The following is a 68,241-nucleotide window of genomic DNA, read 5'->3' on the forward strand; positions in this document are numbered from 1 at the left end:
TGGAACTTAGGGTATGAAGGTTTCTACTGCAACACAATCTAATCCATGTGACTGATACACCAAGATATGATTATACAATTATTGACATGTTCTTTTGGAGATCTGTGGCTATTAACTCCCATCTCATGCACCAATCAGAGCTGATGGATGTGTTCTTTTTTATTTCTGTCAATATTGACCTTTTCATTAACGAAACCCTTTAACATCGGGTAGCCGTTGTCAGCAGGGAGGTGCAATCCCCTGGGAAGTGTTTTGCTGATTTATGGAGGTGTTTTAGCATGATAACAATTATTATTGGTGGCAGTGGTGATTCGTGACATTTCATGGGCAGGAAATAGGGACGTCAGACCTCCTGTAACTTTGGGAATGGTCTTGAACAACAAAAGATTGTCCCAATCTCTCATAGACTGTAGAACGTCTAGGTGGACAGAAGTTATAATGATTGGGGCTTAGAATCTAAACCAGTTTTACATACAAAGGCAAGGCATTTGGCAACATAGCTTTTGGACTGAATTTTCCAAGAATGCAGCTATCACGTATGTACAGACAGGATTGACTTTTTTTTTTTTTTTCTCTTGTTTACTCTGCACAAGCTGCCAGCAAAGGGTGCATAAGGCAGCTGCAGATGCAGTCACCTGACTCGGTGAGGCGTGTGCCCCAGGCAGTGGTCGGGGGCTGAGCTGAGAACTGATGCCCTCTGCTTCCAGGGTCCTGGGCCATCCCTGTGTGTCTCTGGTGTGTCCGCCTCACGGAGCACTGCTACATGCTGGCCTGGATCAGTCTTACCTGGAGGTAGAAGAGGGCAGCCCGTCCCCCCAGGAAACCCTGAAGTTGGAAGTCCACAGTGACAGCTGAAGCATAACCTGAGACAGTCTCTCAGAGTACAACAGATTGATATATGTAGACCCTGCGGAAAGACTAAATCAAGCTAAGTAATATATCCATTACCTCATACACTTACTATTTATGGTGAGAACATTGGAAACCTACTCTTTTAGCAGTTTTCTTTTCTTTCTTTTTTTTGAGACAGAGCCTCGCTCTGTCGCCCAGGCTGGAGCGCAGTGGCGCACGGTCTCTGCTCGCTGCAAGCTCCGCCTCCCGGGTTAACACCATTCTGCTGCCTCAATCTCCTGAGTAGCTGGGACTACAGGCGCCCACCACCACGCCCAGCTAATTTTTTTTGTATTTTTAGTAGAGATGGGGTTTAACCGTGTTAGCCAGGATGGTCTCGATCTTGTGACCTCGTGATCTGCCCGCCTTGGCCTCCCAAAGTGCTGGGATTACAGGTATGAGCCACTGTACCTGGCCGAATTATGATAATTTATTTAAAATTAAAGACTTTTTTTTTTTTTGAGACCGGACCTCACTCTGTTGCGCAGCCTGGCCACAAACTCCTGGGCTCAAGGGATCCTCCCTCTTCAGCCTCCTGAGTAGCTGGAACTACAGGCACATGCCACTGTGCCTGGACAAGGACTACTTTGTTTTTAGAGCAGTTTTAGGCTCATGGAAAACTTGAGAGGAAGGTACAGAGGTTTCCCATATGCCCCCCACACATGCGTCGTGGTGCATTCCTTACATTGTATCATCATTTTCACCCAAAGTCCGTCGTCTACTTTGGGTTTCAGCCTGGCGCTGTGCATTCTATGGGTGTGAACAAATGTACAAGGATCTGTATCTACTACTATACATTACGTCTCTGCATCCTTCTTAAACTGTCAGCCCTTTAAAGTTGCGGGCTGTGCATTCTTATTCCTGGGGCTCCCCATGTGACTTCTGAATGAGGAGTGACATCTCGGAATGTGTGTATCCCCTCCTCTCCGAGGAGCTAGAAATGTAAAGGTTGTGGGGATAATTGGGAGCACAACTTTGTTGTATAAATGAAGAGTTTGAGGTCCAGAGTGGACCAGTGGTAGTTCCAAGGCTGGATAGTGAGGCAGAGCCTGAACCTGCAGGGAGAATGCCTTTCTTCAGGTTTTCCAGAGCGCCTGTAAATTACTAGAGAGTGGTCCACAGCAAGCCACCGAGTGGCATCCAGGGTGTGGGGCCCGGAGTTTGGCGTGGTGGGGAACAACCAGGTCTTCCCTAGACCACTGCTTTGTGAGAGAGATGCAGGACTGTCCTAATTGCTCTTAGTAAAGGGCTGGGGGTGGGCAGGAGTCACTTCCGCTTGCAGGCATTGGAAAGGGGCATTGCCAGAGGCTGAGCTCACCGCCACCAGGCACAGGGTTAGGCAGGCTTTCTGGTGTCATTCCTGCCCCTCACTCAGCACTGCCCAGAGCCCCTGGCCCCGTCTCCGCTCCACTGCTTGACCTTTGAACGCTGATGTGGTGCTTTTCCTTTTCCTGCCCTGGGAAGACCACATCTTTGAGAAGTTGCCAAGTGGAGATTCAAGTCAGTGGCAAGAAGGAGGGACAGCACCTGGGACCTGTGACTCTCTCCCCACTGGCTTTGCCCAGACAGAGAAATAAAACCAGTGTTCCACACTCCTGCCCTACCCCGGGAGAGACTGATTCTGGTTCTGGGTCTCTGTCCACCCAGCTACAAGAGCCATTGCTTGGCGTGGTGCTGAGAATGGACAAGCCTCCCCTCTCCATCTGTTCCCCGCAGGACTGTGGAGTCTCCCTTCCACCTGTCCTCTCTCTCATTCTGAGAAGGAAGAAGTAGAACTGCGTATCACACCTTACAGCCCCTGGAGTTTATCACTGGTGATGATTTTGTAATTCCTGAGATCTCCCACGTGCTGTTTCATCGCCATTTCACTGATCTTAGTAAACCATCAATGATCCTCTAAATATCTGCATATGGATTTAACAAATTACAATTCCCCAAATGTATACACACCTCTAAATATTTAATTAGAATCCAAAGCCAAATGTATTAGTTTCTAGTTAAATACTTTAATCCCCTTTGCACACAGAGACAACACACACAGTTTTACATGATTCCAAAGCCCAGCCTGCATTGATGTTACCTGGTGGAATGCCTACGTGTCATAGCTGAATTTCTATGCTTCCCTAACTCTGCTTACCTTTAAGAAATAAGATGCTTGCAGTGAAAATTTACCTTTGTAACCAGACCAGCTGAGACCTTTGTGCAAAGAGAAGTCATGTTCAGTTCACACTTTACTTGTTCTCTATTGCAATCATATGTTACCAATTAAAATTTGTACTGACCCTGGCACAGTGGTGCGAGCATATGGTCCCTTGTCAGGTTCATGACTCTGCCAAATGTTATGCTTGGGGTCTGGTTCCACTCACGCTGAGGTCCGAAGGGAGAGGGTGGATGAGCAGATAGCCGCAAGAACACTTGGGGGGCCACAGGCAGGTGAAAGGTAGTTTTATTCAGCAGCTCTCTCATCAGCACCTTACTCACAGTAGCTCTCACACTGTTCGCCCTGTCTCAGCTGCTTAATCCGGCAGCTCCCACACACAGCTGCGTGGCCAGCTCTCCCTTCAGGGTCAGCAGCTTCACTCTTTCTCTCTCTGGGCTAGAGTGAACTAAGCTGTACCCACATCATGGCCAGTGGGCACTGTAGGTTGGTTCCTTTGTCCTTTCTATGTTGTTCCTGACATTTGAATTGAAAATCCCTGCTCGTCAGGATAACAGGTGATTTCAGAGTCTTTATGAATTTTCTTGCCTCAACCCATGGACTCAGCTACTGATATGGCTCCGCTCTTGGCTCTGTGTCCACATTGAAATCTCATCTTGAATTGTAATCCCCATGTGTCAGAGGTGGGGCCTGGTGGGAAATGATTCGATCATGGGGGCAGTTTCCCCATGCTGTTCTCATGATAGTGAGTGAGTTCTCATGAGGGCTGATGGGTTCTCCCCTCGTTTTTCACTCTCTACTGCTACCATGTAGGACATGCCTTGCTTCTCCTTCATCTTCCGTCATGATTGTAAGTTTCCTGAGGCCTCCCCAGCAATGTGAAACTGTGAGTCAATTAAACCTCTTCTCTTCACAAATTACCAGTCTCAGGTGGTTCTTTATAGCAGTGTGAAAACAGAGTAATACAGAAAATTGCTACCAGGACAGTGGGGCACTGCTGTAAAGACACCTGAAAATGTGGAAGCAACTTTGGAACTGGGTAATGGGCAGAGGTTGGAACAGTTTGGAGGACTCAGAAGACAGGAAGATATGAAAAAGTTTGAAACTCCCTAGAAACTTGTGGAATGGCTGTGACCAACCTGCTGAAAGTGATATGGACAACGAGGTCCACGCTGAGGAAGTTTTACGTGGAGATGAGGAACTTATTGGGAACTGGAGTAAAGGTCACTCTTGCTATGCGTCAGCAAAGAGACTGGTGGCATTTTGCCCCTGCTCTGGGGATCTGTGGAACTTTGAATTTGAGAGAGATGATTTAGGGTATCTGGCAGAACAAATTTCTAAGCAGCAAAACGTTCAATATGTAACCTGGCTCTTTCTGAAAGTGTATGCTTATATGCATTCACAAAGAGATTGGTATTAAATGGAAACTTATGTTTAAAAGGGAAGCAAAGTGTACAGATATGGAAAATTTGCAGCACTCATGGAGAAACTCTCCGAGGGCAGTGAGGAAGGGAATGCGGGGTCAGAGCGCCCACACAGAGTTCCTACTGTAGCACTGCCTAGTGGAGCTGTGATGAGAGGGCCACCATCCTCCAGAACCTAGAGATCTGGATAGCTTGCAGATCCAGTGATAGCTTGCACCATGTACCTGGAAAAGGTGCAGCACTCAACACCAGCTGTGAAAGTGGTCACAGGAGCTGTACCGTGCAGAGCCACAGAGGCTACTGAGTGCCTTGAGAGCCCACCCCTTGCATCAGTGTTCCCTAGATGCTTGATTTGGAGGGTCTGAATTGATTTTATCCTCCAAAACCCAGCCCTTGCACTCTTACAAACCCACCTTCTATTAGTCCATTTTTACACTATTATAAAGAAATACCTGAGATAGGGTAATTTATAAAGGAAAGAGGTTTAATTACTCACAGTTCCACATGGTTGGGGAGGCCTCAGGAAATTTACAATCACGGCAGAAGGTGAAGTGGCATGTCTTACATGGTGGCATGAAAGAGAGAGAAATGAAAGTGCCACACACTTTCAAACAACCAGATCTCATGAGAAGTCACTCACTATTAGAACAGCAAGAGGGAAGTACTCACTCTCCCTGCCATATGATTCAATTACCTCCCACCAGGCCCCTCCCCTGACACATGAAGATTACAATTTGAGATGAGATTTTGGTGGGGATGTCTCTGGACATCTAGGAGTTTCCATATATCCTCTGAAATGTAGGTGAAGATCCCGAATCTCAACTCTTACCTTCTGTGCACCCACAGGCCCAACACTACATGGAAACCACCAAGACTTGGGCTTACACCCTCTGAAGTCATGGTCTAAGCTGTATTTTTGCCCCTTTTTGCCATGGATGGAGCTGGAGTGGCTGGGATGCAGGCTGTCAAGTCCGGAGGCTACACAGAACAGCTGGGTCCTAGGCCTGGCCCACAGAATCTTTTTTCCCTCCTAGGCCTTGGGCCTATGATGGGAGGGGCTGCCATGAAGATCTCTGAAATGCCCTTGAGACATTTTTCTCATTTTCTTGGCTGTTAACATTTGGCTTCTTATTACTTACACAAATTTCTGCAGCTGGCTTGGGCTTGAATTCCTCCCCGGAAAATGGGCATTTCCTTTCTACCACATGACCAGGCTGAAAATTTTCCAAACTTTTATGCTCTGCTTCCTTTTAAACAGAAGTTCCAATTTCAGATCATTTCTTTGTGAACACATATGACTATATGCTATTAGGAACATCCAGGTCATGTCTTGAATGTTTTACTGCTTAGAAATTTCTTCTGCCAGATACCCTAAATCATCTCTCTCAGATTCGAAGTTCCACAGATCTCCAGGGCAGGGGCAAAATGCCATGGGTCTCTTTGCTGAAGCACAGCAAGAGTGACCTTTAATCCGGTTCCCAATAAGTTTCTCATCTCCATGTGAGACCTCCTCAGCCTGGACTTCATTGTCCATGTCACTATCAGCATTTTCATCACAACCATTTGACAAGTTTCTAGGAAGTTTCAAACTTTCCCACATCTTCCCATCTTCCTGTCTTCTTCTGTGCCTTCCAAACTGTTCTAACCTCTGTCCATTACCCAGTTCCAAAGTCACCTCCACATTTTCAGGTATCTTTATAGTAGTGCTCCACTCTCCTGGTACCAATTTTCTCAATCAGTCCATTTTCACACTGTCATAATGAAATACCTGAGACTGGGTAATTTATAAAGAAAAGAGTTTAACTGTCTCACAGTTCCACATGGGTAGGGAGGTCTCAGGAAACTTACAATCACAGTGGAAAGTGAAGGAGAAGCAGGGCACATCTTACATGGTGGCAGGAGGGAGAGCGAGAAGAAGGAAGTGCCACACACTGTAGAACAACCAAATAATCACGAGAACTCACTATTATGAGAACGGCAAGGGGGTATCTGCACCATGATACAGTCATTTCCCACCCAGCCCCTCCTCTGACATGTGGGGATTACAATTCGAGATGAGACGGGGGTGAAGATGCAGAGCCAAGCTGTGTCGCATCTCCTCTGTAATAGTCCCTGGGCCTGGAGGGATTGAACAGTTTTAGATTTTTAGAGGTAAAACAAAATATAAATAATTAGCAATGTTTTAAATCAAAATGTCATAAGCCCTGCCTAGTTCTGAGAATGGCAGAAAAGGAAGCTTAAAGGTAATTGAACATTTAAGTTATTTAGTATCAAGACATGGAACAAATTATATTATTTTAGATAAAGGCAAAATTATTAAATGAATCCTAATGATTTTGAACACTGGCCTGTTCCTATGTCTCATAAAAGCTGTTTACTTTGGTTGTCACCTTTGATTGGGTCCAGAGACAAGGCTCTAATGAACTTGAGTTGGGGTGTCAGATACTGGCAGGAGTCAATGTCTCCTTTGGATAAGATATGTGCGCCCATGAGTCAAAGCTGTATAATTTAACAGCACAAGGATTAGTTAATAGCACCTGATAAGGACCTTTTTAAGGGGTTGGAGATAGTGATACTGGAGTCCACGACCTGACTGGAAGCTGCAAAAAGATCTTGTAATCTTATGGTGTTTAATTTATATAGCTTTGGGCAAAAGGTCAGACACAATTCTGGATTCAGTTTTAAAGACGTCTGTCAAAGATGTTAAAATACTCAAAGGATTTGATTAAAACAGAATCACAGGTCATTGTAAAATAATACTCATTTAACCAAAGTGATCATCAGAAGACATTAAAGGCAATATAAAAGGTTGCAATGGATATAAAAACCTTAACCCTTTTAGATTTGTTTTTTCTAGGCAGTTGAAAACCCAATAAAGACAACATAGCTTGCTTAGCCAACATAGTGAAATCCCATCTCTACAAAAAATACACAAATACCCAGGTATAGTGGCACGCTCCTGCAGTCACAGCTACTTGGGAAGCTGAGGTGGGAAGATTGCTTGAGCCTGGGAGGTCGAGGCTGCAGTGAGCCGAGATTGTGCCACTGCACTTCAGCCTGGTAGACAGAGTGAGACCCTGTCTCAAAAACAAACAAACAAACAAATAAGCCAACAAAAAAGCATCATAGGAATTATTTTGACAAAACATAACATGCTGTTCTCCTTATGGGAAACCCATTAGATAACCTGGAAGTTAAACCTGATGAAAGAAATTACTTCAATTTAATCGGGAAGAATGTGTTCAAGGTTATGAATATAACAAGGAATTACATAATTCTTAGTAACTGTATGACAAGTGTCCTGATCACATTGCAAAATTTAGACATATCAAGAAAAGCCCAGAGCACAGAATCAAGTTATACTGGAGGAAAATATTGCTTTTCTGGTCCTTTAAGATAAAACATTTTAGCATTAGGCCACAACAATAGTTATAAGTGGAGGAAAAAAGTTACGGGAGCTGATGAAAAAGGTAAAGGAGAGTTTTAGGCCTTCGTTTGAAGCCTTCTCAAGGGGAGAACAAGCTGAAAGCAGTGAGACACAGCAAAAGTTGAAGCTCTGAGATATGAGTCTGAGGAATTAAAAAAAGAGGTTATAAAGTTAAAAAGAAACATTTTGTAATTCATTAAGAGCAAATGAGTACCTTAAGAAAACCTTGTTGTAACATAGGGGACTAATGCTAGAGAGATTATTATAAATAATTCCCTTTTAGTTATAGTCAACTTAATCACATACAAAATTCCTTTTGTAAATTCTCCTTCATAAACCTTATTACAACTTAAATAGGCTGTCACATGCTTAGACCGTCTGACTTGTCTTACGTTTCTCTCTTTCCTAAACAATCAGCTATTTTACTTTAGGGCAAAAAATTATCATACAAGATTTTCTTTCCATATAAAATTATTTTTGGCTGGGTGCGATAGCTCACACCTGTAATCCCAGCACTTTGGGAGGCTGAGGTGGGTGGATCACCTGAGGTCAGGAGTTCGAGACCAGCTTGGCAAACATGGTGAAACCCCGTCTCTACTAAAAATACAAAAATTACCCAGGCATGGTGGCGGGCGCCTGTAGTCCCAGCTACTCGGTAGGCTGAGGCAGAGAATCGCTTGAACCCCGGAGGCGGAGGTTTCAGTGAGCTGAGATCACACCACTGCACTCCAGCCTGGGTGACAGAGTGAAACTCTATCTAAAATAAAATTATTTTATTCATGACATTTTTCATCAAAAATATACCTTGAAGTGGGCAGGTCAGGTAGTGGGGGTGTGATGGCTATGAGTGGGCCAAGGTGGGGGGGTTCCGCCAGGCAGAGGGAGTGAGACTCCAGGCCATGAGGGAGTTGGAGGGGCGCCCTGCGCCCTGAGTGGACGATGGCAGATGAATAAGGACCAATTGTAGAGCTGAGTTAAAGAAAAATGCCAAAATCTTCAGAAAATAAGGAATCTGCCAAAGAAGAGAAAATCAGTGACATTCTAGTTTCTGAAGGAGCTCCAAGACGTGTATGATTTCAAGGCTTTGCAAAGATTTTCATTGGCTGTCTTGCAGCCATTACTAGTGGTATGATATATGATCTCTACTTATACCATGAACAGAAATTCTCACTTTCCAGCAGGCAGGAGCTTGACCGGGAAATTACACTTCAGGGTGACAGTGGCATTTATCACTCATAAAGATGTGCTAACATCACCTTCATTTGGAAGAGGTGTTTATGAACTGACACACAATAACAAAACTGTATCTCTGAATAGCATAAATGCAGTGTAGCAAATGTTTCTATATCTAAGGAAAGAGACCACTATTTCTCCTGCTGCCTCCTCCCTGTACCTTGCCTAGTTCACAAGACAGGAGGAAAGAGAGAAAGCAAAAAGTTAGAAAGAAACAAAAGTAAGATAAATAGCCAGACAACCTTGGCACCACCACCCGGCCCTAGGAGTTAAAAAAAAAGTAATAATAATAACATCAACCCCTGACCTAAACTACTTGTGTTATCTGTAAATTCCAGACACTGTATGAAAAAAGTGTTGTAAAACTTTCTGTTCTGTTAGCTGATGCATGTAGGCCCCAGTCACGTTTCCCATGCTTGCTGGATTTATCACAACCCTTTCACATAGACCCCTTTAAGTCGTAAGCCTTTTAAAAGGCCAAGTATTTCTTTTTCGGGGAGCTCGGCTCTTAAGACGGGAGTCTGCGGACGCTCCGGGCCGAATAAAAAACCTCTTCTTTCCTTAATCTGGTGTCTGAGGAGCTTTTTCTGCGGCTTGTGCTGCTACGTTTCTTGGTTCCCTGACCGGGAAGTGAGGTGATAAACGGACAGCGGAGGCAGCCCCTTAGGCAGCTTAGGCCTGCCCTGTGGAGCATCCCTGCAGGGGACTCCGGCCAGCTTGAGCGATGCGGATCCTGAGAGCGCTCCCGGGTAGGCATTTGCCCCGGTGGAGGCATTTACCTCCTCAGAGCAGTGCACAGCAGGTCCCCATGGAGGATCCACCCAGTGGCTGAACACCGGGAAGGAACCGGCACTTTAAGTCCGGACGTCTGAAACTTGGTAAGACTGGTCTTTGGAACTCGCCCACTCCATTTGAGTGGAAGCGTGGCCTGATCACCCATGGCGTGCCTGTACCGGCACTTTGGTTTTTGTTTTTGACTTGACTTGAATTAATTGCTTGATACTTTGGTTTTAGTTTTCGTTTTGACTTGACTTGAATTGTTTGATAAACAGGGGTGCCTTTATTGGCACTTTGGTTTTGGTTCTGATTTTGACTTGGCTTAAATTGCTTGACGAACAGGTGTGTCTTTAACAACACTTTGGTTTTAGTTTTGATTTTGATTTAGTGTGAATGAGATGAGTGAGTGACTTTTTACCCTTTCCTTTTTGTAGTGTGAATGTTGTTTCATCTCAAGAGAAAAAGAGGTCAGACACAAAGTAAGCCCACTCCGCTAGGAACTGTGTTAAAAAAAATTCAAAAAGAAAAAGGGAAAGTCATCAAATCATCAAAACTTACTCTATTAAAATGCATGTTACAGAACCTTAAGAAAGGTTTTGCAGGAGATTATAGAGTTAAGTTAACCCCTCAGAGGTTAAGATCTCTGTGTGAATTAGAACTGCCCTCTTTTGGTGTTGGATGGCCCACTGAAGGAGCTATAGACAAGGAACAATTGGCCATGTATTTAAGGTGGTGACAGAGGTTGGAGGACAGCCAGTATACCTAGATCAAATCCCTTTATATTGACTCATGGTTAAATAGAATATAGACAAAACTGGCATAAATTTAGCCCTGTTTAACAGCTTATTGCAAAAAAGCCAAAAGTAAAAGTAAGAGCAACTTTGCCAGCAGACACAGAGTTAAAAAAGGGAGTCCCAGAAACAGCAAAAGAAGCCAGTTTTGCAGGAGCCACCAGAGATCATAGAAATTCTTTCTCCATGTGTCCCAGCCTACCCCGCTTTACCGAGGCCAACAGACCCCTCAGAAACTAGATTCAGGAGCTAACATGCCCCAGATCTCACCTCGAAGGGGAGGATTAGAGCCTCGAGAGGCCAAGGAAGGAAGTCAAGATAGTCAAGTGCCCGTCTCAGATCTGGTCTTGCTCGAGCTACGTAAATGCCTCTCAGGGAGATATGAGGACCTGTCTATTATAATGACCAGGCCCACATCTTGGGGGACAACAGACCTTCATCTATCAGCCCTTTTCAACCATTGATCTACTAAACTGGAAACACCCTGAACCCGCCCCCTTGCTCCCGGCAGCTAGAGCCCTGTCGACATGACTGTGTAGAGGTGTTGGACTCCAGTTTACTCCGGCAGACCTGGCCTCCGGGACCAGCCTTGGGCATCAGTAGACCAGGAGCTATTCGTGGACGGGAACAGCTTCATCAACCCACAAGGAGAGAGATGTGCAGAGCATGCGGTGGTAACCCTGGACACTGTCGTTAAGCTGAGCTCATTGCTTTAATTTGGGCCTTAGAGCTCAGTGAAGGTAAGACTGTAAACATCTACACTGACTCTCGGTATAATGCCTGTTTAACCCTCCAAGTGCATAAAAAATTATATAAAGAAAAGGGCTTGTTAAACTCTAGGAAAAAGAGGAAAAAACACCCAGAGAATGCAACTCAGCTTCAGCGTTTGCAGAGGTACCGAGAAGCACTTCTGCAGAGGCTGAGAGTTGTTAGAAAAAAGCAAGTAACAGAAAAAAGATTTCAGGAATCCTTCAAGGAGCTGACAAGAGCCTAAGACAGTTTTTATAAGAGACTCTATAAAGCATTCTGGCTTTACATGTCATTTAACCCTGAGGCTGCTGAAAATCAGTATCTAGTGAAACTTCACTTGTAAAGCAAGTCCAGGGTAACATCAAGCAGAAACTGCGGGCACGAACGCCACCTAGCCTATAAAAGTGGCCACCAAGGCGTATGTTAACTGTGACCAAGGAACAAAACTGGGAAAAAGCAAAAGAAAAAGAAAGAGTAAAAGTCAGTGTGAAAAAAAAGAGAATCAAAAGAAAACAGGAGAGACAGCAGTGCAGGAGCAAAAACGCCAACATTTAGCAACGGCTCTTAGAAAAAGAAAATTAGCAATGTGAGAGGACGTGGACGTGGATGTCAATGTGAAAGAAGTCAAGTCAGGCAAGGATTCAAGAGCCGGACAAGGGTAGAGAGAGATTAATGTGCGAGATGCAAAAAGAAAGGACACTAGAAGGGTAAGTGTTCAAAAGGCAATAAAGGAAATGGCCAAGGCCGCAAGACGAAGAGGCCATCGGCCAAGGGCTGCCGCACCTTGGAGGAACCAAATACTGATCTGTTCAGGCTGACAGGAGCTGAAGAATGTAAAGACTAGGGCAGACTACGCACCTTCTCATTAGGCTCCCAGGAGCCCATGGTCACATTAGAAGTTAAAAGCAGCAAGATTCTGCTGTATCTGGATTCCAGTTTCTCACGGAAGGCTAAGCTACTACATAGAGTTACACAGCGGGGGCAGAGGGCGGGGGGAAGAACCCCTCCTCTAAGGAACTTAAACAGGAGAAAGAGCCGTACCTCGTGAAAACTTACTTACAGACTACAGAACTGCCCCGTGCTGGAGGCTATCGGTACCTGCTAGTGCTTGTTTGCACCTTTTCAGGTTAAGTTAAAGTTTTCCCCACCAGGACAGAAAAAGTACAAGAAGTGACTAAAGTACTGTTAAAAGACATTATCCCCAGGTTTAGACTACCTCTAACTTTAAAGTCAGACAATAGGCCAGCATTTATAGCTGAAATTGTGCAAGATTTAACAAGACCATTAAAAATAAAATAGAAGTTACACACAGCCTATCGGCCACAAAGTTCAGGAAAAGGTGGAACGCATGAACTGGACACTCGAGCAGCTACTGAAAAAAAATATTGCCAGAAAATTCATTTATGATAAAATCGGGTTTTTGCCTATGGTCCTCCTCTGAGTCGGGGGCACCCCCACCAAACAAACTAGGTATTTGCCCTATAAGATTTTGTTTGGTTGGCCATCCCCAAATCATCAGTCAGATTAAAGGTGACCTCCAGAAACTAAAGGAATTAACCTTAAAAAAGCAAATGCAGGCTTTAAAAATAGCCATATAAAGTGTTCATAATTAAATAAATGGAAATGCCTATAAGCCTGACACCCCTTTAAACCTAGTGACTCTGTTTAAAGTAAAATCTAATTTTTCTAGGACCCATATAGGATGGGCCCTGTACTGTAACCTTGTCCACTCCCACTGCTGTTAAAGTTGCAGGTGTTGTGTCTTGGATCCACCAGTCAGCGAACACCGGCAGCTCAGGACAAGTGGACCAGCCAGCAGGACGCAGATCATCCAACCCGGCTGATCCTGAGATGAGACCAAGCTGCTGCCGAGGACGACAGCCCTGCTCTGGTCACTCCGGAGGCTGACCAGTCTACGCACGGCCGAAGCTTGAGGAGACAACAAGCCCCGTTCTAGTCACACACCAGCAGCTGACCAGTCTACGCATGGCCGAAGCTTGAGGACTCATCAAGCAAGTCAATGTAGTTAAAAATCTTAAGACCAACAGTTTTCCTGTAATACTCACTGTTTTTCTATTCTGTCGCTGTATTCAACCTTTTTCCCAGGTAAGGACCTCTTTTGTCCTTGCTGGATATGAATATACTGTACATTGTTTTGCTACTGTTACCCCCCCATAACCACGCTAGAAGAAACACCTATGTAAGGTGTCCCCACTGCACACATACTACTTGGCAAACCCAGACCCATCCAGCCCAGCAATAATTCCGAGTCTTACAGTCATTCTTTAAACATATAAACCAGAAGTTACCAGAACCTCCTCCTTTAGGAAAAAAAAAAAAAAGGAAAAAAACCTATTTGCTCAGTTGGCTGAAAACATTGCTGGCAGCCTGGATGTCTCTTCATGTCACGTTTATAAAAAGGCTAACGTAAGATACCAATGGCCTTGAGAAGCAAAAGAGTTAATGCCTGAAGATAACTTTACTTTAACTGACTCTTTCCCCAAACAGACAGCCCAAGTTCACGCATCTGGCTCTTAAAAACTTCTGTTATTAAAAAAAACCTGTGTTACTCACTAAGAAAAAGCTTTTAAGACCCAGTGAAAAACTAACCTGCTTAGGACATGACAAAGTTGATACATGTGCCTGTGCAGGTTTAACACAGGTTTGATCCTAGGTCTTCATTTAGAAAACAGTTTCCAGCTATAAAGAATTTAAAGCCCTCATTATAAGTATATTAGTGGTAATAGAAACTTGCTTGCTGCTCCCCTGTGTATTACGCTTGCTCCTTTAAATGATAAAAGGTTTTGTAGCTACCATGGGGTCCTCAGAAAACTTCAGCCCAAGTGTATTACATAAAACACTATCGCTCTGTCTCGCAAAGAGATTCAGAAAGTAAAAATAAAAGTGAGAACTCCCACTAATTAGTGACAATTCTCAAAGAGGGGGGATAAGGAAGGAGACCACTACTACTCCTGCTGCCCTACCCCCCACCGACCTTGCCTAGTTCACTAGACTAGTTAGAAAAGTTAGAAAGAAACAAAAGTAAGATAAATAGCCAGACAACCTTGGCACCACCACCCGGCCCTAAGAGTTAAAGTAAGTAATAATAATAACATCGACATGTGACTTAAACTACTTGTGTTATCTGTAAATCCCAGACACTGTGTGAAAAAAGCACTGTAAAACTTTTTGTTCTGTTAGCTGATGCATGTAGTCCCCAGCCACGTTTCCCACACTGCTGGATTTCTCACGACCCTTTCACGTGGACCCCTTAACGTCGTAAACCTTTACAAAGGCCAATATTTCTTTCTCGGGAGCTCGGCTCTTAAGACGTGGGTCTGGCGACGCTCCCAGCTGAATAGAAAACCTCTTCCTTCTTTAATCTGGGGTCTGAGGAGCTTTGTCTGCAGTTCGACCTGCTGCATATCCAGAACTCATTGCCAGTGTTTTATATCAAGCCACTGGTAGCAATGAGATTACTGAGGTGGAGTATTTCTCTATTGGCATTGTTTTTGGAGTGTAAGGAATATATGTTGTTGCTTTATTTGTTACAAGTTGGCTTATGAATGGAATGTGGCTAGCAGGAATGCTCACTGTTGCATGGGTTATTATTAACAGGGTAGACATAATACAACAAGAACTGAATACTCCATTCCTTTAAGAGAAAACTGGGCACTGCCATGTTTTGCCTGCCAAGTTACTGGGCTTCCAGGCTATGAAAAAGCAACTTAAATACTTATGGAGAGAGGTTCTCTACTTGTCGATGAGTGCTTCCATTTACACATTTATGATGATGGGGGTACAGCCACTATCCCGTTTCTTCCAGCAATATCTCTGTTCCTGCTAGATATCTTTTCACTGGAGCAAAGTGATGAGGTTTCTGAAGTTTATAAAATCTATGTATTTTCTCTCTTCCTGGGATGTTTACTGCAGCTAGAGAATCAAGCTTTCTTGGTATCTTGTTTATTAACTTTGGTAGCAGTCTCAATGCTTACTAAGTGCCTTTGGCTAAATCTAAAGAAAGGAACTTTTGTAGCTAAAATAATGAAAGTGATTAATTTTCACTTGGTGTGTACTCTAACAGTGACATTGTATGTTATAATGAAGATGTTTGTCCTACAGAAAGAAAATGGGCTCATGCTGAAATTCCTTGAAGTTAAGTTTGGACCAAATATGGCCAAGAAGTTTACAATGAATTGGCTCCTCTGTTAAGAATCTCTGCAGGCGGGCGGGCACGGTGGCTCACGCCTGTAATCCCAGCACTTTGGGAGGCCGGGGCGGGCGGATCATGAGGTCAGGAGATTGAGACCATCCTGGTTAACACAGTGAAACCCTGTTTCTACTAAAAATACAAAAACTAGCCGGGCATGGTGGCGGGCGCCTGTAGTCCCAGCTACTCGGGAGGCAGGAGAATGGTGTGAACCCAGGAGGCAGAGCTTGCAGTCAGCCAAGATCACACCACTGCACTCCAGCCTAGGTGACTCTCCAGCCTAGGAGAGACTCCATCTCAAAAAAAAAAAAAAAAAAAAAAAAAAAAAAAAAAAAAATCAACACTGTGATGTCCTCCCAATCTTGAAAAATAACTGAACCTTAATTTCACAGACTGAAGTAGAATGCAATTTTTTTCTACCTGCTCAGAATCTTTTGCAGATCAAATGTGGACATTTGAAATACTGCTGCTGCTTCTCCTTACCTCTGTTACTGGATCCAGAGTTCTGTGGGAAACAGAAGATGAACATCACCGTCCTTTGATAAAATGTGGTATCAACCACTCTGCAATATTCCAGATGGGTATCTTCTTTACTATTACCTGGTCTTGAGGATTTTACTGATTGCAACATTTCCCCCTAAGTCTTCATTCTATTATAATATTGATCTTGAATTTGATTATGTTCAAGGTCAGAATACATTTCTCAAACATAATTTTGTAAATATTTAATGTGATATAATTATATCATAGAAGGAAAGAATTATTTCTACCTTCAAGCAAGTTTCTGAAAATGTTTCACGATTTATAACAACTGAAGTTTTACAACAAAAGACTAATTTAAATGTTAGCTGAAAATACGTGACATTTAAATTAAAATCAAAATTACATAAAGGAAAGTAAGTGATTTTTAAGGATATACATAAGGATATATGCAGAATTTTCAGGATGCTCTTCTCATCATCTGCTGCTTATCTGAGTTACTTTCTTGGTAATATACAGTGAATGATATTATTGTATTTTTTATGACTAGTAAATGATTAGTTTTTTCACTTATGCCTATTAATTTGATACCAATTTAATCATGATAAAACAACTGTTACCTATTTTATATGTATATAACATTCTGATTTCCATGGGTGATTGTGGAACAGGTGGTATTTGGTTACATGAGTTCATTCTTTTTTTTTTTTTTTTGAGACAGAGTTTCACTTTTGTTGCCCAGATTGGAGTGCAATGGCTCGATCTCGGCTCACCACAACCTCCGCTTCCCGGGTTCAAGCGATTCTCCTGCCTCAGCCTCCTAAGTAGCTGGGATTACAAGCATGGGCCACCCTGCCTGGCTAATTTTTTTTGCATTTTTAGTAGAGATGGGGTTTCTCCTTGTTGGTAAGGCTGGTCTCAAACTCCTGATCTCAGGTGATCCACCCTCCTCAGCCTCCCAAAGTGCTGGGATTACAGGTGTGAGCCACCACACCTGGCCATATGAAGACATTCTTTAGTGGCGATTTGTGAGATTTTGGTGCACCCATCACCTGAGCAGTATACCCTGCACCCAATTTGTAGTCTTTTATCCCTCACCCCTTTCTACCCTTTTCCTGAGTCCCCAAAGTCCATTGTATCATTCTTATGTCTTTGCATCCTCATAGCTTAGCTCCCACTTATGAGTGAGAACATACAATATTTGGTTTTCCATTCCTGAGTTACTTCACTTAGAATAATAGTCTCTAATCTCATTAAGGTGGCTGCAAATGCTATTAATTTATTTGTTTTTAAGGCTGAGTAGTATTCCATTGTGTGTGTATCTATATATATATATAATTTTCTTTATGGACTTATTGATTGATGGGCATTTTGGTTGGTTCCACATTTTTGCAATTGTGAATTGTGCTGTTATAAACATATGTGTGCAAGTATCTTTTTTGCATAATAACAAATAATAATTTTTTTGTATAATAATAAATAATAAATAACTTCTTTTCCTCTAGCAAAGTAGTGGGATTGCTGGATCAGGCAGTAGTTGTACTTTTAGTTCTTTAAGGAATCTCCACACTGGTTTCCATAGTGGTTGTACTAGTTTACATTCCCACCAGCAGGGTAGAAGTGTTCCCTGTTCAGTGCATCTACATCAACATCTATTATTTTTTAATTTTTTGATTATGACCATTCTTGCAGGAGTAAGGTGGTATTGCCTTGTGGTTTTGATTTGCATTTCCCTGATCATTAGCGATGTTGAGCATTTTTTCATGTTTGTTGGCCATTTGTATATCTTCTGTTGAGAATTGTCTATCTGTGTCCTTAGCCCACTTTTTGATGGGATTGTTTGTGTCTTCCTTGCTGATTTGTTTGAGTCCATTGTAGATTCTGGATATTAGTCCCTTGTTGGATGTATAGATTGTGAAAATTTTCCCCCACTCTGTGGGTTGTCTGTTAACTCTGCTGATTATTTCTTTGTCTGTGCAGAAGCTTTTTAGTTTAATTAAGTCCCATGTATTTATCTTTGTTTTTGTTGCATTTGCTTTTGGGTTCTTGGTCATGAAGTCTTTGCCTAAACCAAAGTCTAGAAGGGGTTTTATGATATTATCTCCTAGAATCTTTATGGTTTCAGGTCTTAGATGTAAGTCCTTCATCCGTCTTGAGTTGATTTTTGTATAAGATGAGAGATGAGGATCCCATCTCATTCTTCTATATGTGGCTTGTCAATTATCCCAGCACTATTCATTGGATAAGGTGTCCTTTCCCCACTTTGTGTTTTTGTTTGCTTTGTCAAAGATCAGTTGGCTGTAAATATTTGGCTTTATTTCTTGGTTCTTTGTTCTGTTCCATCGGCCTAGACACTTATTTTTTATACCAGTACCATGCTGTTTTGGTGACTATGTCCTTACACTATAGTTTGAAGTTGGGTAAAGTGATGCCTCCAGATTTGTTCTTTTTGTTTAGTCTTGCTTTGGCTATGCAGGCTCTTTTTTCGTCCTATATGAATTTTAGGATTTTTTTTTTTAGTTCTGTGAAGAATGATGGTGGCATTTTGATGAGAATTGCATTGAATTTGTAGATTGCTTTTGGCAGTATGGTCATTTTCACAACATTGATTCTACCCATTCATGAGCATGGGATGTGTTTCCATTTGTTTGTGTCATCTATGATTTCTTTCAGCAATGTTTTGTAGTTTTCCTTGTAGAGGTCTTTCATGTCCTTGGTTAGGTATATTCCTAAGTATTTAATTTTTTTTTGTAGCTATTGTGAAAGAGATTGAGTTCTTGATTTGATTCTCAGCTTGGTCACTGTTGGTGTATAGCAGAGCTAATGATTTGTGTACATTTTGTATCCTGAAACTTTACTGAATTCATTTACCAGTTCTAGGAGTTTTTTGCATGAGTCTATATGCCTTTCTGGGTATACAATCATACCAGACACAAACAGCAACAGGTTGACTTCTTCTTTACCAATTTGGATGCCCTTTATTTATTTCTCTTGTCTGATTCCTCTGGCTAGGATTTCTAGTACTATGTTGAATAGGCATGGTGAGAGTGAGCATCCTTCTTTTGTTGTAGTTCTCATGGGGAATGCTTTCAACTTTTCCCTGTTCAGTGTGATGTTGTCTGTGGGTTTGTCATAGATGGCTTTTCTTACCTTAACGTATGTCCCTTCTATGTAGATTTTGCTGAGGGTATTAATCATAAAGGGATGTTGGATTTTGTCGAATGCTTTTTCTGCATCTATTGGTATGATTATGTGATTTTTGTTTTTAATTCTGTTTATGTGGTGTATCACATTTATTGACTTACATATGTTAAACCATCCTTGCATCCCTGGTATGAAACCCACTTGATCGTGATGGATTATCTTTTTGATTTGCTTTTGGATTTGCTTAGCTAGTATTTTGTTGAGGATTTTTGCATCTATGTTCATCAGGGATATTGGTCTGTAGTTTTCTTTTTCAGTTACATCCTTTACTAGTTTCGGTATTAGGGTGATACTGGCTTCATAGAATGATTTAGGGAGGATTCCATCTTTCTCTACCATTTGTAATAGTGTCAACAGGATTGGTACCAATTATTTATTTATTTATTCGAGACAGAGTCTTGCTCTGTCACCTGGGCTGGAGTGCAGTGGCACAATTTTGGCTCACTGCAACCTCCATCCCCTGGGTGCAAGCAACTCTCTTGCCTCAGCCTCCCTAATAGCTGGAATTACAGGTGTGCGCTAAAATGCCCAGCTAATTTTTGTGCTTTTAGTAGAGACGGGGTTTCACCATGTTGGCTAGCTGGTCTTGAACTCCTGGCCTCAAGTGATCCACTCCCCTTGGCCTCCCAAAGTGCCATGATTAGAGGTGTGAGCCACTGTGCCCGCCTCTTCTTTTAATGTCTGATAGCATTTAGCTGTGAGTTTATCTGGTCCTGGACTTCTTTTTATTGGCATTTTTTTAAAAAGAATTACCATTTCAATCTCTCTGCTTGTTATTGGTCTGTTCAAATATTCTATTTCTTTCTGGTTTAATCTAGGAGGGTTGTATATTTCCAAGAATTTATTTATCTCTTCTAGGTTTTCTAGTTTATGCATGTAAAGATGTTCATAGTAGCCTTGAATGGTCTTTTGTATTTCTGTGGTATCAGTTGTAATATCTCCTGTTTTGTTTCTAATTGAGCTTATTTAGATCCTCTGTTTTCTTTTTTTGGTTAATCTCACTGGTGGTCTATCAATTTTATTTATCTTTTCAAAGAACCAGCTTTTTGTTTCACTTGTCTTGCTACCAAATTGGCATATAAGTAAACGAGTACTCATAAATTAAGTCTAAACAGTTTTCAAGTTCATGTGAATCTTTGATAAATAAAACTAGCTTCAAAAATTATTATTAAAATAATAAAAATGTCTTTAGAGTCATCAGCATATATTTCTGTCTAAATCAATAAATTTTATATTGACCTCTGTGGTTATTAGGGAAATAACTTTAGATAATGACTAACTTTATATAATACCTTGGTTTTCAAGAGTAATCTAAATTGTTAAAAAATAAATTAATTAAATACATGTAAATGAGATAAATACCTATAAGTGGACATTTTGTGTAATGTAAAATCTTAACATTATTTTAAATTAAATAACAAATGCTTATTGAATGTCTGGGTCATTTCCAATGTAAATAATTATTATATGAGAAAACAGGGTTCTGAAATTGTGAAATAATTTTATGTACAAAATGCTAATATCTGACATACAGTTCAGATTTCTTGCTTCTCGTTTTCACTAAAATTTAAGATTACTAGAAATAAAAATTCTAATCTAATATATAATTCTGTAAATTGCATTTTATAAAAAATAATTTTGTGTAATTTGGAAGTCATTTTAAAGTCATTTACTTAAAAAGGTAAAAAGAAACCAGAAGTGGGGAAGAGAGATGTGAAGAAATATATATATATGCTTGTAAATTAAGTCTAATCATACTGCTATGATTATTCATGCACAAGTTTTTGTATAAACAGTTGTTTTCATTCAATTATATTAGGTATATACCTAGGTGTGGATTTGCTGTGTCATTGGTAACTCTCAGAGGAACTGCCAAACTGTTTCCACGGTTTTGCACCATTTTACACTCCTACCAGTAATGTATGAAGGTTCCAGTTTCTCCATATCCTGACACTTGCAATTTTCCTTTCTTCCTTCTCTTTCTTTCTCTGTCTCTTTTTCTTTCTTTCTTTTTGATTTTATTCGTGTTAGTGGGCATGAAGTGTATCTAATTGTGGTAGAAGTGTGTTCTGAGGCTGCACCTCACCTGAGACCATTGCCCTGTGCAGTCACTGATATGAGCTCACAGAACAATGATAGCAGCAGTAGCCATTGTTTTTAGAGCCCGTATGACGTGATAGTTTCTCCTCATCGTCTGCTTGTGTGACCTCCTTTAACCTTCAGAATAGCTTCTCAGGCAGTAGCGCTGTTTTTGCCACTTGAAAGATGGGAAACCCAAGACTCAGGGGATCATCATCTTACATAAGGCCACGGACGATTGGGGAAGTTTATCTTCCAGGACATGCTCATTTCCTCTGCAAGGTGACTGGGGGAGGGGGAGACAGGAATGCTGGGGGCAATAATTCATTCTTTTTAGCCTGTTCTCACATCTCCAAGCTGGAGGAATAAGCTAGACAATGAAAGGCTCCCAGAAGCAAACACAGAGAGAAAGCGGGTCGGGGTGGATGCCCTTGATCCTTTTGCTGGGTTTTTGGCTTGGACTCCTGTTGGATACAATTCCTGCTCTGGCTTCCCTGACCTGACCCTACACACCTCCACATGCTTATTCCAAAATGGGTGGACTCCTCTGGAAACTCACCTCCAAGCTTCGCTGGTCATTAAGGGAAACTTTGGGAAAAGGCCATTTCCCAGAGTGGTTCCAGATTTAGCACTGGATGACTCGCTGGGACTCGGCTGAGTTCCAGGTTTGCCTCAGCTCAGCAGGTTGTAAAGACAGGCAACCTTGTCCTCTTCTAAAACGGGGATGGCACCAGCCTGCCTGAGGTGTGCCCAGGGCTTGTTAGTTTAAGGAAGGGGAACATCACACACCGGGGCCTATCATGGGGAGGGGGGTGGGGGGAGGGATTGCATTGGGAGTTATACCTGATGTAAATGACGAGTTGATGGGTGCAGCACAGCAACCTGGCACAAGTATACATATGTAACAAACCTGCACGTTATGCACATGTACCCTAGAACTTAAAGTATAATAATAATAAATAAATTAAAAAAAAAAAAAAAAGTTGGGCTGCTTGCTGGGACGTAGCTTCTCCTGGGTCTCTGGACTTCTTGGCTAGTCAGGAGGAGTCTGCTTTAGAGGAGGGCTTTTTGTAATTCCCTGTGACTGATTCCGGTCCTTGGACCCCACATTGATGACAGAGAGGTGAACCCCTGGAGGAGGGACGAGGGGAGTCTAGTCAATGTCTCCAATCCCATGGGTGGAGGCTGCATCCCATATCAGCCATGTTGAAATGGGAAGATTGCTGGCCCAGGTGTCTGAAGGCCTATAGGGAAGGCCTCCCTGGGCCTGTTTCCTTATCTGTCACGGCAGCTGGTGATACCCTTGGCACACTGCCTGGGGCCTCAAAACCCAGGACTGCTGTGAGCAGCCATGTAGACTGCACAGCCTAGTTCAGGGGGCTTCCATTATCTTCAGTGTCCTTGTTGATAAATGGGCCCAGTTAAAATCATACATGGTGTTAATAATAATTCCCCATGAGGTAGGCGTCCTCAGGACATTATTGATAGATAGATGGCCTTGGAAAAAACACAGAGGAATGGGGTGATGATTCCAGGAGTAAATAAATCATCAGGAGGCATTTCTTCAGGGTCTGATGATTCCATTTTAAAGACAAAGAGCTGTGGCCCAACGAGTGAGGTTAATAAGTAACTCATGTGATGTGAGGGACAAAGTCTGGATTCAGACTCAGATCTTTGTGGTTGTGTTGCGTCCATTTGCCTGAGTATCTGGTGCCTTCTGAGAGGAATTAATACTGATCAACCCGATTTTCCCGTGTCAGGACTCAGTCTGACACCAGAGCTGTTCTCTCAGAACAGCATTCGTGGGCTCGTCGGGCCCTCCATCTGTGGCTCAGGGAGGCCACGTTCATGAAACCTGCAAACCCACACACACCCCATTGGATATGACTGTGCCACTTCTCTTGTGCCCTGCCAGGTGACTGACTAATGTGTGGTGGGAAACGATATGGTTCTGTTAGGGAGAAAGCTGCTTTTTTTTTTAGGAAAATGCTGTGATAAGCAGCCTGAAGGCACATGGTGAGGAGAGAGAGAAAAAGAGATGGCTGGAGTCTCTGCTTATAAAAATAACTCCGATTTTGTCTTCTCCATCAGACCGACTACAGCCTCCTCATTGAAAGTGGAATGCCTCATCCTACTCTGTCTTTTTGCCAGAGCAGTCACCACATTCTGACTTTCCCTGTGATTTGGTTATCTACCACTTTAATTTATGCTGTCTGCAGCCCTGTCTAGACTACACTCCAGGAGGGCAAAGGTCTTTGTCTTTTTGCTCACAAATACCTCCCGGTTTCCTACAGTAGGCCTAAGACACGGAAGGTGCTCAAAAAATGTTTATTGAATGAACGCATGAGTTTGGGGAAGGAAGAGAGAGCTGAGACACGGGTAGGGTAGCCATCGCCAAGGGGTATTTTCAAGAGCAGGGAACTGCAAGGTTTAAACGCAGGCTGGGGGACACTGGTATGATATGTACCCCTCAACCTCTGCATCCTCGGATGAGTGGGCTCCCGCCACTCCCCACCGTGAGTGTGTGTGTAAAGTGCCAGGACAGTGTAAAGATGAGGAGGGAAGATAACTCAGGTCCACACTGAAAACCAGGAGCACCCATGGCACAGTGTGAGGAGACTGGGAGAGTGCGGAAGATAACTTACTCCTCTTTACATTTTGCCAAAGGCAGGCCTTGACCAAAGTTGTTCCCAATTCCTAGAGGTCTGAGAGAGGACACGAGCTGCACAGATGCCAAAGGGTTGAGCAGCCTGTAGCCCTATTGGCCAGGGCACAGTCTGACAGCCGGAAGCCTCAGCCTGTCTGCACAGATGCCAAAGGGCTGGCCCTATTGGCCAGGGCACAGTCTGACAGCCAGAGGCCTTAGCCTGTCTGACCCAGAGGTCCCTCCCTAGAAGAAGCTGTGCTTTTTGATTGTACAGCCACCTGCTATATAAGGCCTCTCCCACACCAGCACTAAGCTTCTCCCGGGATCCTCCTTCTGTAGGACAATCACCAGGCCAGATCCAGAAGGTGAGAGGACTGCAAGGCCAGGGCCTGAGCCCTGGGAGAAGCTGAAACCACAGGAAGGGCATTTGGGACCAGCTCAGGTCCTTCCCTGGCCAGGTCCAGGACATTCTTGTGGCCCTTGCTCCTTTGGCATTGCCCTAGGCAGTCGTATGCTCAGGAGAGGGGAGTCCGGAGTTCAGCGAGGATGTGGGCTGGGGACGTAGTTTTCTTGTTGTTTTGCCATCTGCTATTCTGTGTGTGGTTTGTGTGGAGTGTGTGTGTGTCTTCTGTGCGTCATTCTGTGTGTGGCATCCTTCATTCTGTGTGGTTCTGTGTCCTCACAGCCTCTCTGAGCTCCAGCTTTCTCTGTGGAAGATGAAAGCAATTATAGCAGGACCCTGCCAGGCTGTTGAAAAGATTCCACAATAAAACTTTGCACATGGGACGTATCTGGTGAAACAGCCTCAGATGCCACTTCTTCTCCTGTCCCAGGCGGGGGGCCCTGCCTTGACCCCAGCCTCACTGGTCCCTCTTACCCACAGAGGTGGGAGGGCATGGCTCTGGGTCCTGCTTTGGGGTCACTCCCAGGCTCTTTCTCTGCTGTGTGCCCCTGGGTCAGGTCCTGACCTCTCTGGGCCTCCAGCATTTCTCCCTGAAAATGAGGCTAGTGTCAGGTCTTCACCATAGGCTGAGGTGGTCTGTGCACTTGATGTGCTGCTGGGATCTCCTTCTTATCTCATCTCATCCTCTCCTTTCCCCTCCTCCATCACACTATAAGGCTTGAGGGACCTTTTCTCAGAAGGCCAGGCTCCTGAAACTCTTTTCCCACTGAGGAGAAAAGCAAGCAGCTGGGGTTCCAGGCCTGGAGGGGTGCCTGGGCCTGAAGGGGTGCCTGGGCCTGAAGGGGTGTGCCCGGGCATATGGGGGTGCCCAGGCATATGGGGGTGCAGGGCTGCCGCATGTTTGCTACAAGCTCCAGACCAGACCTGCTTTATTTTCCTCCTTGGATCTAAATGGTGGGGTCGTTGGCATCATGGATGGGCCTCTTCTCCCAGACCAACTGGTTTCCCTTCCTCTTTACCAATCTCTAATAAGTCAACCAGGGTATCACTGTAGGGTGTGTGGTGTGTGTGTGTGATGTGGTGTGTGTGGTGTGTGTGTGATGTGTGGGGTGTGTGGTGTGTGTGTGATGTGGTGTGTGTGATGTGTGGGGTGTGTGGTGTGTGTGTGATGTGGTGTGTGTGTGTGTGATGTGTGGGGTGTGTGGTGTGTGTGATGGGGTGTGTATGGTGTGTGTGATGTGCTGTGTGTGTTGTGTGTGTTGTGTGGGGTGTGTGTGATGTGGTGTGTGGTGTGTGTGATATGGTATGTGTGTGTTGTATGGGGTGTGTGGTGTGTGTTGTGTGGGGTGTGTGTGGTGTGGTGTGTGTGTTGTGTGGGGTGTGTGGTGTGTGTGATGTGGTGTATGTGTGTTGTGTGGGGTGTGTGTGGTGTGGTGTGTGTGTGTGGTGTGTGTGACATGGTGTGTGTTGTGTGTTGTGTAGTGTGTGGTGTGTGGTGTGTTGTGTGGGGTGTGTGTTGTGTGGGGTGTGTGGTGTGTGTTGTGTGTGATGTAGTGTGTGTTGTGTGGGGTGTGTGTGGTGTGGGGTGTGTGTGTTGTGTGGGGTGTGTGTGGTGTGGTGTGTGTGTGTGGTGTGTGTGATGTAGTGTGTGTTGTGTGGGGTGTGTGTGGTGTGGGGTGTGTGTGTTGTGTGGGGTGTGTGGTGTGTGGTGTGTGTGATGTGGTGTGTGTTGTGTGGGGTGTGTGTGGTGTGGTGTGTGTGTGTTGTGTGGGGTGTGTGGTGTGTGGGGTGTGTGGTGTGTGGTGTGTGTGATGTGGTGTGTGTTGTGTGGGGTGTGTGTGGTGTGGTGTGTGTGTGGTGTGTGGGGTGTGTGGTGTGTGGTGTGTGTGATGTGGTGTGTGTTGTGTGGGGTGTGTGTGGTGTGGTGTGTGTGTGTTGTGTGGGGTGTGTGGTGTGTGGGGTGTGTGGTGTGTGGTGTGTGTGATGTGGTGTGTGTGTGGTGTGTGTTGTGTGGGGTGTGTGGTGTGTGGTGTGTGTGATGTGGTGTGTGTGTGGTGTGTGTTGTGTGGGGTGTGTGGTGTGTGTTGTGTGGGGTGCGGTGTGTGTGATGTGGTGTATGTGTGTTGTGTGGGGTGTGTGTGGTGTGGTGTGTGTGTGTGGTTTGTGTGATGTAGTGTGTGTTGTGTGGGGTGTGTGTGGTGTGGTGTGTGTGTGTTGTGTGGGGTGTGTGGTGTGTGGGGTGTGTGGTGTGTGGTGTGTGTGATGTGGTGTATGTGTGTTGTGTGGGGTGTGTGTGGTGTGGTGTGTGTGTGTGGTGTGCGTGATGTGTTGTGTGTTGTGTGGGGTGTGTGTGATGTGGTGTGTGTGTGTTGTGTGGGGTGTGTGGTGTGTGGTGTGTGTGATGTAGTGTGTGTTGTGTGGGGTGTGTGTGGTGTGGTGTGTGTGTGTTGTGTGGGGTGTGTGGTGTGTGGGGTGTGTGGTGTGTGGTGTGTGGGATGTGGTGTATGTGTGTTGTGTGGGGTGTGTGTGGTGTGTGTGTGTGTGTGGTGTGTGTGATGTGGTGTGTGTTGTGTGTTGTGTGGTGTGTGGTGTATGTGTGTTGTGTGGGGTGTGGTGTGTGTGTTGTGTGTGGTGTGTGGTGTGTGGGGTGTGTGGTGTGTGTGATGTGGTGTATGTGTGTTGTGTGGGGTGTGGTGTGTGTGATGTGGTGTATGTGTGTTGTGTGGGGTGTGGTGTGTGTGATGTGGTGTATGTGTGTTGTGTGGGGTGTGTGTGGTGTGGTGTGTGTGTGTGATGTGGTGTGTGTTGTGTGGTGTGTGGTGTATGTGTGTTGTGTGGGGTGTGTGTGGTGTGTGTGTGTGTGGTGTGTGTGATGTGGTGTGTGTTGTGTGGGGTGTGGTGTGTGTGATGTGGTGTATGTGTGTTGTGTGGGGTGTGGTGTGTGTTGTGTGTGATGTAGTGTGTGTTGTGTGGGGTGTGTGTGGTGTGGTGTGTGTGTGTTGTGTGTGGTGTGTGTGTGTGGTGTGTGTGATGTGGTGTGTGTTGTGTGTTGTGTGGTGTGTGGTGTATGTGTGTTGTGTGGGGTGTGGTGTGTGTGTTGTGTGTGGTGTGTGGTGTGTGGGGTGTGTGGTGTGTGTGATGTGGTGTATGTGTGTTGTGTGGGGTGTGGTGTGTGTGATGTGGTGTATGTGTGTTGTGTGGGGTGTGGTGTGTGTGATGTGGTGTATGTGTGTTGTGTGGGGTGTGGTGTGTGTGATGTGGTGTATGTGTGTTGTGTGGGGTGTGTGTGGTGTGGTGTGTGTGTGTGATGTGGTGTGTGTTGTGTGGTGTGTGGTGTATGTGTGTTGTGTGGGGTGTGTGTGGTGTGTGTGTGTGTGGTGTGTGTGATGTGGTGTGTGTTGTGTGGGGTGTGGTGTGTGTGATGTGGTGTATGTGTGTTGTGTGGGGTGTGGTGTGTGTGATGTGGTGTATGTGTGTTGTGTGGGGTGTGGTGTGTGTGATGTGGTGTGTGTTGTGTGGGGTGTGTGTGGTGTGGTGTGTGTGTGTGGTGTGTGTGATGTGGTGTGTGTTGTGTGGGGTGTGGTGTGTGTGGTGTGGTGTATGTGTGTTGTGTGGGGTGTGGTGTGTGTGATGTGGTGTATGTGTGTTGTGTGGGGTGTGGTGTGTGTGATGTGGTGTATGTGTGTTGTGTGGGGTGTGGTGTGTGTGATGTGGTGTGTGTTGTGTGGGGTGTGTGTGGTGTGGTGTGTGTGTGTGGTGTGTGTGATGTGGTGTGTGTTGTGTGGGGTGTGGTGTGTGTGATGTGGTGTATGTGTGTTGTGTGGGGTGTGGTGTGTGTGATGTGGTGTATGTGTGTTGTGTGGGGTGTGGTGTGTGTGATGTGGTGTATGTGTGTTGTGTGGGGTGTGGTGTGGTGTGTGTGTGGTGTGTGTGATGTGGTGTATGTGTGTTGTGTGGGGTGTGGTGTGTGTGATGTGGTGTGTGTTGTGTGGGGTGTGGTGTCTGTGATGTGGTGTATGTGTGTTGTGTGGGGTGTGGTGTGTGTGATGTGGTGTATGCGTGTTGTGTGGGGTGTGGTGTGTGTGTGTGGTGTGATGTGCCTATGTGTGGTGAGGTGGGAGTAGGGGCTTCCAGACGAAGGCGATTCTGTTTCATAAGTAGCAGCTATTACGGTGCACCCTGGCTTTGGAGCTGGAAGGACCTAGAATAGAGCACGGCTTTGGCCTTCTAGGCCGAGGAGCTTGGGCTACTTCGCTAACCCTCTTTGCTGCAGTTTTCCCACCTGTAGAGTGGGGGGATAATAGCCTCTGCCGAACAGTACTGTCCGCTGGGACTCCCGCAATGATGGGAGTGTCCTGTGCCTGCCTTGGCCAACACCGCGGCCACCAGCCACAGGTGGCCCCTGAGCGTTGGGAACGTAGCCAGTGCTACTGAGAAACAGAATGTTTCATTTTATCTACCCTCGAAGAATCAAAGAACCGTAAATAGCCGTGCGTGGCTCACAGCGACCGTGTATACGGTAAATGAGATAATGATCAAGAAGGGCTCAGGCCAGAGCCACACACCTGCTCTCTGCTGCTTTGATACACAAGCAAGTTGGAATTCTGGGAGTTCTTTCGAATTCTAATGAATGTGACCAAGCCTTTGCAATCCTCTAAGGTCTAACTCAGACAATCTGCAGGCAGGGAAGGCAAGGTGCAGAGAGGCTGGTGACACACCCTTCGGAAGTGCATGGGGAACTCTGATTTAGTGCCGCAGGCCCAGGACTGTGGGAACAGTGGAAGGCGGTGTGGGCTGGCGGCTGGGACATAGGCTAAACTCCAGTTCTGATACCTCGCAGAAGTAAGACCTTGACTTTCAGTGCAATACCCAGTCCTTCTAAGGCTTGATTTTTCTCAGGATGCTAACAATAGTACCTGCCTGCTACAGTAGATGAATTACATAAATTAATACCTGCAAAGTGCTTGGAATGGAGTAAGTGCTCAACAGATGTTTGCCTATTGCGGAGGTGGTGGCGGTGGCAGCAACAGAACCCCTAAGTGTAAAATAAGGACGCGGTGAGAGGCTGGCTGCAGGAGGGACATCGTGCTCTGGGGGAGGGAGGGGCACAGACCCCAGCCCAGCTCTTTCTTCTTGGACCCCGTCCCCAAAGTGAAACTAAAAATTCATCGGCCCGCACATTTTGCAACTGACTTGGCCCCACGGGAAACGGCCCCTGGCTGTGTTTGACACGCGTGTGTAGATGCTCCTGCAGGCTGAGACTCAGGAAACTCGGACCTCTGCAGCAGGGTGGAGTCAGCTTTGTGCTCCCAGCTCAGGATTTTGATTCTTTCTGCCACAAGGACGGACTGAGTACTGGGCTTGTTACAGTGTGATTGAAACCCGCAGGGGATGGCAGGCAGCCCTCCAAGGCCCCGCGGCTGCCTTCTTTGTGTCTCTTCAGGCTCCAGGCCCTGTGGTCCCCATCCTTGGGAGAAGTCAGCTCCCGCACCATGAAGGGCGTCCTCGTCGCTGGTATCACTGCAGTGCTTGTGGTTGCAGCTGTAGGTAAGAGAACTCACGCGGCCCCTTTTTAGGATGGAGACCCTCTTTTCCACCTCACCAGTGTCTTCTTGCTGTCAAAGTCCCGAGGGCCTCTCATGTTAAATTACGATTAGTGATGACCACGAGACCTGTCTGTGCAGCCTGCTTTCAAGGGGCCACTCTGTATTGTTGTTGAAGGTTGGATCTTTCCACTGGGGAATAGTGAGCAGTGGGAGAAACTCATTAGGGTGGCTCATCTTACAGCATCAATGTCAGGGATCCCCAGAGGGCAGGGATGCCATCCCACCCGTCTCGTACTGCAAGGTGGGAGCAGCGCTTTTCCTAGAGTCTGCTCCATAAATGTCTACTGAATGTTGACTGGTGTTGGACGTCTTGTGTCCTCAGAATCTCTGAGCTGTGTGCAGTGTAATTCATGGGAACGATCCTGTGTCAACAGCACTGCCTCTGAATGTCCCTCGCACGCCAACACCAGCTGTGTCAGCTCCTCAGTCAGCTCCTTTCCAGGTGAGCCGGCGTGTGTGTATCCTTCCCGCCTCTGGGGCTTGCACCGGGAGGGAGCTGGAGACGACGTCCAGGCAGGAAAGAAAGGCAGAGATGGGGACATGCTGTCCAAGGAGAGAGGAAACCACAAAGGTGACTCCCAGGGGAAACAACGCACGGCTGAGACAAGCAGGAGCCAGACAAGAACACGGGGTCAAAGCACATGGGAGACCCTCGTGTTTTGGACACTGATGCCCTTGATCACAAAGCTTCATTCTAGAGGCATGTACGTGGATGTGGGAAGCAAGGGCAGCTCTTAGTTAAATTACCAGGCAGATTTGCTCTGGAAGCTTTCATTCTTCCTTTTCCCCAGCCCTTTTATCTCTCCCTCATGGTTCCTCCTCTCCTGGATCAAACATACTTTCCTTCGTTCAAGACCTCCCCACAGGGCGTTTGGAGCACAACCACTATTGTACCCTCTTTCTCAGAGCACTTAGATTTCTTCTTAACTTTTTTTGTAATAGACACGTTCAAATGCACTTCGTGTATGTTTAAAGTAGGAAGAAGAGTATAACGAACTGCCCTGTAACCACTACCCTGTGTCAGCAGTTATTAACATTTTGCTATTTTCTCACTATAGTTTTTTTTCTTACTATAGTATTTTTGGCTATGGTATTTTAAATTAAACATTATATAAATAGACATGACACACACATATATATGCATATGTGTGTACATGTTATTGGTCATTTTCTCCATAAATACTTCACTATTTATCTCTGATCATAATTTTTTTTACATAACTACCATATTGCTATGGTTTGAATATTCCCTCCAAAACTAATGTTGAAACTTAACTGCCATTGTGATGGCATTAAGAGGTGGGACATTCAGAGGTGATTAGGCCATGAGGACCCCGCCCTTGCAAATGCATTAATGTCGTGAGTGTGGAGGTGGGTTCCTGATAAAAGGGAGTCTGGCCCCCCCTTTCCCTCACTTGCTCTCACCCTCTCTTGCCCTTCGCCACGGGATGATGCAGAAGAAAGTCTTCACCAGAGGCTGGCACTTTGATGTACTTTGCAGACTCTAGGACTGTAAACAATAAATTTATTCTCTTTATAGATTACCCAATCCATGCTATTCTGGTATAGCAACACAAAATGAACTAAGACACACACTGTTATCACACCTGAGAAAGTTAACTGTATTTCTTTAATTTCTTCTAATACCCAGGCCATCTTAAACATTTCTTAATTGTTTCAAAGATGTCATGATATGGTCTACGTGTGGAATTAGGATCCCAGCCACATCCCCCATTTTGCTGTTAGGTCTGTTAAACCTAACTTGTTTTATAAGAGCGTCCATCATTTTTTGTTCAATCCTGTTGGTTTGTTGGAGAAATGGGTCACTCGCCCTGTAGCTGTCCCATGTTCTAGCTGTGGTTGATTGCTCCCTAGTGGTATGATATAACTTGCACTCCTGTTCTCAGTATTTCTTGTGTAGGTAATCAGGGCTGTCCAGTAGTACTTTCTTCAGTGGTGGAAGTATCTGTCTTAACACCATGCCGTTCTGCAGTCACGTGTGGCCACTGAACACTTCATATGTGGCTGCTCTGACTGAGGAGCTTAATTTTAAATTTGATTTGATTTTAATTAATAAGATTTAAATTTAAATAGGCGCAAATAGCTAGTGGCTACCATATTAGATAGCGCTGGCTAGAAGCTTGACTGGATTCAGGTTCAATTTTTAGGCAGGAACTGTGGATGTCATATTGTACATAAGGCTCATCATGTCTGTTCGATCGTTTTTACAGATCTTAGGACTTACCGGTGGCTTCAGGGACTGCCCACCTGGACCACCCATTTTCAGGCTCCCAAGTACTTTTGCCTGGAGTTTAACCTGCACCTCTGATAGTCTCCTGCTCAAAGGAGGGGCTACCTGATGGGGAAGAATTATTATTATTTTTTCCAGAAAACCCTCTCCAGTGTCTCCAAACCACATCACACCGAGGTTGCATTTTCTGCCTTTGCCTGAAACACTTGCTGTTCCGGGTCTCCACCCTCCCCACACCTCCTCCTTATCGGGGCTGACAGTCTGTGTTTGTCTTTGTGTAGAGACAGCAATCAGATTATACCAGAAAATGTTCTGCTCCGCGGAGAACTGCAGTGAGGAGACGCACGTTACAGCCTTCACTGTCCACGTGTCTGCTACAGAACACTTCCGTTTTGTAAGCCGGTGCTGCCAAGGAAAGGACTGCGGCAACACCAGCGATGCCCTGGGTGGGTGCTGGCCGCGTGGGCGATGCCCTGGGTGGGCGCTGGCCGCGTGGGCGATGCCCTGGGTGGGCGCTGGCCGTGCGGGTGATGCCCTGGGTGGGTGCTGGCCGCGTGGGCGATGCCCTGGGTGGGTGCTGGCCATGTGAGTGGCCTTCCTCCGTCCTCCCAGCCCTGGCTCTTCCTTTTTCACCTGTTCTCCTTACCCTTGGGTGGACATCTCAAGTCCAGGCACTTCAGTGATGGCATCAACATCTGACTTACAGCAATTACACAGGAAACAAATGGGGCAAACCAGCACTTCCCCTCTTTCTTAGTGAAGACAGACATTGCAAGTTGTGCGACACGGACATTAGTTCCCATCAGTAGTTCTCAAATGTTGTGATCTCAGGCCATCTGTTAAGACACTATGTCTTAAACATTATTGAGGCCCCCAAAGAACTTTCATTTATGTGGACTCCACCTGTCAATACGCACTGTCTTAGAAATTAAAGCTAAGAAAATTTAGAAATTGTAACTAGCTCGCCAAAATAACCAAAACCCATGACACATCAACATTAATATAACTATATTTTCCAAAAGAAATATATACAATGGGAAGGGTGGCATTGTTATTATACTTTTTGCAAATTCTTTAGTTTCTGACTTCATAGAAGACAGCTGGATTCTCATATTTACTTGTGCATTTAGTCTGTTACAGTCTCACACATCATGGAGCCTCTGGAAAACTCCACTTTATGTTCACAAGAGAAAGAGAGTGAAATAAGTAAATAATATTTTAGTATTATCATGACGATGGTTTGAGCCCTGTAAGGTCTCAGGGACTCAGGACATCCTGGACCACGATGGTTTGAGCCCTGCAGCACTCCCCGTAAGGTCTCAGGGACTCAGGACATCCTGGACCATGATGGTTTGAGCCCTGCAGCACTCCCTGTAAGGTCTCGGGGACTCAGGATATCCTGGACCACGATTTGAGACCTGCTGATCTAGACCAAAGCTCTCTTTGAAAAACAGAAAATGTGGCTGAAAAGGCAAAGTTTATTGGCCATGGTCGTAAAGCACAGTTAATTAAGAGCAGAGCTGGTCTCATTATACATTTTTTTCTTCTAGTCATAATGTTAAATAATGGCCTGTGTTTATTCGTTCAGAGCAAGATTTGGTAACAGTCACCCACTTGTTGGCAAATGTTCATGATGGCTAATGTTGATGTTGACTATAGTTTGGTTTTAGCTCAAAATCTTACCTTTCTCAGTCTATACCCCAACACACTGATGGGCCATAGTTCTTGAAGACTAGACAGTCTGTAAGGGCAGATCTGTGGAGCTGTGTGTAATAAATATTTTGAGGGAACATGGTGTTTTCAAGGCTAGATCTGAGATTTCCAAGGATGCAATTGCTCCGTTCTCAGGATCTCTTTGGTGGTTTCTTTGCTTGCCTATCCCCTTCCTCCCATGTTCCGTATGATAACACTGTCCTGAGCAATGACTCTGACTGTTCCAGACCCTCCCCAGAAGAATGTGTCCAGCAATGCAGAGTGCCTTGCTTGTTATGAATCTAATGGAACTTCCTGTAGTGGGAAGCCCTGGAAATGTTATGAAGAAGAGCAGTGTGTCTTTCTAGTTGCAGAATTTAAGAATGGTAAGTCTTGTAGTTCTAATTCCTCTGTGGGACTTGAGCTGGGAACATGTCAAGTCTTGGTTCACAAATTCTGGGTTAACACAGAAGGACCAGGGGAGTAGTGGAACAAGGGGGATAAAGGTCATAATGTCTTTAAATAAAGAGGCTGTTCATGTAGCCTTGAGCTCGTTGCTATTTTTGCCTTCTTAGACCAGAGCTGTTTCTCCTGGGCTACGCTTCCCTTGAACTCTATTCTCCCGTGGCTTGTAATCCAGTCACGTTTGTCTAAGCGCATCACACCCCTCCTCACATTTACTTCTTTACCAGGTTGCGTCATTCTGTAGGTGAGGGTTGGTGCAACTTTTATTTCCTTTTATATCTACACTTTTCTTCTCTACTTGTCACTAAGAGGTGTTGGCTTTTGGTAGCTTGGATCACCTGGCGGAAAGAGTCAAATTGGGTTTTAAAGTCCAACCAATTGTCCTTTTCTATAAAAGCAATTTGATACTAACCATTGTAAAACACACATTTCTAACATTTGCCCAAAGAGTTAAAGGTTATTAAATTTATTAGTTAAGGTAAGTTAATTGCTGTTAATAACACCAGCAATGCCCTGGGTGGGTGCTGGCTGTGCGAGTGGCCTTCCTGTGTCCTCCCAGCTATGGCTCTTCCTTTTTCACCTGTTCTCCTTTCCCTTGGGTGGACATCTTAAGTCCAGGCACTTCAGTGAGTATCCAGATGGCATCAACATCTGACTTACAGCAATTACGCAGGAAACAAATGGGGCAAACCAGCACTTCCTCCATGCCTCCCCTCTTTCTTAGTGATTCAGGTTGTGTTAGAGGGACATTAGAGGCCATCAGTAGTTCTCAAATCTTGTGATCTCAGGCCCTCTGTTAAGACTCTATGTCTTAATTATTGAGGACCCCAAAGAACTTCTGTTTATGTGGACTCCATCTGTCAGTATACGCTGTCTTAGAAATTAAAGCTAAGAAGATTTAGAAACCTTAACTAGTTAAAGAGTTAAAGAACAACCTCCAAAGCCTATGGTTCAATACAATAGATGTTTATTTCTTGCTGGAGCAGTTAATTGCAGAGTGCAGGCCATGGGCTCCTTCTGTCCTGTAGCTCTGGCCCCCACTCACCAGGTCTTGGCAGCTCTGTGCTGTATCCTTTCTTGCCAGCAGTAGGAGAGAGAGGTAGTGGAAGAAGGCAGGTGGGTTTCTGTGGGTTGGGCTGGGATGTGAATGCATCACTTCCTCCCACAGTTCACTGGTTAGGACCCAGTAAGACAGTCATCTTGGCTGTAAGGGAGCCTGACATAGTCAGGTAGTATGACCCCGAAGGAAAGAAGGAGGCATGAAGCTAAAATGAACAACAAGCCAGTCTCTGCCAAAATATGGCTCCAAATAATAAGAGTTTAAGAGCACTAATATCCAGGTACACTTTCATTTCAATATTTGTTAAGTGTCAATTCTAGCATCATAAATCAGTGTTTAACTGTAATTATGGATTTTTCAGCGGCGTCAAGCACTGCTTATACTGAACCTCTTTTTTTTGTTATTTTTTGTTTTTTTGAGAGGAAATCTTGCTCTGTCACCCAGGCTGGAGTGCAGTGGTACGATCTGAGCTCACTGCAACCTCAGTCTCCTGGGTTCAAGCGATTCTCCTGCCTCAGCTTCCTGGGTAGCTGGGATTATAGACATGTGCCACCATACCCGACTGCTTTTTGTATTTTTAGTACAGACGGGGTTTCGCCATGTTGGCCAGGCTGGTCTCAAACACCTGACCTCAGGTGATCCGCCCACCTTGGTCTCCCAAGGTGCTGGGATTACAGGTGTGAGCCACAGCGCCAAGCCCTGAACGTCTTTTTACTATTTTTTTAAAATACACTTTGTTTTTCAGAGTAGTTTTAGATTCACAGCAAAATTGGGCAGAAGTGATAGAAATTTCCCATCTACCCGACATGCATAACCTCCCTGCTGCCAACATCCCCACCAGAGCATAACCTCCCCACTGCCAACATCCACACCAGAGCATAACCTCCCCGCTGCCAACATCCCCAACACAGCATAACCTCCCCGCTGCCAACATCCCCAAGACAGCATAACCTCCCCGCTGCCAACATCCTCACCAGAGCATAACCTCCCTGCTGCCAACATCCCACCAGAGCATAACCTCCCCGCTGCCAACATCCCCAACACAGCATAACCTCCCCGCTGCCAACATCCCCAAGACAGCATAACCTCCCCGCTGCCAACATCCTCACCAGAGCATAACCTCCCTGCTGCCAACATCCCACCAGAGCATAACCTCCCCACTGCCAACATCCACACCAGAGCATAACCTCCCTGCTGCCAACATCCCCAAGACAGCATAACCTCCCCGCTGCCAACATCCCACCAGAGCATAACCTCCCTGCTGCCAACATCCCACCAGAGCATAACCTCCCTGCTGCCAACATCCCACCAGAGCATAACCTCCCCGCTGCCAACATCCCACCAGAGCATAACCTCCCCGCTGCCAACATCCCCACCAGAGCATAACCTCCCACCAGAGCATAACCTCCCCACTGCCAACATCCCCACCAGAGCATAACCTCCCCACTGCCAACATCCCACCAGAGCATAACCTCCCCACTGCCAACATCCCACCAGAGCATAACCTCCCCGCTGCCAACATCCCACCAGAGCATAACCTCCCCGCTGCCAACATCCCCACCAGAGCATAACCTCCCACCAGAGCATAACCTCCCCGCTGCCAACATCCCCACCAGAGCATAACCTCCCCACTGCCAACATCCCCACCAGAGCATAACCTCCCCACTGCCAACATCCCACCAGAGCATAACCTCCCCGCTGCCAACATCCCACCAGAGCATAACCTCCCCGCTGCCAACATCCCCACCAGAGCATAACCTCCCACCAGAGCATAACCTCCCCGCTGCCAACATCCCCACCAGAGCATAACCTCCCTGCTGCCAACATCCCACCAGAGCATAACCTCCCCACTGCCAACATCCCCACCAGAGCATAACCTCCCCACTGCCAACATCCCACCAGAGCATAATCTCCCTGCTGCCAACATCCTCACCAGAGCATAACCTCCCCGCTACCAACATCCCCACCAGAGCATAACCTCCCCGCTGCCATCGTACCCACCAGAGCATAACCTCCCCGCTGCCAACATCCCACCAGAGAGGTACATTTGTTCTAAGCAATAAGGCTACATTGATACAGCATCATCCAAAGTTGACAGCTTACATTAGGGCCCCCCTTGGTGTTGTGTATTCCGTGAGTTTGGACAAATGTATAATGATATATGTCCACCATTGTAGTAGTACCATATAGAGCATTTCCACTGCCTTAAAATTCCTCTGTGCTCTACCTACTCACCCCTCCCTGCCCTCCAAGCTCTGACAACCACTGATCTTTGTTACTGCCTCCAGAGTTTTGCCTTTTCCACACTGTCCTATAGTTGAAATCATACAGTATGTAGCCTTTTCAAAACGGCTTCTTTCCTTAGTAATATCCATTTAAAGCGCCTTTCACTTTTAAGATTTCTGGGATGTCTAAACTGCTATGATTTTAAATTCTAAAGCTGTGTCCTAAGGCAACATGACATCAGAAAGATATTTCTCTCTCTGCTTATCTTGTCCCCAGGTCTGATAAAAGGGATCAATTTTCTTCTTTCTCATAGGACTTGACTTACGCTGAAAGCCAGACAGATCAAAGCTATCATAAATGTAGGGGTATTTTTGTTTCTTTTTGTTCAAGATCATTTTTTTAAATACATTAGAAATATTCCATGAAACACACCTCCTTAACTCACTCTAACTCAGTTTTCAGCACTGGCCAGGTGTGGTGTCTCATGCCTGTAATCCCAGCTCTTTGAGAGGCCAAGGCAGGCTGATCACTTGAGGTCAGGAGTTCAAGATCAGCCTGGCCAACATGGTGAAACCCCGTCTCTACTAGAAATACAAAATTAGCCAGGTGTGGTGGCATGCACCTGTAGTCCCAACTACTCGGGAGGCTGAGGCAGGAGAACCGCTTGCACCTGGGGGATGGAGCCTTCAGTGAGCCAAGGTTGCACCACTGCACTCCAGCCTGGACGACAGAGAGAGACTCCATCTCAAAACAAAAAACGTCAGCACTGATGCTTGCTATAAAACAGCATTTGGAGGTTTCCCACTCCTTTTCCAAGCAAGTTTAGAATCAGCCATTGTTGTTGTTGCTGTTCGAGACAGGGTCTTGCTCTGTCACCCAGGTTAGAATGCAGGGGTGTGATCACTGGCTCACTGCTGCCTCAAACTCCTGGCTCAAGTCGATCTCCCATCTCAGCCTCCCCAGTAGTGGACTGCAGGCACGTGCCACCACCCCTGGATAACTTTTTAATTTTTTGTAGAGACAATGTTTCCCAGTCTGGTCTCAAACTCCTGGCCTCAAGTAATCCTCTCACCTCGGCCTCCCAAAGTGCTAAGATTACAGGTGTCAGCCACCATGCCTGGTCCTAGAGCCGGCCTTGAACTCAAATTGCAGCCTTGCTTCATGTCTGGTCCTAGAGCCAGCCTTGAACTCAAATCGCAGCCCTGCCTCTGACAAGTGGTGAGTGGAGTCACTTCACCTCCGTGAGTCCCTTGGCCTCTGTGAGGTGCCTGCCTCCAGGGCTGTGTGAATTGCAGCTGACAGAGCAATCGGGGCACACAGTACGTGCTCAATAACCGGTGGCTGCTATCATAACTACGTCTTCTGTACAAACGCCCTAGGCCTTTTACTAGCACCTGAATCTCAAAACATGATTAAACATAGCAGAACCCCAATTTATGGCAGAGACAAGACGTGGTCTCTTACATCCCTCCTGGTGGCCCTTCCTTCTTCTCGGGGAAAACTCAGGCAGGGAGGACTCAGGTCCAGAGAGGAGTGAGGACGGAAAACAAAGCCTGGAAGGGGAGGGGGAGCCCAAGGTACTGACCCCTGCCTGAACTGAGAACAGAGAACTGCCTTTTGAACCTGTTCCTGGTTTCCTCACCTTCCAGCTACACAGGAACACGGGAGATGTGAGTCCCATGTCCAGCTCTGACCTTCTCTGTTTAGCCTGGGCTGGCCACTTGCCCCAGGAGTCTGCTGCCTCCAGGGTCAGGTGGCGGTGGGAGTCTAGGCCTCTGACCTCCAGGGTCTCTCTGCCATTGCCACGTGGTCTTCTTGACTCTGAACATGCAGGCTCCTTCCTGCCTGGGTTTCAGGAGCACACCAGCTCTTGCCGGTCACCAGGCCACCACGCTGCAGGTGACGAACTGAGAGCAGTGGAAGGACAAAGGACTGAGTGGCATCCCTCCTGTCTCCTTTGCATTCACAGACACTGAGTCTAACAGTCTCGTGGTGAAAGGCTGTTCCAATGTCAGTAACGCCACCTGTCAGTTCCTGTCTGGTGAAAATAAGACTTTTGGAGGAGTCATCTTTCGAAAGTTTGAGTGTGCAAACGTAAACAGCTTAACCCCCACGTCTACGCCGACCACTTCCCACAACATGGGCTTCAAAGCTTCCCTCAGCCTCTTGGCCTTTGCCAGCCTCCTTCTGCTGGGACTGTGGCCCTGAGGTCTTGGGGCTGCACTTTGCCCAGCACCCCATTTCTGCTGCTCTGAGGTCCAGAGCACCCCATGGAGTACTGACACCCTCTTTCCCCGCCCTGCCCCATTTAACTGCCCAGTAAGTGGGAGTCACAGGTCTCCAGGTAATGCTGACAGCTGCCTTGTTCTCCATTATTAAAGCGCTGGTTCATTCACTGCCCAAATCTGTCCTGATGCATTCTGGGCTGGGCCTCATTTGAGCTGTTATCCAGCACCACCTCCCACTCCTGGGCTGCAGGTGGGGTCCTTGCCTTTGAAACTGTGCACGTTTGTTTCTGGGATCTGATGACATCCCTGCTCATCGTGCTTCTGGGAAGCCAACCCCTCGACCTTGCAGCCTGCACCTCTGGGGACGGACATGCCACCACCCGCACTGTCACACACAAGGAGCTCCCCGCCTACCTTATAAGGCCAGTGTTGACCCCAGTACAGAAGCTCCTTCAGTATTGGCCAATATATGGCCCTTCAACAGTTGTCCTGATTGTGGTCAGAAGTCCACAGCGAGTGAAGAAAACAGCATCATCTCAGGGTCCTATCACGATGGGGGCCCAAGGAGGGTTGGAGGGGCTGCTGACGACCAGCATGCTCCTACTGACTAGCCTTCCCAGGCAGGGACACGAGTAAGTCACTGGGAAAGCTGCAATGCCAGGCTCCACTCCTGGTTGAGGAAGTTTTCTGCAGCCTTGTGCAGAATGGAATGTGGCCACAGAGCCCCAGTCCGGCCCCTCAGAGAGCTTATAATCAAACACAGAGTTACTAACTCCGTATCAAATGCCAAGGGAGCAAGAAAACCATTCAATCGAATATGCCCAGAGGTCTAGGTCTAGTAAATAAGGTGGGCCTTGAGCTGAGCTTGGAAAAATGGGGTTTGCGGTAATAAATATTTTTTTGTAAACTGATGTGGGTCAACATTGGCCAGGATTGCTAGCAATGCACCGTGGACAAAGCCACCATAAAGGTCCTCGGATGGCAACTCATAACCACATGTACTCTTACTGATTTCAGCTTGTGATTTTGAAATGGAATTTTAGACTTACTGAAAACTTGCAAAAATTAGTACACAGAATTCCACTATCTCCTTCATGCAGCTTCTCCTCACGTTCACATTTTAGATAATCACGGTACAGTTACTGAAAGCAGGAAATGTTCACAGAAACAATATTGCTCACGAACAGACCTCATTTGCATTTCACCAGTTTCTATGGATGTCTTTTTTTTCCTGATCCAGGATCCAATTCTTTGCATTTAATTGTCATGTCCCCTCAGTCTCCTTCAAATGGCGGCAGTTCTGGAATCTACCCAGACCTCGATAATTAAGAAGATTATTGGCCATTTTATAGAATGTTTCCCAATCTGAGCTCGTCTGAAGTTTTCTTGTGATCAGATTGAGGTGATGCATTTTTGGCAAGAAAACCACGGCAATGATATGCCCGTCTCAGTGCATTTTATCAGGAGATACGTGACGTCGACGAGTCATATTACTGGTGATGTTAACCTTGGTTAAGGTTAATATCTTTCAGGTTTCTCCATTGTAAAGTTGCTATTACTTCTTAATATAATAAGCTAGGTTGTGCTGCTATAACAAGTATACCTTAGTAAAAAAAAAAATCACACAATGGGAGTTTATTTCTCAGCAACTTAAACTCCATATAGATGCTCCTGGTTGGACATCTGTCCAGGGTTGCTCTTCTCCAGGAGTAAGGAAGGCGTCATGCTTCTTTGTTCCCACAGTTCCACCATCCCCCATGACCCATTGGACTCTCAGTTAAGTGCTCTGTCTGTAGCCAGCTGATAAGTACAAAGAGAGAGTGCCTGGAGGGCTGTGCAGAATGGCCCAGGGGCCAGGGCTGGCAGTGACATCCATCACTTATGCTCGTAAATCCAGCCACAGGACCTTGAGCAAGAGACTTTTCCTCTCTGGGCCTTAGTTTCCCCAAGTGTATAATGGGGATAGTGATAAGGTCTGCTACATGGGGTTGTGAGGTCTGTCAACATAGTTCTCCCTGTGAAGCTTAGCACAGAGCTTGGCAAGCAGTAAATGTTAACAGTAGAAGATTGCAGTCTGGAGGGTGCTCCCTAAAGACAGTGGGAAGAGAGGCCACAAGAAATGCTGATGTAGAAGGAATTGTCCCTGCTCAGCTCCCTCTGACGATGCCAACCTCACTAAGGTTACAGCTGCTTCTGTCTCAGTCTCAGAATCTCGTATACACTTTACTCGCCCTTCCTAGGCCCTCCGTGGCTGCTGACACCATGGCCTCACAGACAGCATCGGGGGCTTCTCTGCCTCTCATCTGCATTGTCTGAACTACCAGCTAGCCAGTTCTTAATGTCTCCTGGAAGCCCCAGTACTCCATGTTGATGTGAGGAAGCAGCGACAAGTTTGGGGAACTGCAAAGGGTCACGTGGGAGCCTGCCTGAAGGGCAAGCAGGACCAGAGCCCAGGAGGTCTCCACAGCATTGTAGATGACTCTGGCTTTAAATTGAAGGCCATGGGAAGTCAGTGTATAGTTAAGTGAGATAGTAAGAGTGGGATTGGGTTTCCATTCTGGGAAGCTTGCCTAGACTGCAGGCTGAAGGTGGAAAGAGAGCAGAAAGACAGGGCAGCAAAGTTAAACAGAAATAGTGGGTACTGCCCAGGGGTAGATGCTTTTCATCCTGTTAATAGAGTATAAACTAGTACCCTAATGTACTTCCATTTGCATTACTGGCTCCCACCTGCTTACCCAGAGCAGGGAATTGAGCAGAGTGCCCCTCCTGCCTGTGTGTCTACCTTTTTTTCCTCCTGGCTGTTCATGCTTAACTCTAGACTCTTGTCCTCTGGCCCCTGAGCCAGGTCTTGTACTTTGCACCTAAGCTAAAGCCCCTTATTGGCAATTTTTCCTTAGGCCCAGCCTGGGCTCTAGGATAAGCCCCCATGTCTGAGAAACTTCACAGAATTCTACACTCACACTGTATGGTTGGACTAATGACAATGGCCTTGTCTTTCCACAGTACTTTGTAATTTGTAAAGTTCTTTTGCCCATGTTGGTTTATTTTACTTAGAATGAAATTGTATACAGAATTACATTTTAGGCAGGATTTACATACAATAAAATGTATGTGTGCAGTCTGATGAACATCAACAAACTTGCCCTTGTAACTACCCCCCACCCCAGTGAAGACATGGAAGCCTCTCCAATAGTTCCCCTGGGTCACTATGCAGTTCACTGCACGCTAGTTCACTCCTCCTGGAAGTGACAGGCAACACCCTGCTCACAACCCATTGAGTTGAGCGTTCACTCAGCAACACCTGGACTCAAGACAACAGGCAGAATAGTCCCTAGGGGTCAGCTTTTCCCAGCAACAACTCTGCCTCATGGAAGGCGTTAGGATAATGTACTGTTTCCATCAGACCCCCAAGCCCTTTTGACCTTTTCTCACTGCCTCATCCAGGAAGACAAAAGGAGGATGTGGGGTTCCTTTCTTTGTGCTCAAGACTGGGTTTAGCACATCTGAGCTAAAAGTTTCTTGAACTAAATCTCCATATAACCTTTAATCTAAAATATAAATTGAACCAAAGTAAAAACCACTTATCACTATGTGTCTTCAATGTACATTTTCAATGTATACATAATAATTGTACATATAATATTTATGGGTTACATGTGATATTTTGATACGTGCATATAATACATAACGATCAAATCAAGGTAACTGGGATATTCATCACCTCAAACTTGTATCAATTTTTTTGTATTGGGAACATCACAAATCTTCCTCTTTAGCTATTGTGAAATACAAAAATGATAGCCTACTGTGCTATTGAACACAACAACTTAGTCCTTCTATTGAAATGTATTTTTGTTACTCATTAACCAACCTCTCTTTACCCCTACCTCCCCCCTACATTAACTAATCTCTGTTAATCACCATTCTACTCTTTATATCCATGAGATAAACTTTGTTAGTTCCCACATGAGTGAAAACATGCAATATTTGTCTTTTTGTGCCTGGTTTATTTCACTTAACATACATTCATCATCTTTTCATGATAAACCCTTGACAAATGGGGTATAGAAGGAACACACCTCAAAACAATCAAGGTAATATATGACAAATCCACAGTTAACATCCAACTAACATCCAGCCTTTCCTTTAAGATCTGGTACAAGACAAGGATGTTCACTGTCACCACTTTTATTCAATGCAGTACTGAAAGTTCTAGCCCAAGCAATTAGACAAGAGAAAGAAACAAAGGACATTCAAAATAGCAAAAAAATAAGTCAGGTGGGTGCGGTGGCTCATGCCTGTAATCCCAGCACTTTGGGATGCTGAGGTGGGCAGATCACGAGATCAGGAGATTGGGACCATCCTGGCTAACATGGTGAAACCCTGTCTCTACTAAAAAATACAAAAAAATTAGCCAGGCATGGTGGCAGGTGCCTGTAGTCCCAGCTACTTGGGAGGCTGAGGCAGGAGAATGGCCTAAACCCAGGAGGCGGAGCTTGCAGTGAGCCAAGATGGTGCCACTGCACTCCAGCCTGGGTGAGAGATCGAGACTCCATCTCCGGGAAAAAAAAAAAAAAAAAAAAAAAAGTGATATTGTCCTTGTTTGCAGACGGCATGATCTTATATTTAGAAAAATCTTAAGATCATGCCAAAAACTGTTAGAATTGCTAAATGAACTCAGTAAAGTTGGAGGATACAAAGTCAATATGCAAAATCAGTAGCATTTCCATTTGCTAACAGTGAACAATCTGAAAAAAATCAAAAAAGCAGTTTAATTTATAACAGCTACAAAAACAAAACAAAACCAACAACAATAAAAAAACACCTACGGATGAATTTAACCAAAGAGTTGAAAGAGCTCTACAATGAAAACTATAAAACACTAATGAAAGAAATTAAAGAGGACACAGAAAAAAAATGGAAAGATATCCTGTGTTCATAGACTGGAATAATTAATATTATTAAAGTGTCTGTATTACTCAAAGCAATCTACAGATTCAATGCAATCCTCATCAAAATACCAATGACATTCTTCACAGATATAGAAAAAGCAATTAAATTCATATGAAACCACAAAAGACCCTATATAGCCAAAGCAATCCTGAGAAAAAAGAACAAAGCTGGAGTCATCACACCACCTCACTTCAAAAGATACTATAAAGCTGTAGTAACCCAAACAGCATAGTGCTAGCACACAAACAGACAAATAGACCAATGGAATAGAATAGAGAATGCAGAAATAAATCTTCAATGTAGATATTAAACTCAACAAGTGAACCTAGAAATGTTTTGCCGAGTCCTTAAGCACCCAAATCTGGCTTTAGATCTGAGAACAAGAGTGAGGAGGATTCAGAGAAGGGAGGTCCCAGGCAGAATGGGCAGTGGACTTAGGGCAGGGTTGCTCTTAAACTTGAGGAAGCAGCTACTTGTGTCAAGTGATTCTGGGGCTTCTGGTTTCCCCAAAAGTGCTCCAACCAGCCAAGCTACAGAGGAAAGTGAGGCTTCAAGAAATACAGTGCCAGCAAATCGTACTGGATGATCACCAGAGCAGGTTTTGAATGAGGATGCGTTGGGACTCTTTCAGACTCTTGCACATTAACCCTGAAGCAGGAGGTGGGTCTCCTACTGCTAGCCCCAGCAGCAGAAGTTACAAGCACAGAATAATAGTGCTGGTGGGCTTTGGCCAACACAAATAAATTGGGACCCCCTGCCACCCACACTTTCTGTAGGGACTGTCAGTCTCAAATTCCAGCCATTCTCTTGGCCCTTGAAGAGCCATCTATTTCCCATTAACTAGTCCTCAGTGGGAGTCACACTCTAATCACTGTCAGCTGACATCTTACGGGGATAGTTGCTGCCGAGAGGGAGGGCTCTTAAGGAAGCTAAACCAGAAGGTAGGAGGGAAAACCAGGAAGAGTTCATAAAGGTGAAGGCTAGGGAGCATGAATCAGGGGATTTAGAGTCCCTAAGATACACTGACAAACTCCCCCAGACACGAGCACAGGCCCCACCCAACTATGTGTGACTTGGAGTCAACCCAGTATTATTACCTACAATGATGGTATCAGCTGCGATGGTAGTAGAAGTCAATACTCCCTTTGAGTAATGGGCTTTGTGCCATATTTTATTTCCATGACAACCCATGGAGGTAGGTATTACATGTCCCTGTTGTTCAGATGAGCAGACTGAGCCTGGCAGAGGTCAGTGCCTTGTCCAAGGTCACACAGCCAGGGAGGTAGGTCCTGGGATTTCATACAATTCTCCCTGACCACAGAACCCCAGGGAAAGACCTGAGTGAGTGGTTGCAGCTCTGTGCTGGCAGCTAGGTGCCCTGGGTGAGTCTGCTTCCTTCTGTCTCCAGTTCCTTACAGATCTGTGAAATGGTGATTTCAGGACCCCTCAGGTTCCTCTCAGCTTCTGTTCCTTTACAACCTTTTAGCCACAGTGAGGACTTAGGCTTGGATATCATCCTCTATGGGCTTCCAGTTGGGCAGGAAGGGACAACACAAAATTTGAGAACTCGTTTTCAAGTGAACACAGTGGCCTAGGGGCCTAGAGACGGCCATACTTCTTCTTCAATGGAGGGGCAGACTTGGGGTTTGAAAAGATTTATTCTGAGCCAAATATGAGTGCCCATGGCCCATGACACAGCCCTCAGGAGGTCCTGAGAAATGTGCCCAAGGTGGTTAGGGCACAGCATGATTTTACATATTTATGGGAGACATGAGACATCAATCAAACACATTTAAGAGGTACCTTGGTTTGGTTCGGAAAGGCGGGACAACTCACAGTGGGGGTTTCCAGGCTACAGGTAAATTTAAACATTTTCTGGTTGACAATTTGTTAAGTGTAGCTAACGGCCTGGGATCCATAGGAAGGAATGTCTGGGTTAAGATAAAGGATTGTGGAGATACAAGTTCCTATTTGCAGAGGAAACCTTCAGGTAGTAGGCTTCAGAGAGAATAGGATGTAAACCGTTTTTTATCAGACTTAAAGTCTGTGTTGATGTTAATGCTGGAGAGGTATAATGAGACATGTCCAACCCCTACTTCCTGTCATAGCCTAAAACAGTCTCTCAGGTTACATTTTAAAAGAGCCCTGGCTGACCAGAGGTCCATTCAGATGGCTGGGGGGCCTTAGAATTTTATTTTTGGTTTACAAGGTACTTGTGCCCCCCAGGATATTCAGTCTGGTGTTGGCAGAGAGTGGATTCCCAGCTGTCTTTCTTCCTGCCTCCAGGTCTTCATCTCACTATTTGTCTTTTTTCTTTTGGAATTCAGTGCCTCATTTGTGTTCTCCAACCCCATCTCACCCGCTTTCACTTTTTCTTCCCCTGTGCCTGTAACATAGCACTAAAGTTTGTCTTTTTTATTTCTTACACTGAATCGTTTATATTTTTTTCTCTAGAAGCTAAATTAGTCACTTTTTACCTGGATGATTCTAGCTTTTATTTGTTTGCTTGCTTATTCATTCATTCTCCTCCTGAAGGTCAGAGACGTTCTTGGCCAATAGAATTTTCCACCCTCCATTTCTACTCCTTTTGGGGCCTGGGCACTCCGGAGAGCTTGGGAACGGCCCAGGCTGAGTTGCGGATGGTGTGTGCGCTATGCCTTAGGGCTCAGCTTCTGGCGTGTCCTTCCATCGACACTTTGCGGGGGGCACACTCCCACCACTGGAAGAGCCCTGGGGGACTTGGGCTTCTCCTGGCCTGTCTGTTGTCCAGATCACTCCAGCTGGTCATCTCAGCTTTGTAAAAACAACCAATTAAGAGCGGCCCACCTGAGTAGTAGTCTACGGTACTACCCTTATGTAATTTCGCTTTTCTCACTTCACAGTATATTCTGGAAATCTGTTGCTTCTGTTCATGGGGTCTGCCATTCTTCTGCAGTGTGTCACAGGAATCCAGTGTGGCTTTGCAACCGCTCTGTACTGTATGGGCTTTTAGTTTGCTCCAATATCTTGCGATCACAGACAATGTTTCAAGGAATACCCTTGGGCATTTGTATTGTTCTACTGCTGACTGTTATAGGTGGACAGCCGTGAGTGGGGCAGGAGAGGGTTCTCCCTCACCCGCTAGAAACGTCAGGTGCTGGTTCGACAATTACCAAACTGCCTGTGTAAAAATAGTAATTCCAGAGCCATGGAGAGGAAAATCTCTTGACGATCCACAGCTGTTAAACATTGACGTGTTCATTGAATGAAGGCCCCAGGGAAGAGAAACTTCCTGGGCATGCACATTAAGAAGACAAAAATGTCAAGTATGACATTACTGGTCCACGCCACTGGAAAAAGCCAGAAAGCCTCAGAGCGCATGCGTGTAACGCCCTGAACACACTGCGCATGCCCAGTTTCAAGGGTGAGGCGCGCTCCGGGCGCCGGAAAGCCGGGCCAAAGGGAAGAATGGTGGGACGGAGGCGCGTCTGTAACGTTCTGGGATCGAGGTTGAAGGCCCCCTTTTTTCTCTCTTGGACCTTCAGGCGCCCCCTTGGGTCTCTTCCAAGGAAATTTTCGTTTCTTTCCTGTTCCGAAGGCTTTTAAAATAAACTTCCACTCCTGCTCTGAAACTTGCCTCAGTCTCTTTTTCTGCTTTGCGCGCCTCAGCCTAGTTCTTTCTCCTGAGGAAGCAAGAGCTGAAGCTCCTGTGGGCGCCTGCGGATGCCGGAGAACTCGGTATAACTCAGACCTCTGCGACCACTAACGTGGAAGGTGTGTCTTCAGAGAAGATTCCTGGAAGTTGGGTTGCGGGTCATTAGTGCACAAGTAGTTTTGTTACGTTTGCCAAATTCCCCTGTGGAAAGATGGTGCTGACCTGTGCACTCCCAACAGCAGTGTATGAGCAGATCTGCCAAAGAATGTTCCATTTCACATTTTAATATTTCCCGGTCAGACAGGTGGGAAATCACATTTCAAGGGTGTTTTAATTTGCATTTCTTTAATTATGGAGTTTGAACATTTTTCATATATTTGAAGTCCATTAAGATTTTATATACAATATATGTATGTCTTTTACCTGCTCTTCTGTTGGATTTATTTTATCTATTTTTCTACTGGACTTCAGTTTTTATGTCCCTCATTTAAAAAAAATTTGATGTAATAGGCATAGAAACAACATTATACTGATAATATGACCAGAAAGGTGTCTCTCACTTGTTTTTATTGTTGTTTTTGCTGATATTTTACACGTTTATAGAGTGCATGTGATATTTTGATACATGCGTACAATGTGTAATGAGCAAGTCAGGATATTTAGGACATTCATCAGCTTGAATATTCTCGCTTCTTTGTTTTGGGAACAAAAAAAATGCTTAGTCAAGTGAATAAACTCTTTATCCCATTCTTTGGTTTATTTGATTTTAGGAGGTTTGGTTTATGGGGACCTTGGGTAAAGAGTATACTCCAAACTCTTCGTGTTATCCTCCCAATAGTCATAATAATAGTCTCCCTGGTGCACTGTATTCTCTCAAAGGTTTTAAATGCTTGCATGTAGCCATATCTAGAATGTCATATGATCTCTCTTCAATTGGAATGACAAGAGCTGAAAGAAATGCACAGCCATGAGGGTACCATAACCTATAAATAATGTGCTGAGAGTGGAAACCCAAAATGATGGTACCTGAGAGTGAGGCTACGAGAGTGTGACCAAAATGGGGGAATTAAAAAAAATAAAATTCTGGGAGGCCGTTGTTTTGGACTAAGCTCATTTACTAAGCCCCAACGGACCAAACCAAACCAAACCAAATCAAACTGGAGTTATCTGTGCTAAGATTTTAAGGAAATGCATAGATTCTAGAACAGACCAGGTTTTGTTTTTCTCCTTCAAATCTCTATAACAAACATTCCTGACAGCATAGGTATCCAACCCCTAAAGTTCCCATTAAATTTTTTAATCGAATTCATTTCTTCTAGCCTAGAGACCATCAAGCTTCAGATGATCATGCAACAAAGGTTCCAGCCAGTTCCAGGTGAAGATACCACTGCCAGGTGAAGATACTACTGCTGGCCATGAAAGAGCTACCCTGCCACCACTAGACAGAGCAGGGTGAGAGTTCCGTGATCCCCAATAGGTAGGGATGATGCCCCAAGCCAGCATGAAGCAGTTACAGAAAAAATACCATTGTTCCCTCTGCCTCCTATAAAGATTTATGGGGATCACATTTCTCAGGTGGAGATGAGGCAGGAAAATACGGCATGGGGGCAGAGAACATAAGGCCAATTCACACTTAGCTATGACAGGAAATATCCTTTCCAGAGTGCAGGCCAAGTAACTAACTTTGTAACTTATTCTCTCCATTTGCATAGGGTGTACCTGAAGTAACCAATGCAATCCTCTAGAGGGTATTTAAACTCCTCAAAAATCTGTAACGGGGCCCTTGAGCCCCTATGCTTGGGCCACTCCCACACTGTGGAGTGTACTTTCATTTTCAGTAAATTCCTTCATTCCTTCCTTGCTTTGTTTATGTGTTTTGTCCAATTCTTCATTCAAAACACCAAGAACCTGGACACCCTCCGCCTGTGACAGTTGTGTTGATTTGCATTTATCAATTAATAATGTTGAAAACTCCGTCATGTGCTTGTTAGCCATTTGTATATATTCTTTGGAGAAATGTTTATTCAAATCCTTTGCTCCTTTTAAAATTGGTTTATTTGCCGTTTTGTTATTGGCTTGTAAAAATTATTTACGTATTATAGATATTAGACCCTTGTAATATGTGATTTGCAAATATTTTCTCCCATTCAGTGGGTTCCTTTTACTGTCAATAGTATTCTTTGATGCACAAAGTTTTAAATTTTGTTGAAGTCCAATTCTTCAAGGAAATTTTTGTTGTTCCTTGTGCTTTTGGTGTCATATTTAAGAATATGTTAAATCTAAGGTCATAAAAATTTAACCCCATCTTTTCTTTTAAGAGTTTTTGTTTTGTTTTGTTTGTTTGTTTGAGATGGAGTATTGCTCTGTCACCCAGGCTGGAGTGCAATGGCACTATCTCGGCTCATTGCAACTTCTGACTCCTGGGTTCAAGCAATTCTCCTGCCTCAGCCTCTTGAGTAGCTGCGATTACAGGCGTGCACCACCACGCCTGGCTACTTTTTGTATTTTTAGTAGAGACGGGGTTTCACCATGTTGGTCAGGCTGGTCTTGAACTACCGACCTCATGATCTGCCCACCTTGGCCTCCTAAAGTGTTGGGATTACAGGCATGAACCACCATGCCCCTCCAAGTCCCTCCTATTTATCTTTGTATTTATTGCATTTACTTTTGGGTTCTTTGTCATGAAATCTTTGCTTAAGCCAATGTCTAGAATAATTTTTCTGATGTTATTTTCTAGAACTTTCATAGTTTCATGTCTTAGATTTAAATCCTTGATCCACCTAGAGTTGATTTTTGCATAAATTGAGAGATAAGGCTCCAGTTTCGTACTTCTAAATGTGGGTTGTCAATTATTCCAGCATCATTTGTTGAATAGGGTGTCCTTTCCCCACTTTATGTTTTTGTTTGCTTTGTCGTAGATCAGTTGGATGAAAATATTTGTGTTTATTTCTGGACTCTCTATTCTGTTCCGTTGGTCTATGTTCCTATTTTTATACTAGTACCATGCTATTTTGGTCACTGTGGTCTTATGGTTTGAAATTAGGTAATATGATACCTCCGGATTTTTTTTTTTTTTTTTTCCTTAGTCTTGCTTTGGCTATGCAGGCTCTTTTTCGGTTTCATATAAATTTTAGGATTATTTTTTCTAGTTCTGTGAAGAATGATGGTGGTATGGTGGTATTTTGATGGGAATTGCATTGAATTTGTAGATTGTTTTTGTCAGTATGGTCATTTTTACAATATTGATTCTACCCATCCATGAGCATGGGATGTGTTTTCATTTGTTTGTGTCATCTATGATTTCTTTCAGCAATGTTTTATAGTTTTCCTTGTAGAGGTCTTTCACATCTTTGGTTAGGTGTATTCCTAAGTATTTTATTTGATTTTTTGCAGCTATTATGAAAGGGGTTGAGTTTTTGATTTGATTCTCAGCTTTGTTGCTGTTGGTGTATAGCAGAGCTACTGATTTGTGTACATTAATTTTGTATCCTGAACCTTTATTGAATTCATTTATCAGTTTTGAGCCTTCTTGGAGGAGTCTTTAGGGATTTTTTAGGTAATCAATTGTATCATCAACAAACAGTAACAGTTTGACTTTTACTGATTTGGATGCCCTTTCTTTCTTTCTCTTGTCTGATTACTCTGGCTAAGACTTTCAGTACTATGTTGAATAGAAGTGGTGAGAGTGGGCATCCTTGTCTTGTTCTAGTTCTCAGAGGGAATTCTTTCAACTCCTCCGCTTTAAGTATTATGTTTGCTGTGGCTTTGTCATAGATGGCTTTTATTACATTGAGGTATATTTCTTTGATGCTGATTTTTCTGAGGGTTTTAATCATGAAGGGATGCTGGATTTTGTCAAATGCTTTTTCTGCATCGATTGAGATAATCATGTAATTTTTGTTTTTAGTTCTGTTTATGTGGTATATCACATTTATTGGCTTGCCTATATTAAACCATCCCTGCATATGAAACCCACTTGATCATGGTGGATTATCTTTTTGATATGTTGTTGGATTTGATTAGCTAGTACTTTATTAAATATTTTTGCATCTGTGTTCATTAGGGATATTGGTCTGTAGTTTTCTTTTTTTGCTATGTCCTTTCCTGGTTTGGTATTAGGGTGACACTGGCTTCATAGAATGATTTAGGGAGGATTTCCCAATTTTTTGATATTGTGGAATTGTTTCAATAAGATTGGTATCATTTCTTCTTTGAATGTCTCGTAGAATTCAGCTGTGAATTCATTTGGTCCTGGAGTTTTTTGGTTGGTAATTTTTTTTATTACCATTTTAATCTCACTTTTTGTTATTCGTCTGCTCAGGGTTTTTAATCCTTTCTGATTTAAGCTAGGAGGGTTGTATCTTTCCAGAAATTCATCCATCTTCTGTAGGTTTTCCATTTTATGCATGTAAAGATGTCCACAGTAGCCTTGAATGATCTTTTGTATTTCTGTGGTGTTGGTTGTAATATTTCCCATTTCATTTCTAATTGAGCTTATTTGAATCTTCTTTCTTCTTTTCTTGGTTAATCTTGCTAAAGGTCTATCAATTTTATTCATCTTTTCAAAGAACCAGCTTTTTGTGTTATTTATCTCTTGTATTTCTTTTTGTTTGTTTCAATTTCATTTAGTTCTGCCCTAATCATTGCTATTTCCTTTCTTCTGCTGGGTTTGGATTTGGTTTGTTCTTGTTTCTCTAGTTCTTTGAGGTGTGACTTTAGATGGTCTATTTATACTCTTTCAGGCTTTTTGATGTAGGTATTTAAGGCTATGAACTATCCTCTTAGGAGTGCCTTAGCTGTATCCCAGAAGTTTTGATAGGTTGTGTCACTATTATTATTCCATTCAAATAATTTTTTAATTTCCCTCTTGGTTTCATTGTTGACCCAGTGATCATTCAGGAGCAGGTTATGTAATTTTCATGTATTCGTGTTGTTTTGAAAGTTCCTTTTGGAGTGTATTTTCAGTTTTATTCCACTGTGGTTTGACAGGGTACTTTATATAATTTCAATTTTCTTAAATTTATTGAGACTTGTTTTATGGCCTATCATATGGTCTATTTTGGAGAAAGTTCCATGCACTGATGAATAGTATATATATTCTGCAGTTGTTGGGTAGAATGTTCTGCAAATATTTGTTAAGTTCATTTGTTCCAGGGTATAGTGTAAATTCATTGTTTCTTTGCTGAATTTCTTCTTGATGACTGCGTAGTGCTGTCAGTTGAGTACTAAAGTCCCTCACTATTATTGTGTTGCTTTCCATCTCATTTCTTAGGTCTAGTAGGAATTGTTTTGTAAATTTGGGAGTTCCAGGTTTAGGTGCATATATATTTAGAATTGTGATATTTTCCCATTGGACAAGGCCTTTTATCATTATATAAAGTCCCTCTTGGTCTTTTTTAACTGCTGTTGCTTTAAGATTTGTTTTGTCTAATATAGGAATAGTTACTCCTGCTCACTTTTGGTGTCCATTTGCATGGAATGTCTTTTTCTAAGTTTATGTGAGTCCTTATGTGTTAGGTGATTCTCTTGAAGACATCAGAGAGTTGGTTGGTAAATTCTTATCCATTCTGCAATTCTGTATCTTTAAAGTGGAACATTTAGGCCATTTACATCCAACATTAATTTTGAGATGTGAGGTATTATTCCATTCATTGTGCTATTTGTTCCCTGTATACCTTGTGGTTTTTGTTATTGTTGTTGTAGTTTTTGTTTTATAGGTCCTGTGAGATTTTTGCATTAAAGAAGTTCTGTTTTGATGTGTTTCCAGGACTTATTTCAAGAGTTTGAGCTTCTTTTAGCAGTTCTTGTAGTGCTGGCTTTGTAGTGGTGAATTCTCTCAACATTTGTTTGTCTGAAAAAGACTGTATCTTTCCTTTATTTGTTTTGCTGGTTATGAAATTCTTGGCTGATAATTGTTTGTTCAAGGAGGCTCAAGATAAAGCCCCAATCCCTACTAGCTTGCAGCATTTCTGCTGAGAAATCTGCTGTTAATCTGATAAGCTTTTCCCTTATAGGTTACCTGGTGCTTTTGCCTCATAGCTCTTAAGATTTTTTCCTTCATCTTGACTTTAGATAACCTGATGACAATGTGCCCAGTGATGATCTTTTTGTGATGAATTTCCCAAGTGTTCTTTGAGCTTCTTGTATTTGGATGTCTAGGTCTTTAGCAAGGCCAGGGAAGTTTTCTTCAATTATTTCCATCATATGTTTTCCATTCTTTTATATTTCTCTTTGTCCTCAGGAACGCCAGGTGATGGTGCAGATTGAGCTGTGGATTCACCTAGACAAATACCCGCTTGGGGTTCACTTCCTGCCCAAGAAGCTGGATGAGGCAGTGGCTGAAGTCCACCTGCACAAGCTAAATGTGAAGTTGACCAAGCTGACTGAGAAGCAGGCCCAGTACCTGGGCATGTCCAGTGATGGCCCCTTCAAGCTGGATGACTACCACTACTGAGAACCAGGCCTGCCCTTCACCTTCCAGCTGCTGTCCTTGCCTGGCCCCGCCTCCCTTCTCTAAGAGCAAATGACACCAACTTTGTGATTGTTTTGTCAATGTCCCCCATTGACTCCCTGGGGCTGGTCACTTAGTTTTTGACCTCTACTGCATCCCTCATACTGTTCCAAGTGTGGCAGGGGGAATTGAAAAGCCCCCCTCAAGCTCTGGTCATGATGAAGGTACAAGGGAGACATCCACAGGAAACTATGAGCTCAGTGGTCTTGGAATTGCTCACTAAGTCAGTCCTTCCTTAGCCTGGAAGTTGGTCATGGAGTCATAAAGCCCAAGTACTTTACCATCTAGGCCTTCCCCTGGTCTGTGGACTTATACCCGTATGCTTGGTTTACTGGTTCAGTAGTTCTTCAGACCATGACAGATGGAAGGAGCTATACTGAAGAACAATGAGGAACTGTTTGTATTTTCCTGAGCACCTGACTTAACGGCTGGGCCTTCTCTTAAACATCTGAACAATGAGATTTGTCCCTGTTTTACAGGAGTTAGAATAGACTATTAAGGGACAACTGAGAAAGGACAGAGAAGTGACAGCCAGAGATTGAGAGGGGCCATAAAAACATAAAATCAGACATATATCTGCTACCACTTTGTAGCAAGATGGTTCCTATCATAACTCTGGGTCACAAAGAAAGTAATTTGGTTTATAATGTTTATAATGTTGAAAGAAAGCAGAAAGGTGGGTAAGTAAAAATCTTACTGCCTAAAAGAAAGAAAAAAGAATATTTCTTCTGAAAAACGTTTATTCAGATCCTTTGACCACTTTTCAATCAGACTATTATTATTATAATTGTTGTTGTTATTTGAATTCCTTTTATATTCTGAACATTAGTCCGCTGTAGAACGAGTGGTTTGCAAATATTTTCTTCCATTCTACAGATTGTCTCTTCACTTTGTTGATTGTTTTCTTTGCTGTGCAGAAACTTTTTAGTTTGATACAGGCTATTTGTCTATTTTTGCTTTTGTTGCTTGTGCTTTTGAAGTCTTGCTGATAAAATCATTGCCTAGGCCAATGTCTTCATCTATTTCCCCTATTATTTTTTTCTAGTAGTTTTGGGTCTTACTTTTAAGTCTTTAGTCCATTTTGAGTTAATTTTTGTATATAGTGAGAAGTAGGGGTCTCATTTCATTCTTCTTTATAGAGGTATTCAGTTTCCCCAGCACTGCTTATTGAAGAGGCTGTTCTTTCCCCAACGTATATTCTTGGCACCTTTCTTAAAATAAGTTGGCTATAAATGCATAGATTTATTTCTGGATTTTCCATTCTGTTTCATTGACCTTTATGTATCCATTTTTATACAAGTACCATGTTGTTTTGGTTACTACAGCTTTATAGTATATTTTGAAGTCAGGTGATGTGATGCCTACAGCTTGTTCTTTTTACTCAGTATTGCTTTGGCTGTTCAAGATCTTTTATGGTTTCATACAAATTTTAAGATTGTGTTTTCGGTTTTTGTGAGGAATGCCATTGGTATTTTTCAATCTGTAGGTTGTTTTGGGTATTGTTCCTAAATTGGAACAATATCAATTCTTCCAATTTAGGAGGGTTGAATCCCTTTTCATTTTGTGTATGTGTGTGTCCTTTTCAATTTCTTTCAGTGCTTTGTAGTTTTCATTGTGGAGATCTTCCACCTCCTGGGTTAAATTTGTTCCTAGGTATTTTATTTCTTTTGTAGTTATTGGAAAAGAGGGTGCTTTCTTGATTTTTTCATCTAGTTAGTTATTGGGTATATAAAAATGCTACTGATTTTTGTATGTTGATTTTGTATTCAGCAACTTTACTGAATTTATCAGTTCTAAGGGTTTTTTTTTTTTTTTTGCAGGGTTCTTATTTTTTTTTATATATACAAGATCACATTATCTGCAGAGGGACAATTTGATTTCTTCTTTTCCAATTTGTGTGCCTTTATTTCTTCTCTTGCCTGATTAGCTAGAACTTTCAGTAGTATGTTGAATAAGAATGGTGAAAGTAGGTATTCTTGTCTTGTTCCAGTTCTTAGAGAAAAAGCTTTTTCCTGTTCAATATGATTTTAGTTGTTGATTTGTCATATATAGACATTGTATTGGGGTGTGTTCCTTCTGTATCATATTTGTTTAGAGTTTTTATCATGAAGAAATGTTGAATTTTATCAGAGTTTTTTCTGTGTCTATTGAGATGATCATATGGATTTTCATTCTGTTGATGTGATATATCACATTTATTGATTTGCATAGGTTGATCCATTCCTGTATGATGGATATCAGCCTGCGGTTTTCTTTGAGGGGTGTGTGTGTGTGTGTGTATATATATGTGTCCTTTTCTGGTTTTGGTATCAGTATAATGCTGACTTCGTAGAATGAGTTAGTAAAGATTTTTTTTCTCATCAGTTTTTTGAAATAGTTGGAGAAGAACTGCATCAGTTTTTCTTTAAAATTTGGTAGAACTGAACAGTGAAGTCATTCAGTCCTGAGTTCTTTGATGGGATTTCTTTTATAAAAAATAGAGACAGGATCTTGCTCTGTCATCCAGGCTGCAATGCAGTGGCATGATTGTAGCTCCTGGCAGCCTTGAACTTCTGGGCTCAAGCGATCCTCCTACTTCAGCCTTGATCGGAAACTTTTAATTACTGCTTTGGTCTCATTACTTATTGTCAGTCTGTTCTAGCTTTCTGTTTCATCATGGTTCAATTTTGGAAGCTTATATGTGTCCAAAAATCTATCCATTTCTTCTAGGCCTTTCAATTTGTTGGCATGTAGTTGTTCATAATAGTCTCTAATGATCATTTCTAGTTCAGTTGTGGTATCAGTTATAATGTCTTCTTTTTTTGTTTCTGTTTTTATTTACTTGGTCCTTCTATTTCTTTTCTTTTCTTTTTTTTTTTTTAAGATGGGTTCTCACTGTTTTTCAGAAGGGAGTGCAGTGGTTCAATCATTTCTCACTGCAGCCTTGAACCCCACCTCAGCCTCCTGAATAGCTGGGACTAGAGGCATGAGCCACCATGCCTTGCTGATTAAAATTTTTTTTTGCAAAGATGGATGTCTCACTTTACTGCCTAAGCTGGTCTTGAAATCCTGGCTTCAAGCAATCCTTTCACTTTGGCCTCCCAAAGTGCTGGGATTACAGGCATGAGCCAACATGCCCAGTCTCTTTTCTTTCTTAGTTACTCTAGAAAATGGCTTGTTGATTTTGTTATTTCAAAAAAAAAAAAACTTTTTATTTTGTTGCATTGTTTGTTTTTGTCTCTATTTTGTTTAGTTCTACTCTGATCCTTATTATTTATTTCCTACTACTGATATTTGGATTGGTTGGTTGTTCCTTTTCTAGTTCCTTGAGGTGAATTGTTAGATTGTGTAATTGAAATCTTTTTACTTTTTTGATGTGTTTTTACAGATTCCAAAAACTTTTTTATGTTGATTTCTAGTTTTATTCCTTTGCGATCTGAGAAGATACTTGATATGGTTTTGATTTTTAAAAAGCGTTGAGTTTTTTTTTTTTTGTGTGGCCTAACCTATGGTCTGTCCTGGAGAATGTTCTATGTGCTGATGAGAAGAATGTGTATTTTGCAGATGTTGGATAAAAAGTTCTGTTAATGTCTGTTAGGTCCATTTGGTCTATGGTGTAGTTTAAATCTGATTTTTTTTGGTTGACTTTCTGCTTAATTTTTACAGTGATGAAAGTGAAGTGTTGAAGTTGTGAACCCTGAATATCTGGGACAGGTCTCAGTTAATTTAGAAAGTTTATTTTGCCAAAGCTGAGGATGCACACCTATGACACAACCTCAGGAGGTCCTGACAACATGTGCCCAAGGTGGTCAAGCACAGTTTGGTTTTATACATTTTAGGGAGACATGAGACATCATTCAGCATATGTAAGATGAAACCTTGGTTTGGTCTGAAAAGGCAGGACAACTCAAATCATGGAGGGAGCCTCCAGGTCATGGGCAGATGAGAGACAAAAGGTTGCATTCTTTTGGGTTTCTGATTAGCCTCTCAAAAGGAGGCAATCAGATATGCATTTATCTCAGTGAGAAGAGGGTGACTTCGAATTGAATGGAAGGCAGGTTTGCCCTAAGCAGTTCCCAGCTTAGTGATTTTGCAGCCTCAAGATTTATATTCCTTTCACATTTAGATTTTATTTTCCTTTCACATTTAGATTTATTTTTTCACATTTAGATTTATTTTCCTTTCACGTTTAGATTTATTTTCCTTTCACATTTTCTCCCTTTTATTTCTCAAAATCTTTTGTAGAAAGCACATTAGAAGAGAATGAGTCTTTGTCCTCAGGTTTTGTCTGATCTCTCATTGCTAGGATGGTTTATTCTTAGATGGGTAGGTCCTGAGTTATTAGGAAAATTCATTTTTGGCAGATTGTGAAGTCTCATGTTCTATGAAGGGAAAATAGGGAGAGAAAGGGAGAAAAACAACAACAAAAGAACAATCCTGGAAAATTGATATAGACCACATTACTCTGAAGTCTATATGTTAGTCTGCAGGTATGAAAGTGGGTTATGTATGCAAATAGGTCACTGTTATTTTCTTCTAAAGTTTAACTTGTCTAGCTTCAGTTCACAGGGCTTTATGAAAGTACAGCTTAGTTTTCAGTGACTCCAAATTAGGAAAAATGGGGGAAAAAGAAGAAAAAGAATTGAAAACATTTTGAAGACTTACAGCCCAGAAACATTAGAATTCATTCTTAATTGTAGAAAATAATAAAAATGGAAAAACATTAGGCAAGACTAGACTCTAACAACAGTTGTACTATAGTTTTTGAAATATAATTTTTCTCTCTCCAGTTTCCCACTTTTACTAAAGACAAATCATGGTAGGATTAATTTGCTTTATTATACTTGGCCTAATTATTTGTATAAAGTACAGCAAGAATAATTTTTTTTTTTTTTACACAGGCTTTTAAGTTGGCTTTGATGGAACTTTGTTCCATAGAAGGGGTCTCAAATAAGACTTTTTTAAAAGCCAAGCCCAGCTGTGGGTTTGTAGCATCAAGTACCTATGAGTTGGGTAAATTCTTTTACTCTTGACATTCTAAGATAAACTTGGGGCTCCTGGGCCTGTCAGAAAGTGACATGCTTTACTTACTACAGGTCAGGAATCCTGTACAGGGACTGTGTAGACAAGGTATGAGGCCAGTTTTCCCAAGCAGCTTTTATTGGCTCCATAAGTCAAGTTTGATTCCTTAAAGGAAAGCACACCATTCCAGCCAAAGCCTTCATAAAATAACCAGTTTCTGTTATTGTGTCCTGTTATAAATAAAAACAGATTCTTATGCACTTATGCAAATAACTGTTTTGACATGAGTTAAAGATACTCACAAATAGTTTCCAAATTCTGGATAAATCAGGTAGACAGAAACAAATATATTCTAAATTTTGTTCATAGGAGTATACTAAATTGTTAAAAGCTGTCAGTAGCTCAAAAGAAAAGTTTCTTTGCCACTGAAAAAATAAAACAAAGAATCAGCAACATTTTAAGCATAAGTCAAAAAGATTACTTTAGTCTTCTATTAGTTTACCCTATGTAGTTAATTCCTATTCTGCTTGATAGTCATGAACATTTCGGTTCTCCATAAGTCCTAAATGTTTTTCTTCAATTCTGATGTCACAATCTCCAAAGTTATCAGAAACTTGTATGCAAGAGCACCTGTTAGAATTTTGTAGCTGATTTTAAAACCACCTTTTAAAGAGGACAAAAACAAGACAATTGTCCATGGATGACAAAATGTTTTAGGGCAGCCATAGTCAAAGATACAATAGACAAGGAAAGTTGTTACCTTTGTGGCACGTGATAATTTAACATAACAATTATAATTATTACTAATAATGTACACTAATTCATATAAGAATTATAGGAGTTTCCCATAATTTTGGAATACATACCAATAACATATTTATACAAATGTAGGTCAAAGAAATTTAAATACCATTTTATATTTGACAATGTTTCCTATATTTTATTTTTATATATAATGCTTATAGTTTATTCCAAATATGTCAAATTTTGTCATTTTTAAACTTTAGGGAAACTAACATCTTAAAGGATTAAGTCAGAAAAAGACATAATTTATGTCTTGATTTTGGAAAGTTTGTCCAATATCAAAAATTTAAAACACTTGATATTAAAGGTCATTGTAAAATAAGTCATTCATTTGACCAAAGTGATAACTCAAGGATTTCAAAAAAAAGTGAAAATCTTCATTCTTTGAGAGAGGAGACTCAATTTCCCAAATAGTAAGCCCTAATAAAAATAGCATTAAGCCAATTAAATTTGTTTCTTAAAATTTTATAAACAATCTATAAAATTTTAGTCTTGATCATAAGATATAACTTCCGTAAGTCTTTTATAACATTTATAACCTTTATTAAAGAGTCAGTTAATGCTTCAGGAAAACCTCGTTAATCTGACGCAGGGGGCATATGCCGGTCTTGCATCAGTGTGACTTTGACATTAAGGATTAATTTATAGAAAAACTGAACTTATTATATCTTTCAAATCACCCCTTACAATTTCACATGCCCATCTCTTCCACGATAGCCCCTGGGCCTTAAGGAGCTGAATAGCTTTAATTTCTGGCCTTGTGTCTCTGGATTGCAGTTTATTCTGATTGGCTTCTTTTACCAGGCCTGAAGATGAGGCTTTAACTGCTGTCAGTGTTTAAGATTTAGCAGAACTTGGTATCCTTTTTAGACCCAGGAGTCAAAGCCCTGTAACTCAATGTCACAATGACTCTAAAAGCCCATACAGAAAGACCCACAAATGTAATAACCTTAAATAAAAAAATTAATTTAATTTCAGTTTTCCCCCCAAGCAAACAAAAAATAATAATAATAATGGCATAGGAATTGTTTTGATAAACCCTAAAATCTGTTATGACAATTACCAAAAGGCAAAAGAAAAGACCTGCACTGCACACATTATGTTGGAAGAAAACATTTCCTTTAGACCTTTAGGAAAACATTGTTAGCATCAGGCCAAAACAAAAAGAACTTGAGGAAAAGAACTTATGTAAGTAGAAAAATGAGCTGGAGAGCATTACTATTTCTCACCCTTTAAAAGTGAGAAATAGGAATAGTATTTTAAAGCAAAATAAACTTTAGATCTTAACCAAATTTTGGGAGATCAGGTATTCTCTGTGAAGCAGTATTGTTTGTCTGGGGTAATACCCGAGATTTGTTGCCTGACACCAAGGAAATCAAGGACATGAACACGCCAGAGTGAAGTTAAGTGTGGAAGTTTAATAGGCTAGAGAAAGAAAAAAACTCTCCAGAGAGATAAGGGGTTCCAAGTGGGTCTTCTGGTTTCATGATGAACCAAAAATGGCAAGATGCAATACAATTTGAACTTCTGGTTAAAAAAATTAAAATCTTTTATAATTGAGAGTAAATCAGTCCCCTAAGAAAAATTTATTATTCTAACAATTAGTGTGTGTTTTCTTTTTTTACATCAAGCCCAATCTCTAGATAGACTATTATAATTTTCTTTTAATTAATAGACAACTTGATCATATAACAGTTTTTTTTAAAATAAATCATCTTACTGTGACTTATGCAGACCATTCACGACATGCTTGAATATTCTGATTCTTTTTTTTTTTTTTTGTTCTGAATATCCCTCTTTCTTAAACAACCAGTAATTTTATTCTAGGACTAAATATACCATACAAGATTCTTTCTCATATAAAATTATTTCTCTTTAAGCTTCTTACCAAAAAATACCCCCAAAGGGGTGAATGGTACCTTTGTTCTGAATTCTTTAAAGGGGTTCGAGTCACAAGAAGTCTTCTCTAGATTTTGTAGTACTGCATATGGCAAAGGGGGAGTGAGGTATAGTGTGAAAGAAAAGTAAATGAAAAAATATTTGTTTTTTAAGACAGGAAGCAAGCTCAGAAACCAAGCATGTGTTTGTTTTTTTTTCCCCTTCTTTTGCAGTGGAGAGGAATTTTAGCCAAATTAGAGAGGCTTTGTTACCCATAATTTGAAATTCTCACTCAGATTTGACCAAGTCAGGTAGAGTTGGTCAAATCTGATGGAAGAAAGTCTGAAACAAACAATAAGAATCCCCAACAATATGATTACTGGGCACTCTAATGGTAAAGAGAAATTAAGAACAGCTGGTTGTTAACTTACTTAGGGATGGGTATCAGACTGAAGACACCTTCTACCACCCTAGAGTCAGGAAAAAAACTCAAACTCATCTTCCCTGTTGGGAGCGAGCTCAAACTCCATAGAAGAATTACCTGCCTTCCATCATCATGGAAGCAAGAAATCTTGCCTTCCTTGTTGGAAGCAAGTAAAACTTCAAAAAGTGGAGTTGTACAGCAAAATAAACTTTAGATCTTAACCAAATTTTGGGAGATCAGGTATTCTCTGTGAAGCAGTATTGTTTGCCTAGGGTAATACCTGAGGTTTGTTGCCTGACACCAAGGAAATCAAGGACACGAACACACTAGAGTGAGGTTAACTGTGGAAGTTTAATAGGCTAGAGAAAGAAAAAAACTCTCTCCAGAGAGAGAAGGGGTTCCAAGTGGGCCTTCTGGTTTCATGATGAAATGCACATGGTTTTATGGATTAGCTTGAGAAAGCATAGTGTGATTTACACAGGGGATGAGAGATTGGTAGGAGCAGGTGTGCCATTTACATAGTACACAAAGAAGCTGGTTGCCCCATCCTAATCTTTTATTGTGCAGATGGGTCCTCTACCTGGCTGGCACCATGTTGTCTGTTCCTTTACTGTACATGTGGTTGACAAAGAAAAGGGAAGATGGAGCCTCCATGTTGAACATGCCTGGCCCCCAGGTAGCCTTTTCCTATTGGTACAACTGCCAACATTCACCCATGCAAGCTTCTAGCTTGCTTTTCTATGTCTGCAGCTTGATTTTTCAGGTTGCTCTTTGTTAGAAAAGAAATGATTTGTGGTCTGCTTTTTATTAAAAGGGAAACCTTGCTGAGGACTCTCTTACCCTCATTAACTGCCTAAATAATTTTCTTCTAGCCCCTGTATCATCTGGAGGGGGTGCTCCCACACCTCAGCAAATTGTCCTATTAGTTTGAGCCACAAAGTTAGCTCATGCTGGTACCAAGCACCAATAGGAGATTTGTCAAAGGTCAAGGGGCATCTCCATTCAGAATCCCTTCATGGTTAACAAAATGTGAATCCTGAATATCTGAGACAGGTCTCAGTTAATTTTAAAAGTTCATTTGCCAAGGTTGATGATGCACACCCATGACACAGCCTCAGGAGGTCCTGAGGATATGTGCCCAAGGTGCTCAAAGCACAGTTTGGTTTTATACATTTTAGGGAGACATGAGACATCAATCTCATGTCATATGTAAGATTAACATTGGTTCAGTCTGGAAAGACAGGACAACTCAAAAGCAAAGATGGGACAACTTGAAGCAGGGAGAGAGCTCCCAGGTCATAGGTAGATAAAGACAAATGGTTACATTCTTTTGAGTTTCTGACTAGCCTCTCCAAAGACCAAATGCAATCAGATATGCATTTATCTCAGTGAGCAGAGGGGTGACTGAATAGAATAAGAGGCAGGTTTGCCCTAAGCAGTTCCCAGCTTGACTTTTCCCTTTAGCTTAGTGATTTTGGGGCCCCAAGACTTATTTTCCTTTCACAAAGTCTCCAACTATTATTACATCGGGGTCTATCTCTCCCTTTAGCTCTAATTATATTTGCTTCACATTGGTGCTCCAGTGTTGGGTGCGTATATAATTGTTATACCTTCTTGCTAAATTTCTTTCTTCATAATTATTTAATGATTTTCTTTGTCTGTTTTTATGTTTTTTGACTTTAAGTCTATTTTGTCTGATACAAATATTAGCTATTCTTGGATGCGTTTGATTTTCATTTGCATGGAGTATTATTTTCCATCCCTTTACTGTCAGTCTTTATCCCAAGGGTGGCATTCATGGGTGCTGGTGTTGGTGATGGCAGGCTCTGGGCAGGCCATTCCTTTGGCCCTTGGGCAGTATGTGCAGGTGTGGGATGACACTACTACTAGAGTGGATGTGTTCTCCAGCAGAAGCAGCAAAAGCCTGGGCAGGTGGCTTTCAGGGTCTGGGGAGCACACACACCAGTCTTCCGGCTCCACGGGGTATAAGGGGCTGCATAGGCTCAGGTGCCAGGGTCACAGCTGCACTGCTATAATAGATCTAAGTTGTGTCTTTATGCAGCAGCACTCTGGGTACCTGTGGTGGGATGTGGATGAGACCCCAGGGATGGATGTGGAGATGAAGGAGTAATTGGGACCCTGGACAGGATGTACTCTGGTGATGGCTCCACTCCCAAAATGGTGCCATGCTGCAGCCCTGGGTCCTGGGGCATTGGGGGAATCCAGCATAAATTCTGTCTCTGGAGTAGTAGAGTCATGTGGACTCTAGGCTGTACCCTATACTAGACTAAGGGACTGTGAGGGCTGAGGGCTCTCCTGTAGCTAGGACTGCAGGTGTCTGGTGGGAATGTAGACTTCTGGGGACCTCCTGCTAACCTTTTCTCCACAATGGGGAAGGAGTCCCTCCTGGCTCCAAGCACATCTCAGTAGGCTGCATTTCTTACTTCTCTATGCTGCCATCCTGAGTTTTTGTGCTTCAAAGTTTCTTTTCTTTGAATTTGAACACTATCTGCTGAATTCCAGTGTTCTTCCTTACACATTCTAGTCAATGTGTGGTTATCTATTTGTTACTTTGGTTCTTCTTTGTGGAAAAGGTGAGTGCTAGGCACCTCTAGTTAGCCATTTGATCTCTATCTCTTCTTTTGAGGTACTGACTCTTAAAAAATCTTTTTATTGTGGCAAAATATACACAACATAAAATTTACCATTGAAACCATTTTGAAGTGTATAATTTAGTGTCATTAAGTACATTCACCGTGCGATGTAACCACCTCTACTATTCATCTCTGAAACATTTTCGCAATCTCAAAAACAAACTCTACACGTTAAATAATTGTACTTATGCTTAATTTCACTCAATTATGTGAATTTTTGATTCTCTCCCTATTTTTATCTCCCTATTTATGTCTTTATAAGATATAAAGACATACATGAAGAACAGCATGAAATTGCATCAACATTTAAGTTTCCTTGTGTTCTTTTTCCAGCTTTTCTTCTACTGCCCTATATAATTATCATTCTCTTTAAAATACATATGATTTTGCAACCAATTCATTTTCAGAAACTGGTTTTCAGACAGAAAAGCTTATAAAATATCTATAACTGGCTGTGGATATTGCTGCCATTGCTGGTTTTGAAACTACATTTTCTCATAACCTCTTGTGAAATTTCTTCAGGACACTAGGCAGATGAAGCAAGCTTAACTCTGTCAGTAGGATGAAATATGTATTGTTTTAAACTTCCCTAAATAAGACAAAAACCATCCACCACAAAACTCAGTGTTCAATGTGACCTAAACTAATAATTCTCCTGTTTTTGCCTCTCATCATGTGGGGACTGCAGATCTTCATGAACACTGGCACTTCTGAGTGCAAAGAAGAGAATCAGCAAAGGAGAGTTATCTGGACCATAGTTTCATCTAATTGTTGATATGTTATTTTAAGGTGCTGCTTTTCTTAAATAGCTCAAAAAGGGAAAAGATAGTGTTTAGCCATTAAAAGTAAAAAGGAAAGGTAACAAAAGACTGTTACATTCCCAAAGAAAATATACAAATGGCCAACAAGCCCATAAAAACATGCTCAACATCATTAGCCACCATGGAAATGCAAATCAAAACCACGATGAGATTAGCCAGGAGTGGTGGCATGTGCCTGTAGGCCCAGCTGTTTGGGAGGCTGAGGCAGGAGGACCACTTGAACCCAAGAGATTGAGGTTACAGTGAGCTGTGATTGCACCACTGCCCTCCAGCTTGGGTGACAGAGCGAGACCCTGTCTCAAAAACAAAAGAAAAAAGAAACCAAAAAACCCCACAATGAGTTGATACTTTATACCTCACAGCCCGAGGTTGCTCACAGTCCCTAAGTGCAGTATAGGGTGCTGCCTAGAGTCCATATAACCTTATTATTCCAGAGAAAGAATTTATGCTGGGTTCCCCCAATGGCCCAGGACCCAGGTTGCTGCAGCACGGCACGTTCAGGAATGGGACTGGAGCCATCACCAGAGTACATCTTGTCCTGGGGCCCAATACTGGGATGGCTACAATAAAAAAGACAGTAAAAAATGCTGGTGAGGATGTGGAGAAATGCAGAACCCCTGCACACTAATGGAAATATAAAATAGTGCGGCCACTTTGTAAAACACTGGCAGTTTTACAAAAAGTTAAACATAGAGCTACCATCTTATTCAGAAGTTCCACTTGTAGGTATATACCCCAGATATTTGAAAACATGTAAACACAAAAACTTGTACACAAATGTTTATGATAACATAACAACATAACAACATGCATAATCTTTTTGTCAACATATTGAATTAGGGCCCACACTAATAACCTCACTGTAACTTAATTATCCTGTAAAGACCCTATCTCCAAATGAGGCAGGAGAACAGGATCTGGGGTAGGAGAATAAATAGGGTCTGGAGGCAGGGAACTTAACGCCAATGCATGTCAAATCAAGGAAAAACTCCAAGGTCTGGGGGCAAGGAATCTGAGGCCAATTCATGAAAATTTCCTAAAGCTGGGTCAAAAGGAAAACACCTGGGTCTGGGGGCCGGGAACCTAAGGCCAATTAACTCAAACTTCCTGTAGCTAAACCAAAAGGAAAAACCCCATCTTCCCACACGGATAACAAAGGATCAAAGGCTACTCTCCCTACCAGCCCTCCCCTCTCCACCAAGGCTTACAGCGAAAGGGAGAGTGCCTTGAACTGCCTGAGGGCCAAGCAGGGACCATCCCTTTGTCTGCACAGGTTACCAGTTCACCTCAGCCTTCAATTAGCCACAGATCAAATCCTTCATCCAGATAAGGGGTAACCCACAGGAACCTCAAAAATAGTACTTGAAGCCCAGGAAACTTGGTAACTGGGTCCTTGAGTGGCTTGCTGGGACCCAATCCCACCCTGTGGAGTGCTTTCTCGCTTTAATCCTTGCTTTTGCTACTTTGTTCCTGTGTTTCATTCCTTTGTTGCTTTGTGCGCTTTGTCCAATTCTTTGTTCAAAACGCCAAGGACCTGGACAACTCACTCAAGATCCTCC

At 43.1% G+C, this 68,241-nt stretch overlaps 1 protein-coding gene and 1 pseudogene across 1 annotated transcript; both read left to right on the forward strand.

The window, feature by feature from the left end:
* The first annotated feature begins 8,839 nt into the window (after positions 1 to 8,839).
* LOC100427511 (putative C-mannosyltransferase DPY19L4 pseudogene) lies at positions 8,840 to 16,203 on the forward strand (annotated as a pseudogene).
* An 8,058-nt stretch (positions 16,204 to 24,261) lies between these two features.
* Positions 24,262 to 40,178, forward strand: LYPD8 (LY6/PLAUR domain containing 8). The gene is made up of 6 exons (XM_001107864.5): positions 24,262 to 24,436; positions 29,918 to 30,021; positions 30,403 to 30,522; positions 32,613 to 32,777; positions 34,272 to 34,409; positions 39,744 to 40,178. Exons 2-6 carry the CDS (start codon positions 29,967 to 29,969, stop codon positions 39,980 to 39,982), a joined length of 717 nt encoding a protein of 238 aa, XP_001107864.1. The 5' UTR covers positions 24,262 to 24,436; positions 29,918 to 29,966; the 3' UTR covers positions 39,983 to 40,178.
* The last annotated feature ends 28,063 nt before the right edge of the window (positions 40,179 to 68,241 follow it).

The sequence above is a fragment of the Macaca mulatta genome, chromosome 1, assembly GCF_049350105.2.
Source record: "Macaca mulatta isolate MMU2019108-1 chromosome 1, T2T-MMU8v2.0, whole genome shotgun sequence".
Lineage (NCBI taxonomy): Eukaryota > Metazoa > Chordata > Mammalia > Primates > Cercopithecidae > Macaca > Macaca mulatta.

Coding starts and splice junctions, on each gene's coding strand:
- LYPD8 (XM_001107864.5), top strand. CDS start 29,967: ATGAAGGGCGTCCTCGTCGCTGGTATCACTGCAGTGCTTGTGGTTGCA. Junction 30,022..30,402: donor GCTTGTGGTTGCAGCTGTAG/GTAAGAGAACTC, acceptor TTGTGTCCTCAG/AATCTCTGAGCTGTGTGCAG. Junction 34,410..39,743: donor AGTTGCAGAATTTAAGAATG/GTAAGTCTTGTA, acceptor TTGCATTCACAG/ACACTGAGTCTAACAGTCTC.